Genomic DNA, 72,089 nt, shown 5'->3' with positions numbered 1-72,089 from the left:
GAAGGAGAAGAGGTTGTCAAGGTTTCACTCAACTGGCACAGACACAATCACCCATGGCAGAATCCTATTGCTCACTCTTTCCTTCCCTGGGTATTTTTGTGAACTTTGGGGTGACACTCTCCTTAGAACATCCAAGTATGCTCCCATGATGGAGGCAAGGCCTCTCCTCCTGCTGGCCCCCTACAATTCCTTCCCTAGCCCCTGGCCATCTGGAGGCCACTCTCTCCACTATGGGCCTATGCTCCCTTCACTCAGTTTTGGAATCTGAGATAGCCCCAGGCTGGCTCCTCCACAGGCCAGCAGTTGGCCCAGGAGAAACAGTCTGGCTCTTGCTCCACTGCTGGGGATGCGCAGCTCACTCCCAATGCCCTACCCCTTTCCTCCCCCAGCCCGCACCCTCCCCACCCTGGGAGATTTGCTCAGAGCTATTCTTACCAGTCCTTAATGCTCTTCGAACTCCAGAGGCACATTCAAAATCCTTCAGGTAGTTTCCACTAAATATTCTTATTTGAGTTAAGGAGTGAGGAGCACCACTCCCTTCCCCCAGGACAGAGGGGGAAAAAAAGCCAAGGCACTCCAAAAATTCTCTAAAGAAAACTTATCTCTCAATTTTTCAGCTCCAATACTTGTACACACACCAGGTGGCTGATGGATTAAGGGTCACAAAACCACTTTAACCCTCCCATTGGAAGTCTCTGCTTAGGTGGATAGCTCCTCACTTTGGCACTTATTGTTTTCCTCTCAGGCTAAAATGGAAAGAGCCCTAACTGAACAACCTATTCACATAACACATTGCTCTGTAGTTTAGGAAATGGTTAGCTTGCTTATTAAACACTTCTCACTAGGACCATTACAAAGGCCTTCCCCCATTCTCCCTCTCCTTTACTTTCTCTCTCATCGCTAGCCCTCTCCTGCTTCTAATTCCCTCCCAGGTTAGATTTCATGGTCCATATTTTCAGTATCCCTCTTGCCAATACCATAAATTCCCTTGTCTCTTTATCTTTTTCTCACATCAGTCTGTAAAAACCTCAACGCTGGATGAACTCAACAGCCCACGTTCTCTATGCCTGCACCAAGGCGGATGAGTACCACAGCTACGAAACACAAAAGGGCAGGCTGATGTGACTATAACTTTAAGGTCACCTACTCTGGGCCCTCAATACTGTCAACAATCCTGTTATAGTTCTTTGGCCAACTGGCTCTCTTCTCTCTGCAAGGGCCATTTCAAGTCTTCCACATTCTTCTCAACCTCTAATCTCCTACTGTGCCGCTCACTCTCAGAAAATACCTCACCTTTTATTCCTTGGACAATACAAAAGTCCTTCCGCTATAACTCCTTCTCTCTAGCAAATTTACTACCCAACCTACACCTCTGCCCGTTCTGTTATCTTTCCCTCCTGTTAAAATAGAGATGCTCTTCTTTAGTGCAAGACCAACTCCTCTGTTTCCTCCTTGTATCCCTCCCCACCAACATCTTCTTAAGAATCAAATCATACATCATTAATTATCTCTTCTTTTATCTTCAACCTCTCTCTTCTGAATTCTTTTTTTTTTCCCAGACAGAATCTCACTCCGTTGCCAGTGCTAGAGTGCCATGGCATCAGCCTAGCTGACAGCAACCTCAAACTCCTGGGCTCAAGCGATCCCTCTGCCTCAGCCTCCCGAGTAGCTGGGACTACAGGCATGCGCCACCATGCCCGGCTAATTTTCTCTATATATTTTTAGTTGCCCAGCTAATTTCTTTCTATATTTTTTAGTAGAGACAGGGTATCTCTCTTGCTCAGGTTGGTCTTGAACTCCTGACCTTGAGCGATCCTCCCGCCTCGGCCTCTCAGAGTGCTAGGATTACAGGCGTTGAGCCACCACACCCGGCCTCTTGGTAAATTTTTAACAAAGAAATAAAACAGTTTAATCCTCAATGTTTCTAATGTTTTAAATTATAGTGTACTAAATAAAAATTAGGTTTTCTATTTTTTTCATTATTCTGCATTTATAATTGACTGTAAGCGAGTTCTTAATGTTTTGATAAAAATTTTTAAAGGTCACAGAACAATCGTAATTTTCCCCACTGATTATTAAGATCCCTTTGCACAGTTTCAGCTTGTATGGCCATTTTTATGATCCTGTATCACCGTATAATTTTTATGGTCCTGCAAAGTAAGGACTGCATGCATATGCATATAGATGCATCTATACCTATAAATATATTGATAAGTATAGACATAGAGATTCCTGAACCATTTGAAAGTACACATAAAATGACATTTCATCTCCTAAATATTTCAATATGTAGCTCTATTTTTTTAAGAACAAGGACATTCTCCTACATGATCACAATACCTCTCTTATCACACTCAAGAAATTTAACATTGATATAACATATCTAATATTCAATATATAAGCAGATTTCACCAATTATCTGAATAATAGCTTTTATTGCATTTTTAAATGTCCAGTATCTAAAGATTAGGCCTAGTCTTCTGTTTCCTTTAATCTAGAATACTTCTACTGCATTTTATTCCTCTCATGACACTGATATTTCTTAGAGTTCTGCAGAATATCCCACTATTTTGATTTGTCTGATTGCTCCCTCATGCTTTGGTTTAGATTAAATATTTTTGGCAGCAATACTACATAGATGATGGTTTGTCCACCTCTGTTCATCAGTATCAGAAGGCACATAATATTCATTAGTCCCATCAGTAGTCATTTTAGTTTGATCATTTGGATAAGATGATGTGTGTCAGATTTCTCTATCATCAGATTACCTCTTTCTTTTTGTTATTAATGAGTAATGTACAAGAAGATACTTGGAGATTATGTGTGTATTTTCTAACCTCTCACCTAGTGATATTACAATTGCATCCATTCATAATCCTTTAATTATCAATTATTATTTTGGTGGTTACAAAATTGTGATTTTCTAATTCTATTAATCTGTTCACACTTATTAGTTGGCATTCTTCCATAAAGAAGAGATTTCTCTTCTGTTTTGTATCCTCTCTACCCCCTTTTTGAGTATTTTTATAGACTCATGGATTTCCTTTTAATTTGCAATTTTATAATGAATTACCATTATTATTCTTGTTATCATTCAAATTGCCCTATTTTGGCCCGTAGGAGGATTTTTCAACCTGTTTTCTATATCCTTAGAAGACAATAACCTGTCCCATCAGTTTGTGAATGCTTACCTGGTCATTTTTCATTGACGGCCAGATATTGCATTTGGATCATTGCATAGTTTGATACCAAGAAGAATGTTATCTTTCTCCAATGAGTATTTACATTTGCTTTTGGCAGGAGTTTAAGGCCAATAGCAATCCTACATCACCTTAATCCAATCCAATTGGAGTTTGGCTTATTCCTAGTTTACCTTTACTACCAATGTAATCCTCACTGCCCTTGAGCTTCCTCGAATTTCAGTTTTATACTCCTATCCCCACTAGCCTATCAAAAATTCTGTTAAGCTTCTCAGCCACCTCTTTGGGAAAAGTCATTCTAAATGCTCTTCTCACCTCTCCAAGTTTCCTTCTTCCAGATTTTGTTCATTGTCATGTTAGCTCTCAGAGTGATTTTAAAAATATTTTGTCCAGTTTTTGTGGTTGTTCTTGGTAGGAGTGCTAGCCTGAATCACCTAATCCATTACTGGAAGTGAAAGTTTCCCTTACTACAGAGTGAGCTTTGTGTGTGTGTGTGTGTGTGTGTGTGTGTGTGTGTGTGTGTTTTGTTTTTCAGAATATTACGGGGTACAAACGCTTTGGTTACATATATTGTCTTTGTACCACTTGAGCCAGAGCTACAAGTGTGCCCATCCCCCAGACAGTGCACATCATACCCTTTAGGTGTGAATTTACCCATCCCCTTCTCCCCACTTCCTGCCTGCCCAACACCAGGTGAATGTTACTTCCATATGTGCACATAAGTGTTGATCAATTAGTACCAATTTAGTAATGAGTACATGTGGTGCTTGTTTTTCCATTCTTGTGATACTTCGCTTTGAAGAATGGGCTCCAGCTCCATTCAGGATAATATAAGAGGCATTAGTTCACCATTTTTTATGGCTGAGTAGTACTCCATGGTATACATATACCACATTTTATTAACCCACTCATATATTGATGGGCACTTGGGTTGTTTCCACATGTTTGCAATTGTGAATTGTGCTACTATGAACATTTGAGTGCAAATATCTTTTTTACAGAGTGTCTTTTTTTCCTTTGGGCAAATACCAAGTAGTGAGATTCCTGGATCAAACAGTAGTTCTACTTTAGTTCTTTGAGGTATCGCCATACTATTTCCATAGAGATTATATTAGTTTGCAGTCCCACCAGCAGTGTATGAGTGTTCCTATCTCTCTGCATCCACACCAGTATTTGTTGTTTTGGGACTTTTTGATAAAAGCCATTCTCACTGGAGTTAAGTGATATCTCATTGTGGTTTTGATTTGCATTTCTTTGATGATTAGAGATGTTGAGCATTTTTTACAGATTGACTTTTAACAATCAAAATATAGTCATATTGTTTTCCTAATTAAAACACTTCAATGACTTTCATTTTTCTTTAGACTCCTTAATTATGCCTGAAGGTCTACATTCTCAAATCAACTCCAGCCACTCTCCCTCTCACTTTCTATTTTCCAGACACACTGACTCTCTTTTGCATGCTGCAGCTTCACAATTCTGGCTTTACACTTGCCGTTCTATCCCCTAACCACTATTAACTGCTTCCACCCATCTCCCTTTGATTTAGTTGATGCTTACTTAATCATCAGAGCTCAGCCAAATATTTCTTCACCAGGAAAGCATTCCATGGCTCCCCCAGTCTAGGTCAGTCTCAGTCATGGCACCCCGTACCTCTTCAAAGTGATTGTTAAAGTTTATAATTATATGTTGATTCGAGTGATTATTTGAGTATATGTCTTCTTCTATATGCTACATGAAGACAGGGATCATGTCCATTTTGCTCACCAATGTATTCCCAGCAACTACTTGTAGCAGGCATTCAACAAAATAGAGGAATGAATAAAAAAGATGTCAATCGACAAGTTATTTTCGGAATCACTTATCTGTGTCACTATCCCATTTATTCCCCCCAACAGGTCTGTACCCAGGGTTCTGTCGATGCAGCCAAAATGTCCTGGCTTTTAACTTTGAAGTCTGATAAAACAGTTTCGGTTTCCATTTCTCTCATGTTCACATCGATTTCATTTCAAGAGAGAGTTATTTTTAACCAAAGAAACATTGTTTTTTGGTGACTTTGCAAAACTTTCAAATCAAGAGGTTACCTTAATGTAAACATACTGATAATTGAGAAAAAGCCAGATCCTTGATTTCTAATTTAGGTAACTCTTTAGAAAGTAAAAACAAATAAAAGGCAAGAGACTCAGCCAGGCGATGAAGTCAAAATAATGCATGCAGTACATAACATTGCAAATATTTTCTTTTACTTAATATAGATTTTCTTGGTATAGTAAATTTCCATCTGTTTTGCATTGGAAAATAAAAGACAGCTGCTTTTTTCTTTAAAGTCTGTAGGCAAGAAGCCAATAAATAATGGGAACTCTAATTGATACTATAAGTTTTGGTTTTAAGGCCAAATTTAGGCTTACATTACTAGAAACTTGCATAAGCCTGTACCAATTTATTATTGTCATATTTCAATATGCTTGATCTGGCTGTTTTTCTTTCTTTAGACTTGTACAAATGTCAACTGTTTCACTTCTTTAGCCTCAAAGTCATTTCTTATTCAGTCAGCTTCCCAGAATGGAGTCATCAGGTCACAATTGGGTAATAGGAACTTTAAATTAGCTCTTTTTTATAGGGATTACAATTTGCCTCTGCTGGACACACTGCTTGGCAACACCTCACTTCCAGACTTTGTGAAAATAAATCTCCCTCCTCTGCAAATGCAGAGTACAGCCCACTACTCCTCTTTTAAAAGACACACTTTTAAGATTTCCTAATTAACCTACATGGCAAATGGAGGAACCAATATGTTTGCTATGTAGTTTTAGAAATAGGGACAGCAGCTCCAATGTCCCCCCTAAACTCTAGACTTCATTATGCAATTGTCTACCAACCTTTCCACGTGGATATCTAATAGGTCTCAATCTTAACTTGTCCAAAACTACGTTCTTGTCTCTCTTTGCTCCCAAAAGCCTTTTCCTCCCACAATCTTCACCATCTCAATTAAGGACAACCCCCTTCTCCCAGTTGCTCAAGCTAAAACCTGAGGAGTCATCCCTGGCTCTTCAGCTTCCCTCATGCTCCATATTCAGTTCAACAACAAATCCCCTCAGCTCTACCCTCAGCATGTGTCTGGAATTTAACAACTTCTTACCATTGTCACAATCCAAGCTGCCATAATCTCTTGCCTCCACTATCAACTAACTAATCTTCCTGCTTTCACTCTTTCCATTCTATAAGACTCTTCTAAACACAGCAGCCAGAGCGATCCTTTTAAAACATAAATTACATAAATTTCTGTCTCAAGATAAAGTTTTACTAAAGTCCTTACCATGGGCCTAAAGGATCTTACAAGATCTGACCTCCGGCTACCTCTTCTACCTCATCACTCTTATGTTCATTCCACTCCAATCAAACGGGCTTCTGTGATTTCCCTCTAACGTGCCAAAGTTGCCCCTACCTCAGAGGCCTTGCATGTGCTGTTCTATCTACCTGGCATGCTCTTACCTTAATATCCTCATGACATGCTCCCTCATTTTCCTCAGGCTTCTGCTTAAACGTTACTTTTTAGAGAGGTCTTCCCCGAACAGCACATCATTTTTTTTTTTTAAAGCACCTCATTCCCTTTCCCACAGCACTCTCTAACACCTTATGTGGAGTGACCACACGTCTTGGTCTTGGTTTATCCAGGATAGTCCTGGTTTCATCTGTATTGTCCTGACATAGTTGTGAATGATTATTCTCAAAGTGTCCTGGTTTAATAAAGTATGTGGTTGTCCTATCCTTACCATGTTTATTTTATAGCTTTCATCGCTACCTGATACCACCTGTCTCCTACCATTAGAATGTTGTTAAGAGTTGACCGTTTATTTTATTCTCTACTGTATCCCTAGCACTTAGAAGTATCTAGAACACAAATGCTCAATAAATATGTGTTGAATGAATAAATGGGATCATTGATTACCTGATATATGTCAAGGGCTCTACTAGGAACCAAGGAGAAGACAAATAAGACACAGTTCCTATTCAATACACAGCCCCACCTGAGAAACTCTGATTTGATTGCTTTCGTGTAGAGACTGAAATATATATATATTTACACATTTAAAGTGGCTTAAGCAATTCTCATGTACCGGCCAATTTTAAAAAATGTGGTTTAGGGGCTATCTGTCTAGTGGAGGAATCAGAGATGAAAGGCAGGGAAGCATCAGAACAGTCTCTCCTCAGTGAATGACTAGAACATCGAGTCTGCCAAAATCACCATACTGAATTTGGACATCAACATGAAAATGTATGCTGTGTACATGAGCCTGGGCAGTGTGGCTGGCCAGTATTGGGAAAAAAATATCTTTACCATAGAGTATTGGCTTTGTAGAGCCTGAACAGGAAAAATGGGAACTATTTACGGTCCAGAATGTTTCATGACAGTATGAGAAGCAGGAAAAGGAAAGTTGTCCCGCAGAGAACTGGGTCTGGGCCTGGATGAAAATGTGCACTCAGACACAATTTATTTGCTTTAGGGAAGAGCTTTGTAACCAAACCTGTGCACATAAACTCTAATTATATCCTTCACCTAAATTCACACAAGTAGAAGTGCTATTAACTCCATGATGTCTGCATGTGATTATCAAGATCTTTAATTTTACTTGGGAATTGCCTTTTTTTCAAAGTAGAGTTTTTAAATTTGTTTTGTTTTGTTTTTTTCTGCCAGATCAGAAGTAAAGGTTTCACTGAAGAGGTTTTTAATTTTTGAGGGTTTTTTCCTGTTAAATTTTAGATGTACTCCAAGTAGAAACGACTGAGTTTCTTACCATTCTAAACAATAATACTTCTAGATACTTTAAGAAGTCTGCTACCAGTAATCCTCTCCTCTGATAATATACTTAGGCTTACTTCCCCCTCACTATACACTGACCCATTGGTATTCTCAGGGGATTAGTTCCAGGAGCCCCCAGGATGCCAAAATCCATGAATACTCAAGTCCCTTACATAAAATGGTGTGGTATTTGCGTATAACCTACACACAGGTATATTTTAAGTCATTGCTAGATTCCTTATAGTACTTAACACAATGCAGATGCTATGTAAATAGTTGTTGTACTGTATTTTTTATTTGTGTTATTTATTATTGTTGTATTGTTATTTTTTATTGTTTTCCCCCCAGATATTTTCGATCCATGGTTGTTTGAATCCATGGATGGGCAGAACCCTCGGAAACTGAGAGCTGACCGTATTCTTAGCACTTTGCATGTATATTTCTATTTGGGCACTTACCACAGCATGGTGTTTTTATTGTTTTCCTATTTGGCCACACCCCTAAGCCACCTCCCCTACCCCAAGTGTTTTAAAAGACTAAGAGCTCTTAAAGCAGTAGTACCTAGGGAATTTCTTCAAAGTGCATAATCCCCTGCCCTGTTCTTTGAGATGCTGATTCAAGAGGCCTAGGGTGGGGCTGGGGAATCTGCCACAGACTTTCCTGGGTGATTCTGGGTGGCCAGTTGACAGACTTTACCACAAGAAACTGACAAGAGAATGGAAACTGTCTTAGTCACCATTGCATAACTAGTGCTAGATAAATGTGTGTCGAATCAATTGAATGAATGATCAGGAAAACATCTGGGGACTTCTCTGAGGGAATCATCGCATATAGGTTAGATCAGATAGCACTTTCGCTATGTGTTATGAGAATTACTCAGTAGGTTTAAAGCTGAAGGGGATTAAAGAGCCTACTTGGCTGTCATGGATTCTGTGAAAACAAGAACAGTCCAGCAGACGATTAGGAAATTTACAAATGCAAATCTTAGCTAACGGAATAGTTTGTGATCTTGCTTAAACATTTTAGAAGTTATATCCTATTCCTGCTTTGTCTGTTTCATTTTCTCCTAGGCCTTGTACCCTCACCTTTCCCAAAGGTGCTCTGCTACTTCATGACAGGCAGAGAAAAAAATGAATTTCAAGAGGGAGGCGATTATAACTCAGAAATATTTTTTAAACTTGGAAATAGTCTGCAAAGTGAATATTACATCACTTTATGAAAATATGAATTTTAAGTTTACATTTATCAAAGCGTGTTCATGAGAAGCTCTAAACCAACCTACCTCTGAGCATTGAATTAATTTATCCTTAATTCATGCTGATTAAATTCCCTACCTTTAGTTGCTCTGACACATTTTCCAGTAGCATTTTCCAATCTTCTCCCACCAACACATTTAAAACCCCACTTGAGGTAAATAAATTACAACCAAAATCTTATCTAGCTCTAGAATCCCAAAAGTGCAGAACTCCCTCTCAGGGAAATAAGAGATCTTCCTTCAGGTTAGCTCCAGGAGTTGGCTCATTAGTAAGAACATCAAGACAGTATTTTCAATAATAGATTCTATATGATTAAAAACAGCAGTAATTCAGTTGCCTAATAACAGTTTGACTTTTCTTTCACTTTAGATATGTCAGATACATGCATATGTGAGCTTTTGAGTTAAAGAATAAATTACCCTTACATACACATTATAGCTCAGACTTAGCGCTCATAGATAAGGACTTCTCAATCTGCCATTTATGCAAGCTGGTTGGATTCCCCAAGTAATTTCAGTACAGTATTGCTAAAAGACAAAGCCTCTATTTTCAAATCTCAGGTTTTTCATTGTGCCCTCTCAATTATGTGAGTCACTATTTTCTTCTTGGTGTAGTAACCAAAAATGATTATCTTTTTACCAGAAGGATGTTGGGGAATTAACTAATAATTATGAAAATAGAAAGCAACAGAATATGATATTTACAATTGATATCATTTACTGTTAACGAAAACGAAAACTGGAGGCCTTGGGTCACTTGAAATTAATGTAACAAGTCTTGGCTTTGTTTTTTTTTTTTTTTTTTTTAGAGAAACAAGGTCTTGCTCTGTGACCCAGGCTAAAGTACCTCTATCATAGCTCATTATAACCTCGAACTGGCTTTTATTATATATTAATAAATTATTCATTGGAAATATTTTGCTGATCAGTCATGCTAAGGCAAATCCAGCAGATAAGAATAACAGAAATTAACAGTAAATGGAATTGGAAATTAAAATATTTCTATCTTATAGGCATATTTAAAAAGAATAAAATGGCTTAGGGCCACATCTAAGAAGTAAACACATATATGCTGTATATATTGAATGTATAATGTATGTGGTCTTTTGTAGTTTTGAAGAGTGTTCAGGCAGGAGCCACATCTTTATTTATATATGTGTATTTATAATATTTAATCCAGTGATTTTTTTTTTTAAGAGACACAGCCTCACTCTGTCACCTGAGCTGGAGTGCAGTAGCTCACTGTAGCCTTGAACTTCTCGGCTTAAGCGATCCTCCTGCCTTAGCCTCCAGAGTAGCTGGAATTACAGGCTTGAACCACCACACTCAGCTTAATCCAGAATGTATAATAGCAGATACTCAGTGAATAAATTATGAAAAAAAAGTGAACTGACATGTTCAATGACAATGAACCAGATAAGCAAAATATATTATAGTTACTTGGAATATTAAACAGCTATTTGAGGCCAGGTGTGGTGGTCCACACTGGTAATCCCAGTACTTTGGGAGGCTGGGGCAGAAGGATCACTGAGGCCAGGAGTTCAAGACTAGCCTGGGCATCACGGAAAGACCCAATCTCTACAAAAAAATTTTTAAAAAATTAGCCAGACATGGTGGGCATGTACCTGTACTCCCATTTACCTGGGAGGCTGAGGTAGGAGGATTGCTTAAGCCCAGGAGCTTGAGGCTTCACCGAGCTATGATTGTGCCACTGCACTCCAACCTGGACAACATAGCAAGACCCTGTCTCTCTAAAACACACACACACACACACACACACACACACACACACACACACACACAAAACCCCCAGCTGTTTATTTAAAAGACTATGTTAACATGGAAAGCTGTTTGTGATATAATGTTAGGTAAAATATTATGAAATTACAGTAATGTTATAATGATAGAAAAAAACTTAAGACTGAATATAACTATATCTGTTAACTACATAATGCTAGAATGAAACTTTAGAAGGTTCAACTATGGATGCTATTTCTTCTCTCTACTTCCCATTTTTTCTTTAATAAACATCTTTTTAAATCTTATAATAATTTGGTATATCTACGGAACAAGCAGGAAATGCTGTAAAAATTGATATATTGCTTTGTGACAGCTCTTGTAATTCCAACAAACCAAGTCATGTTATTTGTTAAAGCCTACAAGTAAGAAGACTAGTTAGGAAATAATTTATGATAATTTATGTACTAGCCAAGAACATGTTCAGCTACATATAACAGAAAACAGTTTAACAAAATTGGAGAGTTTTTTCACACATAATAAGTGCAGAGGTAGCCAGTTTAGGATTGCTGCAGCAGCTTCAAGATGTCATGAATGGGCCGGGCGCAGTGGCTCACGCCTGTAATCCTACCACTCTGGGAGGCCGAGGTGGGCGGATTGTTTGAGCTCAGGAGTTCGAGACCAGCCTGAGCAAGAGCAAGACCCCGTCTCTACTAAAAATAGAAAGAAATTAGGTGGACAACTAAAAATATATAGAAAAAAAATTTGCTGGGCATGGTGGCGCATGCCTATTGTCCCAGCTACTCAGGAGGCTGAGACAGGAGGATCGCTTGAGCCCAGGAGTTTGAGGTTGCTGCGAGCGATGCCTAGGCAAAAAGAGTGAGACTCTGTCTCAAAAATAAATACCTAAATAAATAAGATGTCATGAATGACCCAGGTTCCTTCTATCTTTCTGCCCCCACATCCTTAGCTTGTGGCTTCCATCTTCATATTTTTCACATCATGTTCAACTTCATTTTTGTCATGAGATTCTATCTCCAGCCTCATGCTAGTATTCTAGAAGGAAAAAGGACTAAATGAAAGGGGTGGCTCTATATTAGGAAAGGAAATGCTTTTCTAGCAATCTTGAGCATATATCTAGAACTATATCCCACCATAACTGCATGAGATCTAGAGAAATGAATTTTTCAGCTAGGTACATTGTCACCTCTCCTTCAAAAAAAAAAAAAGATGGACCACATCTGATGTGGACAATGTGCAGGATATCTTTTCTGCAGCAATAAAATTTCGGCAGTCTGAGGAGCCTAAATCCAAGAGTGTTGAGTCCAGAATTTGGTGCCATTTTTCCCTTTGAGGCAATTAACACTAGAAAGCAGTAGTGGAGAGGGTTAAGAAACTAGCTAGATTTTTTGACTGCCTCAAGGGGAGTAGGTGGGAGGTAAAAAATTTGAGTTCAGGACCTAAAGAGGAAAGATTTTAAAGTGGAACCCCAAAGAGCTACCCTGTGAAAGTAAACTTTTTATTATTTCCTGGTTGCATTACACTGATATGCCCCTACTCTAAGCAACCTCTCAATGAACCACAACTCCCAGTATTCAGTCTTGTGTAATCCCCTCCCATATTGACTCTGAGGTTGGCCATGTGACTTGCTTTGGCCAGTAACATGCTAGTAGTTATGATGCAAATAAAGGCTTGCACATTGAAGCTTGTCCTCTTGGAATGTGCCCTCTTGCAACTGGGAGATTACCATGTTGTGAGGAAGTCTAAATTAGCCATGTAGAGAAGCCATGCAGCCAACAGCCTTCTATCTTTCTGCTCCAGCATCCTTAGCTTGTGGCTTCCATCTTTGTATTTTCCACATCATCTTCACCTTCATTTTGTCATGAAACTCCATCTACATCCTTAAGTCCCTAGGGCCCTAGCTGAGCCATCCCAGCCAGGTCCCATCCATCTGACCCATTCTAATTGAAGCTCCAAATATCCTGCAGCAGAGATGAGCCATCTCTACTATGCCTTGACTGAATACCTGAGATATAGAATCTGGAATCATGAGCAAATAAAAGAATTATTGTTTTAAGTCATTATATTTTGGGGTGGTATGTACACAGCAATAAATAACTGAAACACTACTAAAAGAATAAAGAATGCATAACAAATAATTGTTGGAAGAGAATGGAATTAAAAAATAATCTAAGGCCAGATGTGGTGGCTCACGCCTGTAATCCTAGCACTTGGGGAGGCCGAGGCAGGATTGCTTGAGGCCAGGAGTTTGAGATCAGCCTGAGCAAGAGCAAGACCCCTTGTCTACTAAAAGTAGAAAAATTAGCAAGGAGTGGTGGTGGGCACCTTTAGTCCCAGCTACTAGGGAAGCTGAGGCAGGAGGATTGCTTGAGCCCAGGAGTTTGAGGTTGCTGTGAGCTATGATCAGCCACTGTACTCTAGCCCAGGTGACAGAACTAGACTCTGTCTCCAAAAAAAAAAAAGGAAAGAAAAGAAAAGAAAAATTCTAAAAGGAGGAAAACGAACATAGAACAGATGAGACAAATAGAAAGCAAACAGTAAGATGGCAGATTTAAACTCAAATATTCACTTCTAGGCAATTCTACGTGTGAGTAGACACAGATCAAGATCTTGTCTCAATATAATTGTTTAAATGTAAAGATTCTTGTCTTTTACTTATTGTCTCCTGAATTCCACCCATATCATTCCCGCCCTAGTTTAATGGCCCTGCCTTGATGAAATTTGAAATGATAAGCCTCCTGGGGAGATACCACCCTTAACCTATTCTTTGCTTGTGTGCTCACCTAGTCTAACTTAAAACGTTCAATAAAGGCTTAAGACCACAATGTCTATTACTGTCACCTCTTCTCTATTTTTACAGGCTTCCATGTCCGGAATTACCAGCACCTCCCCCTACCCCCATATGTAGGGATTACATGAGCCATTGAAAATCTATTCAACATATGGAGTTACAATTCAAGGCATTTTACATCCAGAAAATGCCTATTTCACATGTGGTGTATATTTTATAGGTGAGTACATGGTGCTCTGCGAGCTCCACGAGGACAGGTATGCGGTCTGGGCTGATAGAGGTCGTAGCCTTAAGCCTAGTACATGCCTGGCACGTAACAGGCGCTCTTGATATATTTACTGAATGAATACATCAGTCACTACGGTGTCTGTGGTCTTTAAATCCCATATATTACGCGCTTCTATCATCAAAACCCTTAAGCTATGTTTCCCTTCAGCAAGGCGGCCTAAGCGGCCGGATACAGAGGCGCCGGCGCAGGTGAGATCTGTCCCGCCCGTCCGGCGCGGGGCAGGCGACCTCGTCTGGCGGCAGCGGCGGAGGCAGCCGTATGCCTTCTCTCAGGGACCGGCGGCGTCAGGGGCTGGAGGCGTCTGTAAAGAGGCAAATAAACAAAGCCAACCGCACCGAAACGGGTCGCTCCGTTTCACAACCGCCCTCGAGTGCCTAGGTCTCCTTGGAACAAAGTGACCCTCCATCTGTCCGCAGGCAGATGGAGCCCGCCCCACGCAGCGCGCGCTTCCCTTCCTCACAGCCGCGCGCTCCCAGACGCGCGTAGACACGGACCCTCGGGGACAGCCGGCCGCGAAAGGACACGCCCCCTCGCGGGAGCACAAGGGCACCGCACGCCCGCCCCGCGCACCTCCCCGAGAGCGAGCGCGCATGCGCGCGAGCGGGGCGGGGCTCCTTCTCAGCACCCACTGAGCGCCCGGCCTCCTCACCCCACCCCACCCCCTGGCGCCCAGGCTCCGCCTCCGCGACGGGGCCGTAGGGAGGAGGCGACCGGAAGCCACTTAAAGCAGAGCTCGAGGTGACAGGCGAGTGAGCTGGTCCCGGAGCGCGCTTGAGTGTGTCTGCACTCGCAGCGGCGGAATGGCCCGTGCACGGCTAGCCGCGTCGCCGGCCTGCGACCCCTAGACACCAGCGCCCTCCTTCCGCGCCGAGCCCCGGCGCGGACGCTGCCCGCAACGCGGCTCCTGTGGTCGGGTCCCTCAGGATCTCGTTGAGGTAAACGGCTCCGAGTGGGAGTGGGCGCTGAGGGGCCGAGGGACCCTAGCCGGGATGGCGGGAGCCGGCCTCGCGGCGCTGGCCCCGCGCCGGGAGTATGCCGGGCTCCTGCAGATCAGGGCGATTGATTTTTAGACTGCCGTTTTTTGCCAAATTCACCCGGATCCCATCAATAGAAAGAGGGAATTAGTGTACACTCCTTAGTCACTTAGAGCCTCCGGCAGGTGTATAAGTTAGACCAAGACGCTGAAGGACTTAGTTGGGGTCGCTGGCGTCTGCCCCTTCCCTCTTCGTCAGGGCGGGGGCACGTCTATGCGGCCTCCCCCGGGGCAGACCCCAGGCGCTCCTGAGGCGCGGAGCAGCCCTTCGCAGATCCGGGAGAAGGGCACGGCAGTTGCGGGAGACTTCCGGCCGGCCCCGCGTTCCGGGCTGCAGCCGAGAAGTTTGCAGGCTGTTTTCACATTAACTTTGAGGGCGCACAAGTCTTCGCCTTCCTCCCGGCCGCCGCGAGGAGCGCCCGCCGCCTTTCCCCGGCGCTTCGAGGCTCAGTTCTGCGAGTCTCCGAGACCCGCCGGACGCTCCTGAGGAGGTGAAGAAGAAATGTAGAGCTGCGAGTGGGAAGCCGGGGGTCGTTGGTCAGGAGAATGCCGGACTTGGGTTTGAGGGGCGCCCCGGCGCCTGCAGAGGGGTCAGGGATGCCCGGGAACACCTGGAATTGTCCGACCGGGCGGCGCCTCAGCCGCTCTTGGCCAAGTTGGCGCGGCGCGGGGTTCGGAGCTGCGTAAACCGCCGCGGCCGGCAGGAGGCGTCGCTCGGACCCAGGTCGGCGCCTGGGTGTTGCGCGGCGGCGGGAGCGCAGTGTGGAGCGGGCGGTTTCCTTGGAATGTGCAATTGTCCGGGAGTGTCGGAGATCCCCGGAGTCCCTAGGCGAGCGATCTCGCAGTGGGTCGCCTGCAGCGAGAGACGGGAGGACGTGTCCTTCCGATCTTTATTTTTCTGTTATGCAAACTAATTCGGGAAGTAGGTTCTAGAGGCTTAGCCACTTCTCTAGTTCGCTGCTTCTTCCTCCTAGTTTTGTTTCCGAGTTTGATGAAAGGCAGTAATAGGAAAAGTTGCACGCGCTCGTGTGTGTGTACACACACGTATAAATAAAATTGGTTTGGTGTCTGTTTTGCCTTGATAAGGTGTGATAGGAGTGGTTGGTGTGTATGTGCGTGAGGGAAGGCATAGGCCGGTTTGGTGTGGTGGGGAGGGAATACCACAATCTGTGCCAATTCTGCCTTGAGGCAATAGCACTGAATGATGAATAATAACGCCTGGCTTGGCTGCTTTCCACTTGATTTATGTCTCATGTCAGGTCCCTCCTCCTTCGTGAAGCTTTCCCTGACAATGCCAGCTCAAACTGAACTCTCCTTTTTCTACCTTTTCCTTTTGTGCTTACATATACGCTAACAATTTGCTATATACCGTGCTTTGTATTTTATTTTTCTGAGTGATTATTGTGCACTTGTTACGCATAGATTCATGACTTTCTCCAGTTATATCTTTAATATTAATTTTTGGGGAGGCACTCAGTTTTATCTTTTTTTGTTGGTTTTGACCCATAAACAACAAAGAACTAAACATTTAATGTGTGCTTTCGGTATTTCAGCCAACGAAATATTTGTGGAACACCTACAGTGTACATTGTGCTAGGCACTGTACTGGGCATCTAGGATGCGTGTTCGATTAAGTCATGGCCTCTTGCTTCAAGGATCTTTTGGTTTGTTGGACAAGAGAGAAAAGGGTTAATTGCTTATCACTGTCCCTTTCTCACCTGGCACAATCTGAGTAAATACTTTTAAGTTTCAATTTTTTTCAAGGGGTCTGAGTCTTGAAAGAAAGCACTTTTTTAAGTCTCTTTCAGCATTTCATTAGGAATCTGAAGTTTGGAGTGTGTTTTATATTCTTGTGTTAATTTTCTATATATGCCTTCATTTGCCTCTTTAAAAATGCATATATATGACTTTTGAAGGCGGGGACTTAGAGGCCCTTTCTGTGTTACGAGGTTGTGTTTGGTTTCTAGCACAGTGTGCAGTGGTTGTTGCTGATGTGGCTTTTGTTGCTAAACACACCCAGTCTGGTGTTCTTTTGGTAGTGGTAATGCTTCTGGGGATTTCAAAAGTAGACCCTTAACATTCTTCAGGAATATGTTAGAACTTTCTGAATATAGGAGTGCTTAACAGGCTCCTCCCGGCTTTCTTCCATGTATTTGAATTGAGAGCCCCTGTTTCCTGTGTATATTCTTACACCCCAGATTCACTCACTATTTAACTTTGAAGATTAACTTTCATTTGAACTTTTTTTCCCCACAAAGAAACTTAAGTTTTTGTTAACTCATTAGACAGGTGGTACATAAACAACTGTGAAGAGAACCACAAAGCTGAGTAGAGATGTGGCTTCCCTGCTGTGATCATCTAGACACAGTTATTCCTGCCTCCCGTTTCCCACCCTACTCTAGCCTCAGTAAAAATTCATACCCCAGCAAAATTACAGACTCGTATGTTTAGTCCACAAATAAGTGCCAAAGGCTTATTGAAAGACTCTCTCTCTTTTACCTTTACCTGCTGTAGGTTTTTGAATAGCCTTAGTTACTTTGGAGCCTTGATTTCTTTTTTTTTTTTTTTTTTTGAGACAGAGTCTCACTTTGTTGCCCTGGCTAGAGTGAGTGCCCTGGCGTCAGCCTAGCTCACAGCAACCTCAAACTCCTGGGCTCAAGCGATCCTCCTGCCTCAGCCTCCCGAGTAGCTGGGACTACAGACATGCGCCACCATGCCCGGCTAATTTTTTCTATATATTTTTAGTTGTCCAATTAATTTCCTTCTATTTTTAGTAGAGATGGGATCTCGCTCTTGCCCAGGCTGGTCTCGAACTCCTGAGCTCAAACAATCCGCCTGCCTCGGCCTCCCAGAGAGCTAGGATTACAGGCGTGAGCCACCGCGCCCGGCTTGGAGCCTTGATTTCTCAGTAAAATTTAAAATTGACTGGGAAAGGCTAAATATAGTATAAGAGGAAATGATTCCATGGCCTCTATCACAGAGCAAAACAAAACATTTTTAATGAATGAATGTGATCCAGTTGTTGTCAGTGTGTAAATGATCATCTTCCTTCCTTTCCTGGTAGGATTTTTAAACTGAGGAGCAATTGGAGCTAATCCACATCATGGAAATGGAAACCACAGAATCTGAGCCAGACTGTGTAGTGCAGCCTCCCTCTCCTCCTGATGACTTTTCATGCCAAATGAGACTTTCTGAGAAGATCACTCCATTGAAGACTTGTTTTAAGAAAAAGCAGGATCAGAAAAGATTGGGAACTGGAACCTTGAGGTCTTTGAGGCCAATATTAAATACTTTACTAGAATCTGGCTCACTTGATGGGGTTTTTAGATCTAGGAACCAGAGTGCAGATGAGAACAGCTTACACGAACCTATGGTGAAAAAACCCCTGGAAATCAATGCATCATGCCCACCAGCAGAAAACAATATGTCTGTCCTGATTCCTGATGGAACAAATGTTGGGAGCCAAATACCAGGAGCCCATCCTTCCACTGATGCTCCAGAACAGGTGGTTCCAATCCAGGATCACAGCTTTTCACCAGAAACCATCAATGGGACAGTGGCAGATTCTACACCAGGGCACTTCCAGACTGACCTTTTGCACCCAGTTTCAGGTGATGTTCCTACTAGTCCTGACTGCATAGACAAAGTCATGGATTATGTTCCAGGGGTTTTCCAAGATAACAGTTTTACAATCCAGTACATTTTGGACACCAGTGATAAGTTGAGTACTGAGCTGTTCCAGGACAAAAGTGAGGAGGCTTCCCTTGACCTCGTGTTTGAGCTGGTGAACCAGCTACAGTACCACACTCACCAAGAAAACGGAATTGAAATCTGCATGGACTTTCTGCAAGGCACTTGTATTTATGGCAGGGATTGTTTGAAGCACCACACAGTCTTGCCATATCATTGGCAGATCAAAAGGACAACTACTCAAAAGTGGCAGAGTGTATCCAATGATTCTCAGGAGCACTTGGAAAGATTTTACTGTAACCCAGAAAACGATAGAATGAGAATGAAGTATGGGTATGTATTTATAACAACTTGTAAAATTTTTTAAATGCTGTAGAGAAGGTAAAGAAGCTAAAAGCTTAGTGTGGAGTAGTTTCTTTCAGTAGTAACAGGTTTTATTCTTTTTTCTACTGTTATTCTTTGGGCTTTATGCTATCCTGATTTTTCATGGTGGTTGAATGCAGGCTATTTACCCAACCAAACAATGAAGGTTTTATGATTTGAACAATTCAGATGTCACTGTGTTCAATATGTGTGTGACTAAGAAGTTGTACATACATTGAATATTATGAATCAAATATTATTCACACAGGAGAGCTTTTTAAAAGAAAGTCTGTGGTGAATATTATTATGACATAAATAATGAATACCTAATTTGTCTAAAGTTTTGCATATTGAGTAGCTCCTATTTTTTTAAAAGAAAGTAATATTGTTGGGAGATTTTTGTGGCCCTTTTCATTTTAAATGGTTTAAACACTTTTTTGTGAGTGATTCACAAGTTCCTCCCATACTTCTCAATCTTTTCGTAGTTTCCTTGAAGCTTTTTACCATTAAGTTTATCTTATAGATAAAATAAATAGTTCCACAATTCAGAGTATTTTTTTTAAACCTGGAACAGTTTTAATAACAATGAGTGAAGGGAGGATTTATGTTAATGGATATGTTTATTCACAGAAAAAAACTATCCTTGACTTTTGATATACAAAATATGTATATATATAACTCAGTTCTCTTAGTATGGATGTCTGTAAGCAATATTTACTGACTGGGAAGTGATATTTCCACATCCTAATTCTTCTTTAATTGAACTTTAAAATGAAAATGATTAGTTGCCACAGGTAAAGTTGCTAGTGTAAAAACGGCTATATAGTAAGCATTAATCTCTAGATTTCTCCTATAATGTAGGAGGAGTTAAAATGTGTACATAATACATAATAGCTATTTATGTATGACCAAGAGTGAGGATTAAAATTATATGGAAGAGAAGAGTACTTCTTTCCTTGCTACCTGACTTGGGAGATCATGAAGGCAACCTGACAGCTTCACGGATAATGCATGGCCTGGTACAGTACTGAGAGATACGACCTATATGTGGGGGAAAATACAGACTGTACCAACTCAGAAAAACTTCCTTGAGAGTCATCTTCGTTCGTAGATAGTTTATACTACCCAGATGTCTGGAGAGTCAGCAAATGGTGGCTATAAACCAATTCTAAGTGTTTTATTCTGTTAGTCTTGATGTTGGCCTTCTGTATTCTGATAAGTGCCAGAGCATTGTTGGCATTACAGAAACCTGATATATATATATATATATATATATTTTAAACTTCTCTTGCTCCCTTTTAGTGTTGGGTAAGTGGTTTTCTTTCAGTATTTCAATATTTCAGTTACAGTACATAGGTCCATGTGTCTTTTTAACACCTGAACTATCATGAGACTAGAACTTTGCATCTTGTGTTTCAAAGGGGAAGTGTGGAACATGAAGAGAAACAGTATGAAGCCTAAGATCAGGGTATTACATAGGGAACCCCCTGGGATAAAAGTAAGGTCATATCAAGAATGTAGTTTTCCTGGCTATAAATTTATTATCTTGATAATATAATGCATTCAAGATTCTACTTTGCTTGGGTAGCAAAACTTACAATAAAACTGAGTACTTTCTTAAAACAGCCTTGGAAGAAAGAAAAATGTTTTACATTTTATTTTAAACATCTTCTTAATAAGGTATTGTCCAAAATCTCTCTTGCCCATGAGCTAGCAATTCTAATTGCTATGTCAAGGGTAATTAATTTTATGTACTCTCAAAGCCACCCTAATCCTTCCAACTCCAGATTGCAAAACTCTGCAGAACAGTGGCCTTCCACTTCCCTATGAAGCAAGTTTCCAGCCTGCTGAGTACTTCAGCATCTTGGTACATTAAGTTTCTATCTGTTTGAATTGGTCAGGAAGAAACTAGCAGGATTATTGTCCAACACATTACATTCTGTTAGTATGAGCAAGGAAAAATAGTCATTTTGATCCTAGAAAATCCAAGAACTCTCACATCAGCAGCATATTGGGTATTTTATCCTTTAATAAGATTATTTTGCTGAAGAATAAACAGATAAAGGCTCATAAGCATACATTGTTGGATCAGTTATAAAGTAGCTGCAGTGGATGTTCGATTTCCATGTCAATTTTAATGAAGTAAACTAATGTTTACCTGACACTTGGGAGAGGAAAAGCTCTCCTGTGTGATTAAAATAATATTTGATTTGCAATATTCAATGTATGTGAGTGAATTATTATTGTAATTACTATTGCTGCCACTACATTGTTAGTGGTAATAAGTGGCCCTGCCCTGATAAAGTAGCAAAAAGTATTAACTATTAAATTACTAGTAAAGTGAACTTCTCTCAGGACTACAGGAAAAAATTTTGCAATATTGTAGATAGCTAAGTGTCACAAATTAGGCTCTTGGGAAGTTGACCTGTGGTCATTGCAACCTGGTTTTCCTTGTATTCCAAAGCGATGTTGTGTTTCCTGGCAACAAGATGCAGATAACGGCATGTTGAGCCTTGCTGAGAGATTCACAAACAAGCTGGAGCAGCCCGGGTTCACATGGTTACCACATTATTTGGCTAAAGCTATTAATCTCTGTGGTCAGGCTTGTAAAGCTGGTCTATCTGTTCAGATTGCATATAACCAGGAAGTGTGTGTTCAGCTGTGTATATGTCCAAGTCAGACCTGGCAGTCTTTGGATTCAGGAATAATGAATGATGAATGACAGTTGTTTATCCCAGTGTTTTCATTAGTTTATATGACTTGGTAAATCATTATATTCCATACCCATAACATCTTCATTGTGTGCAACTTGGAGAAAGTTCATAGTTCTGGGTCCGTAGGAGAGACGAAAGCATAGTTTCAAACTGTGCAGATACAATTCTTTATTTTGCTTTGGAAGTGTATTGAATTTACCAACTTAATCTAAATTAGATGTGTAGTGTTCATTTCGTTCTCAGGAATGGAATTGGAAAGGAAGTTGAGCTAGATAAGTTCACGGGTCCTTTCCAACTTTTTAGTCATGATGCTTAGACACTAAAAACATTTAAAAAGGATTTCAGTAATAAATGCTTACTTGGTTCATTGTAATGAAATTATGATATAATCCTACTTTCCTTTCTCATTCTGCTTTTGTACATCTATAAATATTTATTGCCAACGTCGACTGTATGCGAGTTGTGTGTGTGAACTCCCCAGATACAGATACTGAGGCTTCTTTTCTGTACATGGAATGGGCCTTGGAGAATTTCCAAATTCCAAATATGCAGTTGAGAAAACAACATTGAATGTTGTGTTTTCGATTAAAAAAACACAGTCTCTAACATTAGGCACTCATCCTTAGTAGATAATGATATTGGATAGCAGAACTAAGCAGTTTTAAAAGAGCCTCGCTCACTGTGTGAAATACTGTTGTGGATAATTGAAATTGTGGAGGCTCTGCAAATCTCTCTTTAGCATCCAAGATCACCATTGGTTTCACATTACATTCATTTTAAAGTGTGCCAGAATAGTCTTCTAGTTATTGCCACCCATCAAGAAAGGACACTCTGCAGACCTTATTTTGGAGGTTACTACAGATGAAAATATGACTGATGATTATTTCTAATTCTGAATGTATCGAAAGAGGGCAGAGTTGAAAAAGAAAGTTCCAAACCCTGAATCTATGGTTAATTTTTTCCAGTGGACAGTGTTCTTTCCTCTTCTTTTGGAATTAATCCTTATTGATAAAAGAGGGAGTTTTATTTGCTTAAGGTTGAAGCCTAGAGTATTGTCATAGTCTTAGTTGCTGAGTGATTTTGATTACCAATTGCTGTAAGAAGTCTTTTTTTAAATTTGTCCAAGGGACAATACCATTAGATGACTTCACAGAAACTCTTGTGTAAGAAGGCAAGGAGAAATGCATATTCATGATAATAAAAAGCGTATAATGTTATATTCTATATGACTTGCAGCGTGAATTATCTTAACTAGAACAAGCTCCTGACTGAACTCTACTGGAATAGTTAAATTAGCCAAGTTAACTCTGGCCTGCACAGCTGTGATGATGTATGAACTAACTCATTATGTGTTATTGATAACACTGGAGAGAGGAGAACAGCTGAAACTTACTCTGCCTTGTGACTTTTTGGTATTTCTTGAATATACACAGCTGGATGAGTTTGAATTTATTTTAAAAATTCCTGCCTAAGAGAAAGAGAGAGAGCTCCATAAGCAAGAGCTGTGTTTGAAGTGACTTTTAAAATGTGTGCCTTGTGCTTTAGGATAAAGCAATCCAATGAATTATTTTTTTGGTACTTCTTTATGCTGCCATTTACATATGAAATAAAACTAATTGGCTTCTATCTATACTAATCCAGAGAAGTTACTGGGTCTGTGTAGAGCTATCATGGGACTCAATGGCAATCATTCATTTATTCTCTTTCTGGGTTTTTATCAATAAACAGAGTAGACTTTTTGAAGCATCTGTCACCTGGCTTCAGGTTGAGGTCAGTCTTTTCCTGTTGTATTTATGGTAATGAAAGTGAACCTTGCCAAAAAGCACAGATTTATAACTTTTAAGTTAGACAGTTGGAGGAAATAGCTTATAAGGTTATCTGGCAATCCCTAAAAATAATTGCATTATACAGTATGTCTTTTATCATTGAATTGGAAACAAAACTCTTTTTATTATATATAAGAAAAAAAAATACAGGTTGAGTATTATCCAAAGTGTTTTTAGGAATAGAAGTATTTCAGATTTCAAGTTTTTTTTCAGATTTTGTAATATTTGAATTATACCAGTTAAACCTCCAAAATCCAAAATCTGAAATGCTCCAAGGAGCATTCCTTTGAGCATCATCTCAGTGCTCAAAAAGTTTCGGATTTTGGAGCATTTTAGATTTTCAGATTAGGAATGCTCAACCTGTAGTCATAACTCCATTCAGCATTTAAAACTTCTGCACATAATGGGCATGCAAAAAAATGCTGCTTTTGACAGGATAACTCTGCTGTGTCCCTGTAAATCTATTTCCTATTTTTGCACTAGAATTTTTAGATTCTAGTTTTACAGTCTTCCGTAAAGCGAAGGTAAATTTCATAAATTCTTCTGTGTATTTTTAATATGGTCAGTGATTCTCAGTTTTATTCTGGGTTTTGGGGCTATTTTCTAAAAGATAACGCAGTATGTAGACCATTCAAGCATTGACTGACTACTCAAGAAATGCTACTAAAATCCAGCCTTTTGAGATTATGACTGTTTTGCTATGGCCTTTTTAATTTCTTATCCCCCGATTTGATGATGATTCTGGATTGCATTTAAATGAGGACCTCAGGTCCTCTTAACCTAGGTCAGCAACCTTTAATAATTACTATTCTCCTATTTGTGAGTTGTGGTTACCTTTTTGTGGAAGGAAACCTAACTACATGTGTATATCATTTTTGCAAAGGAAAAAACAAATATGTTTTGAATTGCAAGATGATGATTCTGGCACAACTTTCTGTAAGGCTGATTCAAATTGAACACTAAGTGAAAGAAACTTTGTAAAAGTAGTAGAATTTCTCTTTTGTAAGTCTGGGAGTCTTAAGATAATGTGAATGTGAATGATTTTGTTTCTTTGAAAGACACCACAGTGCTGAAGGTTGAGCCATTTTGTTTCATTCTGAGTTTAAAATTGTTATGAACTAGCCTGAGATCTTGGGTTGAGCTCTACTTTGTAGTACCATAACCACAAACTGTACAAAAAAATAAAATACTTTTGAAGTTCACCATTTCTAGGAGCAAACAAGCCATATTTTAGATGTGAAGGAATTTTTTCACCAAAACTGAGTATTGCTTATTTTTATATTTATGGATTATTCATGGCTGTGCTTTCTAGTGACCAGGAATTACACTGCACACAAACTCACCCCTATTTAAAATTTCTCCCTGCAAGTGTTAAACCTAATCTAGCCCAGTCTGACACATGAACTGAAAGCCTCAAATTTTTTTTTTGTTTGTTTTTGAGATAGAGTCTCACTGTGTTGCCCTGGCTAGAGTGAGTGCCATGGTGTTAGCCTAGCTCACAGCAACCTCAAACTCCTGGGCTAAAGCGATCCTCCTGCCTCAGCCTCCCGAGTAGCTGGGACTACAGGCATGCACCACCATGCCTGGCTAATTTTTTCTATATATTTTTAGTTGTCCGATTAATTTCTTTCTATTTTTAGTAGAGACGGGGTCTCGCTCTTGCCCAGGCTGGTTTCGAACTCCTGAGCTCAAACAGTCCGCTCGCCTCGGCCTCCCAGAGTGCTAGGATTACAGGCGTGAGCCACCGCGCCCGGCCTCAAATTTTTAATGTAGATAATTTCTTGTTAATCGAGGAATTTGAAATTACAAGTGGTAGGTTCTGAAATACATTTTGAAATTTTTGAAAATTAAGGACTTTATGTAAATTCCACTTATTCAACTTGGTGTCTTGTAAAGATTTATATTCAATCTGTGCAAAAATAGTATTGTAGACTTGAGGTAAATATAACCAATTCTGATCAGGAACTCAAATTTTACAGGTTGATATTAATAAACTTTTAACTGTCATGTATTAAACTTCCAATTTTCCTCGCTGACCTACCCAGTTACTGTTGCTACGGCAAGCATTAAAAGAGGGTTAACTAAGCGTTCCTATTTGCGGTTTCCACACAACAGTATGTGTCTGTCTCCTTGATCTTTGTCTGTGGTGTTTACTTACTGGTAACAACCACTTGACCAGTAAAGAACCTTTGCTTGGTCATCACAATAAAAGAATAAGCACTTGCAAGAGTGAGAATGCTAGAGTGAGTGTTCGCTTTCACGTTCTACAGAAACCAGTGGTATATGTACCACAAAAAATTGTGTAAGGAATGTATTAGAATCTCCCATGACTAAGTTGTCTGAGAAAGAATTCAGTAAATTTGTATTCTTTATGCAAATGGAAGTCCTATTTTGGTTCTGTTGCTTCTGAGCATAAGGGAGGATTTGTGAATAGTCTTATGTTGAAACATAGCACTTCTTGTAATGATTGGAAAATGTTTAATTTAGGCTACACTTACAGGAATTTCTAGTACATTAGCTTTTTTCTTTTTGGATTAATTAATGGTTTCTTCAACTCTCCCTTCTCACTTGATGTATAGCCATAGAGTTTGGGGGACCTTCTTTGGTCTAAATATTTACCAGCACTGAATAGTCAGTGAAGAATGGCATGAGTTGGGGCCGAAGGGTGAACTTTGCTTTCAGTAGTGCATTTGCTTTCAGAATCTTGGCTACACCCTGTGATCTTCACAGTTCCTGCAGCTGATCAGGGCGTAGAGAGGGCAAACTGCACAAAATACTCTAAATAATTTCCTGCTGTGGTTGGTCTTTGGTTTCTGACTGTCACCTGGCTTAGCTCTTTCATTTCCAGGCATTTAGAGAGTAAAAAATAAGCACAGGAGAAATACTAGGTTTGCCTTCCAGGGTCTAATTACTCATCCTAATGAAAGAAAGACATCCTTGAATCTGGGTAGAGTATGTGAAACAGAAGGAAATTTGCTTGCTTGCTTTCTGACATTTGGATTATCCCAGTGCTGCCAGATATCAGAAACATTGTGTAAAGTGTTCTATAATTAATTTGTTACTAAAAAATAATTTAGACTGTCTTAACTAATTGATAAAATTTAATCTATCAGAGAAACTTGGCTTTGTAGAATCCATCTCCCCCAGAAAAAGTTACTGATTTTAAGACTGTTGATAGATTTTGTGATCATAGTTTACAAAATTTAGACAATAAAAAACTTTTAATATCTTTTTTGTAGAAAATCTTTTTTCCAGAAATTTGTTTAAAGAACTATCAGGTTGATGAATTCTCTGTGTAGTTAGTATGCATTCAAATCTCTAGTCTGCTTGAAAGCTGCTTACTCATTTCTGGATTCTTAGCACCAAATACATCATAAGCCACCAATGAGTATATTTCTAATTCTTTTATTGATTAGTTAGTTCATCTGGACTAATTGAGGGAAAAGCCAAGGCTAAATAAAAGAAAATGCTGAATAAAAACCTTTTTAAGGGAGTCATTTGTAATTTAAAAGTCAAAACAGCAGTGAAGCTAATAGATTATATCTTACTAGGGATTATTAGAGAGTATTTTTATGATAATTATTTATAATTAATATTTCATTTATGTATAAATGAGTCCTGAATTGTTTGAGGTTGTTTGAAAGCAACTTATTTTTAAGTAATTTTAGGATTTACATATATGTATTGACTTTATGTAGAAAAGTTTTATAAACAAATTTATTTTATCCCTCTTTAAAAGCTGCCAAGTTTGTATCCAAAAAATTGAATTAACCAGTATTTGTGCCTTGACTACATGGCAGACATTTTTTATTGTCTACTTTGAGGTAAGATAGAAACCCTAGTTTTAAAAATATCTCACTCAGCAGAGGGGATATTTACTTGTCTTCATAAAAATCAGTAATTGCATAATTTAAGGCAGTATATAAGGTATGCTACACAATTTTTAAAAACTAGTCTGTGCTTTCTATCTCGGCTGTTCTCATAAAAATTGAGTTTCAATTCCATATCAGGCCATGATTGAGAAGTAGGTCTCACTTATAGTTACCTTCTGCGAGTCTCAGGACATGTGACTGAACTTGGATCAAAGTTAAGGCAGTGTGACATTTTTGGTACCTTCAGGGTGCAAAATGTAACCCCATGCCTCCATAAATAGATAACAGTGAGATCTTCTGGTCTCATAAGTATAGTTTTTATTTATGAAAGATTTTAGACTTATCCATATCTTACTAGGAAGTTTTATTGTGTTTTTTTGCTTTGATCTGTAGTGTATAATAAAAAACAAAAAATGTCAGCATAACAGTATTTTAGTAGATTCTTTTCCTTAAGTGAATATTATAATTTGCTTTTAGTGGTTGCATTGGGGCAGAGAACTTCAACGTGTGGTATTATTTTTTAGGGGTTTAGCAAACATGTAGATGTATTCAAATGGCTATGTCTTAGTATCAAAGCTTTTTGAGAATAAGCTGTGGTACGGGTTTGTTTAGTTCCCCACAAACTTTTGGAGAATATACAATTAAAAAAGCTTAAAAATGGTATCTTTTCATTTAGACAACTTACCTGCCACCCTTTCCTCTCCAATCTCTTACTCTCTTTGTCATTTCACCATGTTCAGTTATAGAATGACTTTAAGACCACAGATTAGATGTCTGATAATTTGTAAATCAGACATGGGGTTTGGCACACAGATAAACATGATTCCAGCAGCATCCCTCTGACTAACTTGCTGCCTTCTCAGAAATTCATCTTTTTCCAAGATGTTTTAGGAGAGACCAAAAGAGGAACACATAGAATTTTGCCTGATGATCACTTTTGAAAGAGTTGATCCCAAGAAATGCATTGTGTCTTAAAATGGGGAACATTTTTACCTACCCAAAACTCTTTTGAAGTATTTGGAACCATTAGATAAGTCCATGATCCAAGTTTTATATTGATAGTTTTACAGAGTGATCTAAGCCTCAGTAATCCTGCCTTGATTAGGTCAGTATCTCTTTAGAGGTGGGCAGATTTAATTTAGTGTCAACATTTAGTTCTTAGTGTGTGCATAACTACTGAGCGCCATATGCATAATAATGTAAACTCTCAATTTTGATTTGTGGGTTTATCTGTGTCTATAGCTACTTCTGGATACAAAGTGAAAAATCAGTTGTTACCATGACTGATGTCATAGTCTAGAAATTAAGTATAGCATTTTAACTTCCGGTGAATATTAAAAGATGTTGCTTTGATTGTAAGTATTTATAGATAAGTTTTGTTGCCTGCCCCAACAATTCTGTGCTATTTATTTGAGGCAGTGTTAGCACAAATCTTAATCAGGAACAGAATAAATGACAGTTACTGTGCTGCTAAAGCAGAAAGTTACTAGTATATAGTTCTCTGAAGTTTAATAACTACACTACTTTCACAAAATAATGTTGGTGTTGTGTATGCCATGGCTTTGATTCTCATCACCTTGTAACGTATTTGAAGGGATATAAGCTACCAGATATTCAGCATTGTTAAATGAGTTCCTGGAAACATCAAAGCCAGGTATCAAAAGCCAGCTATATTTTGTGCGCCTGTGAAATTTCTTTAGCAGCAGCAAACATATCCCATCTGTCATGCCTGTATCAAGCCAGTAGCAGAAGAGCCTAATTACTCTCCCAAATGCATTTAATCTTTATCTTTCTGTCATTACGATCATCACTTTGGGAGTTATTTTCACTTTACATCATAATAATAAAATAAGAGAGCCTACTAATTTTGTGTAGTTTGTCTCACCAATTAGGGTTGGTGTTAATTAGTTTTGAGGTCACAGGTTTATCCTTGCAGAAACCAGTTAACTCTTAGAGGCAGGAAGCCAAGGTTCCAAAGTATATCTGATCTGGTTAAAACTGTACAGAGTAGGGTTCAGAAAACTTGAATTGACTTTGCTAAAGTCTGAGTTTCTATTTTATTTACATCCTCTTCCCACTTAAAGATGTTCCACCTCTTATAATTTCTGTCTCTTTAATGGCACCATAATCCAATCACTCAGATCAAAAACATGGGACATATCCTGGACTCTTGCTACTTTCTTCTGATCCACACATAATCATCCTTCATGCAATTAAATTCTAACTCTTAAATACCTCTCAAATCATCCCTACTTTGCTTCCTTAGTCTCTGTCATCATTTGTCTTGTGCAGTTCTATTAGCTGTAGATGGTTAATCATAGAATAATAAATATTGATAAATATGCTAATAAATATTTAGCAAATGAATGCTTGTCTCTACCTCTCCCCCACCTTTCCCCACCTTCCTCTGCCCAAAATAAATAAGTAAATTGTTCTTCTATACTGTACAAATACTATTGAAGTGTCCTTTATAGAGGCAAGTCTGGACCTTGTTGAAAATCCACTGATGATGATTCCTATTGCCCTGCTGCAGAGTCAAGTCCTAACCTCTTAACCCAGCATACAAAGCACTTCATTATCTGGCCCTAGCCAGCCTATCCAGTCCAGTCTTATCCCTTATCATCTCTCATAGACATATACACCCTGACTTCCCACATAAAGCACATGTGCTTCTTGCACACTCTCCTCATGCCTTGCTTGTTTAGCTTCTACACATGCAGTCAGTCTGCATGTGGTGTCTTGCCTCCCGTTGTCTACCTGGTGGCTGACTGGACTTGGCTCACATTTCATCCACTCTGGGACACCTCCCTTGACCACTTTTCCTGACACCTTTCCCAGCAGAGGTAGGCCATCTGCTTCTGAGTTGTTCCCACACCACCTGTGTGCCACATTTCAAACTGCCACAAGGTTTACTGTCCCCAATAGATTGGTTCTCTGTGGCATTTTGTCTTTTTCATGTTCTTATCCCCAAAGCAGAACCCAATACCTAATCAATGTGCCTACTTAAGATTACTTCTTCTTTTTTTTGTCACATTTCCTTCTTGGTTTCTAACCTTTTATAGTAGAGAAATTGCCTAAAATGGTTGTGCTCTTTACTAAGCTCCCAAATACATAAACTGAAAAGCTCTTTATCTGAGAAAGAAATCATGTTCTTACTAATTTCTATTTCATTTAGCATCTGTTTCTATATTAGTTTTTATTTTCATTCCAGATCTGTTTATTGCTCATGCCGTAGTTCTTTTTTACTTTCTTTTTAGTACCTGAAATGTACTAAGATAATAGTAAGTTTATAATATAGAGGAAATTATGTGTAGGGCATATTTTCTGACTTAGTGTGGGTGTTGGTGCTCTATGCATTGCTAATATGTGTCAGAAAATGTTGCCTTAATTAGTATGTATAGATACTTGTTAAGAAGAGAACCATTGTTATAAAGCATCTAAATTATGAGATTGGGTGTCCTTTTCAGAATTTTAAATTAGTTTTATATCTGGATTCTTATATTGGTATGTGTGGTGTTGTGTCTGTTGGCAAAATGTGAAGCAGAATTGTTAATATTTCAGCAGTTATAGTTCATTCTTTCTTTTATAGCAAAAGTCAGCAACTTGTTCAGAAGTTTTTTATTTTTCTGGCTCATGATAAGGTATAAGGTTATATCTTTGATAAGACAATACTGACGGATCTAGCCACTTGATACGTTTAGCAAAATATAAATCCTGAAACACAGTGGCTATCTCTCATACTTCTTTCTGGCCATCCCTCAGTAGAGATGCCCTTAGGCCATACAGGGTTCTGATCCACAAGGATTATAGTACTCTACTTTTACAAAGATACTCCTCCCTCCCCCAAAGTCCCAAGTCTCTAGCACTGTCTCTCTTGCTCAGTTTTCACACATCTAGTATTTACTACTTTGACTCTTTATCCTCATCTGCTTAATACTCTAAATTCCCACCCTATACTACCTTAAGGCTCTGAGACCCTGATTTACATCCTTAGCTCATGGCCTGACATCTCTCACATTGCCTGTTAGCCCCTGGTTCACATTTCCTCATCTCTCATATACCCCTGTTTTGAAGGTCTCCTTTTCCAACTACTTGTACCGCCTTCTGTCTCCACCCTTCTTGTAGAAATGAAGTGTTGGAGACCTCTTTTTCCTTTTTCTTACATACACTCTTTACTCATATTTCCTATTATTTAAAATCCTAAAATTCTTTCTCTTACAGAAAGCTATCTTGGCTTGATAAAATAAAACCTTTTTTCCCGACCTTTATGTAATCCTGGATGCCAGTAACCGCTACCTCTTCCATAATGCTGCATGTCTATTCTTTGTCCTCTTATTTCCTGAATGTACTTGCCACCGATGAATTTAGATAGGCAGATGCCCTGCTTCTTTGGTTCTACATTTTGTTAGTTATTCCTCTCTTGAAGCCCCTGGAAGACAGGGACTACATCTGTTTAATTCTTTGTGTATTGCCTAATACAGCCCACCATCACCATTACCACACACAGATGACTCATAACTGCTTTCTGATAATAGGAAACAATGGTTTGATAAAGAAGAGTGGTGGATGTTGAACATTTGGCATCCGTTTTGCACACATTCATACTGATGCAGATTGTAGAGGAAAAAAAACTCTTGGCTTTGGATTTTTAAAGCATTCCCTGTTTAAGGGAGAGCAGGTGGTAAAATTAATCTTATAAAAAGATAATTTAATGTTTTTGAAATTTGTTATTTTGTCTCTGTCAAGTCTAGAAAAGCATATTGAAAATCAAATAGAGCTAAAACAGTACTTTGATACATCAATCCAAAGAACAGTTGATTGTAGTAAATTAGAATTTGTCATAGAAATTTCATAATGCCCCAAGGACTGAAATGCACAGAGAATGTAGCAAAAGCTGAACTACAGTTTTAGATGTCTTTCTCATGCAAATCATTATCTATAAAGTCTCAGTAATAAGGCTTAAACAGAAATTGCCAGAGTGATGTCCAGAATAAAATCTGACACTTAAACAAAAGCATTAGCTGCTTATATTATAATGCATGTTAACATAATGACTGCTGTTCTAAGAACTCCTTAAAGGAAATACTGAGGATTCGTTAACTCAAAATTGGGAACAGTTGTTGGGAGATAAGCTTAAAGGGGGAAAAATACATTTAGAAACTTGAAATAGTCTAGGTTTATATCTCTCTTCCCAATCATAGCATCAGAATCTCTTAAAGTTAAGTGAAAATTCTTTAAAGCAACTTGATACGAAGTTTAACTTAGGCATAGGAGTTATGATTTTCTGGTGTTTTTTTTCAAGGATTACCCAGAAACATTTTTCCTCTTGAATTCAATATTTCTATTTACCATAAATCATTTTTAAACAAAACAGTAACCAAATGTGATTTTAAACTATGTCTTGTTGTCTTATTCCCATTTCATGCCTAATTAAAATTATGTTATTTTTAAGACCACATCCTACTACTAGTTAGTATTCTTTCTAAGCAAGAAATTTGGATTTGGGGGAAGGATCTTTTGGAAATTTTAAGAGAACACACTGCTTTTTACAAGTTATATGCTTCTTAGCACCAGCAATTGAGTATATAACTTGAGTTTTTTTTTCGAAAAGTAGAACCTGATTCACAAATTGGCAAACATCAGGATGGAGGCTGAGAAGTAGATTTTTTTCTTCCCTGACATTTGCCAGAGGCGTATTGAGAGGTGTTACTTGGCATTCATGGGGGGAAAGGGAGAGCGCTGTCATAGGTTTTGAAGGATATTAAGCCCTCACCAAGGTACTTCAGTATCTACCTTAGTATATTAAAGGGACAGCAGAAAGGCTATAGTAATAAGTTGTTTAACTTCGTATGACCAATTTTTCAAACATTTGACTACAAAATCCTTTGTGCACAGAATACTTATTTATTAACAGTTCTTGAAACAAGTGTTCCAAGAGCAGAGTTTGGAAAATGTTGCACTAACCAACAAAACCCATAGAGCAAAACGAATACTCTTTTCAAAATCCTAATTTACAGTAAGGAAATTAGTTATTGGGAAAATCTGTCCCAGTCTCTGGATTTCACATGTACCAGTCTTTCTGAATGCCACTGGATATGGAGTATCCCATGTGTTGCAAACATCCATTTAGAAATCCACTGTGATAGAAAAGGTGGGAAGTATTGAGGAATATATTCAGGAACCTAGTTACTCTGCAACATATATGATATTATTTTATGATATATTTAATTTTTTATATTTTCTTAGGGAAATTTTCAAACATAAGACAGAAAAGAGAAAAGTACAATGAACATTATACCAGTTACTTAAAATAATAGTTTATATGTTTCAAACACTAGATGAAGTTCTGTTGAAAAGGAAACATAAATGTTTTAATTGGATGACAAATTAGTCTGATTCATATAGTGGGATTCTTCCCCACCCCGCCCCCAACAGTATGGAGATGTTTGTAAAATGCTGTTTCACCAACAAAAGACCAGGTAACAAAATGACAAAAATATTCTCATAGGTAAAACTCATAATAATCCAAACTATTTTTGTCTTCATGTTTTGCCAACATTTTTTCACCCACAGGATAAAAGACTATTGATTTGGGGTGGATTAGTACGGGCATTGTCTTGAGGTCATTTTATTTTTCCTTTCTTTTCTTTTTTCCTGTCTTTTATCAGGCAATACTGTGTATTCCTGTATTGGCCCAGGTAAACTGATGGCTCTGAAAAAGGGGCAAGCTTCAAGAGAACTTTTCTTTGGTTTCTCTGTCTGGTTTCTGTATCAGCTTCATTCTAAAACTGACTCCTTAGTTGGCTGAGACCAGAGTGTGTCTTTATCTCACTGTGGAATGGAGTTTGAGATTATGTTAACTGGGTTTATATATGGGGTTAAATCAATCCTACCATAACACAATGGCCTGGAAATTTTGGTCTTGGTAAGAAAGGGCACATAGGGAATGGATGCTGTGGAAATAACCAGTAATATCCTGTACTCCAAGTAAAGCAAGTTTTCTACAACAAGCTATACTAGACATTTTTAATGTCTGATGAGATGTTTAGATATTTTTATTTTGTAAATATATTAACAGGGTTTTTTGGGGGGTCTTTTCAGAGGACAAGAATTTTGGGCAGATTTGAATGCCATGAACGTGTATGAAACAACTGAATTTGACCAACTACGAAGGCTGTCCACACCACCCTCTAGCAATGTCAACTCTATTTACCACACAGTCTGGAAATTCTTCTGTAGGGACCACTTTGGATGGAGAGAGTATCCTGAGGTATTTACGGGTTTTTTTTTTTTTTCATTTGGCAAGTAAACTTTTCAAATATACTTTTTCTTTTTTGAAAAAGTATATTTAAAATTTTTTTCTCTGTTCTTTTGTTCTACTTTTCCAACAATGACTAGGCAGAACTACTAATATGATCAAAGAGCTTATGAATAGAAAATTGAATCTTGTTTATACAAGTAAAATTTTTCTCTTTATTTTTCTGAAAATTTATTTTTTTTTATTAATTTGAAATCCATAAATAAAATACCAGTGTTATCAGAGAAATAAAATGCTTTCCCCAGAATCTTACCTTATAGAGATGAAATACTTAAACCTGTTGCCACCTTTGGAATAATTTTAATGAGATGAGAACTGGTATAACTTTGGGTTTTTATCTGTCTCCTGGGCTTATGGAGATTGGGCTCATGTGTTACTCTTAGCATTTCAGAAGCCTGGTGAAAACAATCACTCTCAGGGCCTGGGAAGGAGTACCTGAAAATGTTTATTGAGCTGTGATCAGACAAATCAGTTATTTAAAATTTTGTCATATGTGCTCTTGTATCCTTAGCCTGAGATAGCAAGAATAGCTCATCAGTCACAAAGCAAGATTTTTAAAATGATGATGGTTTACTTTGCCTCTGAATGACAATCCTGAGTCAAGTTTAAACACCCCGAAAATGGACTTTAGAGATTAATTTCACATTCCAAAGAGATTAGATTGCTTCAGTTTGATTAAATTCATTTCTAGCCTTTAAAAAAGGGAGAACTAACTTATGTACCTTACTTTGATTTAAGACAGTAGCAAAAGAAGACAACCTAGTATGTTAATTGCTGTAAAATACAATATTAAACTAAAATTTCTTGCTCTCTTTCAAGTAATCACTAGTATCTACCTTTCAAAGAAAATAAGAGGCTGTCCAAAATGTATTCGCAGGATACTTGGACTGTTCTGTGTTTTTCCTCTGAGAAGTTTCTTGGGTTTGGAACCTAACTGGTTTATTTGCACTTTATACACCACCATCTTTAATTCCTCTTCTGAAAATTCCCTTAAGAAATATAACTGCCCCCCCCCAAAATCTCTAGGACAACATTAAGGCTCAAAATAGAATAGAGTAATTCCCTGGGCTTCACATATTTTATAAAGTTGAAATCCATGTTCTTCTGAACAGGGAGCTTCTTACGTCTCCATCTTTAGAAGGGAAAATAATTTAACACATAAAAGGAGTTAATTTGACTCACTGTACTTTATTGAAATTCCTCTGATGTTAACAGATTAACTATTTTTGCCTTTACATTTTCATATTTCATAGTGATTATTATTAACTTGCTTTTTTAAAAAAACTTTCTCTGTTTTCTGCTCCATAGTCTGTCATTCGATTGATTGAAGAAGCCAACTCTCGAGGTCTGAAAGAGGTTCGATTTATGATGTGGAATAACCACTACATCCTCCACAATTCATTATTCAGGAGAGAAATAAAAAGGAGACCCCTTTTCCACTCCTGTTTTATACTGCTTCCCTATTTACAGTAAGTGTCCAATGGAAAGTCTCTTCTTTCCTCTTTTTTATATAAATGCACTACTGAATACCAGAGAGAAGATTTTAAATTAAGAGGCTGTCTTGGTTATTACCTCTAGAATGTGAAATTCTGACTTATTCTTTGGATTTAACTCTTCAACAAATGAGTTCAAATAAGCTACAATTAACACTAAAAGAGTGAGTATCTTCTTGGATTTTTTGAACTGAAAAGCAGAGTTAACATTTTTCCACAGCTAAAAGTAATTGTGTCTGGAATGAGGCACAGAGTTTGTATTTGCCTCCTTTATGGAAAATATAATAGTTTTTCCCTTTCCATGAGATGGACTTCAAAAGGAGACCACTCTGATTATGGGACTACTTCCCAGCCCAGGTAAACTCCCAGGGCAAGTGAAGAAAAGTTATACAAGGTAGTGTTCTTCATTCTTTTTCCTTGAGTGAATGTGAATGGGAAAAATTCACCTTTTCAAATACTTTATATTCTCATTTGCTAAGTAAGGCACATCATCTTGTGATATTCACTAAAAATTACTTGTCATACTTACTAGGAATACAGTTTCTTAATAAAAGATTAAGACTGAACTCACCCTTCTGCATTGTAGGTGAGCTCTTCCATTGTCCCAAGAACCATTTCTTCCTTCCCTCTCCAGATAACCACTGGCACATCTTTATAGATACTAAAAGGTGGGGCACATTACCATTAAAGTTAGTATTTTAGGGGGAAATTACTATATACTCTAGTCAGATATCCCATTTTTAGAGCCTAATATTGAAAATACTAGGTTTACTTGGTTTAATGAACTTGGGAGGTCTAACATAGTGGTATCTTCTGCTTTGAGGTGAAAATACTGTTTTTATAATATTTTCCTACTGTTTTTATCTTTCTTCTGTTTTTATTTTCAGCCTAATCCCATGTTTTCCCAAGTCATTATAACAAATCTTCATGATTCTAATTCTGGAATTGCAAGGGGAACATTAAAAACAAAATACAAATAAAAGTCTCTGAAATGATTGATATCCAAAAGAAATTTGTAGTAAGGCTAATTTTAGAAATATATATTGGCCTGGGTTAAGTGTATATTTTCTTCCAAGTCCAAGTGTTAGTGTAAAAAAATTTTACCTTCTAAGGTTTTTTTTTTAAATTAGAACTAATAAAAATACCATTACTGTGATTTCACTAGCCCAGCTGGAGATAGTGTTAGCATCCAGTAGTTAGGAATATATTTTCCTCCTGGTGAGACAGTGGAACTCATTAGTGAGACCAGCAGCTTGGCATGCTGAGTCAATCAAGCAAGATGTCGCTTCTGTGTGAGGGTAAAAATGCTCATTTGAGTGCTACATTGTCGAAAAAGTTTTAATGAATGGTGAAAATAAGTTGGTTTCAATCCTAAGACAAGTATGGAATATGCTCTCTTCTTTTTTTCCTTTTTAAACTTAGATTTGTTTTCTAAAAGTAGGAACTATAAATATAAACAGTAGTGGAATTAATGCCTTACTACCCAGGCATGCCTCATTTTATTGTGCTTTGCTTTATTGCAGTTGACAGATACTGTGGTTTTTTTTCTTTTTTTCTTTTTTTTTCAAATTTGAAGGTTTGTGGCAACCCTACTTTGAACAAGTCTGTCAGCACCATTTTTCCAACAACATGTGTTTACTGATGTCTCTGTGTCACATTTTGATAATTTTCACAATATTTCAAACTTTTTCATTATGTCTGCTGTGGTGATCTATGATCAGTGATCTTTGTTACTATTGTAATTGTTTTGGGGTGTGATGAACCATGCCTGTATAAGATGGCAAATTTAGTAAGCGTCGTATGTGTTCTGACTGCTTAGCTGGCCATTTCCCTGTCTTGTCCCTCTCTTTGGGCCTCCCTGTTCCCTAAGACACAACACTATTGAAATTAGGCCAATTAATATCCCTGCAATAGCCTCAAAGTGTTTACATGAAAGGAAGAGTCACGCATCTCTCATTTTAAATCAAAAAGCTAGAAATGATAAAGCTTAGTAAGGAAGACATGTTGAAAGTTGAGCTGGACCTAAAGATAGATCTCTTGTGCCAAACACTTAGCCAAGTTGTGAATGCAAAGGAAAAGTTCTTCAAGAAAATTAAAAGTACTCCTCCAGTGAACACAAATAATAAGAAAGTAAAACAGCCTTATTATTGATATAGAGACAGTTTGAGTGGTCTGGATGGAAGGTCAAACCAGCCATAATATTGCCTTAAACCAAAGCCTAATCCAGAACAAGGCCCTAACTCTCTTCAATACTATGAAAGCTGAGAGAGGTGTGGAAGCTGCAGAAGGAAAGTTTGAAGCTAGCAGAGATTGCTTCATGAAATTTAAGGAAAGACGCCATCTCCATAATGGAAAAGTACAAGGTGAAGCAGCGGATGCAAGCTGCAGCAAGTTATCCAGAAGATCTAGCTAAGATAATTCATGAAGGTGGCTATACTAAAAAACAGATTTTCAGTGCACTTGAAACAGCCTTCTATTGGAAGTGGATGCCATCTAGGACTTTCGTAGCTAGAGGGAAGTCAATACCTGGCTTCAAAGGACCGGCTGATACTCTTTGTTAGGGACTAATGTAGCTGATGACTTTTAAGTTGAATGCTCATTCAATGCTCATTTATCATTAGAAAAATTCTAGGATCCTTAAATAATGCTAAATCTGCTCTGCCTATATTCTAAGAAATGGAACGGCAAAGCCTGGATGACAGCAGATCTGTTTACAGCGTGGTTTACTGAATATTTTAAGCCTACTGTTGAGACCTACTGCTCAGAAAAATTCCTGTCAAAATATTACTGCTCATTGACAATGCACCTGGTTACCGAGGAACTCTGATACAAATATACAAGGAGATCAAGGTTGTTTTCATGCCTGCTAACAAAACATTCATTCTGCTGCTCATGGATCAAGGAGTAATTTTGATTTTCAGGTATTATTATTTAAACAATATATTTCGTAAGGCTATATTGCCATAGTTATTCCTCTGATGAATCTGGGCAAAGTGAACTGAAAATCTTCAGGGAAGGATTCATCATTCTGCATGCCATTAAGAACATTTGTGATTCATGGGAGAAGGTCAGAATACCAACATTAACAGGAGTTTAGAAAAAGCTGATTCCAGCTCTCCTGGATGACTTTGAGGGATTTAAGACTTGAGTTGAGAAGTAACTGCAGATATGGTAGAAGTACTGAGACAGCTAGAATTAGATGTGGAGCCTGAAGATGTGACTGAATTGTTGCAATCTCATGATAAAACTTGAACAGATTAGGAGTTGCTTCTTATGGATGAGCCAAGGAAGTAGTTTCTTGAGATGGAATCTATTGCTGGTAAATATGCTATGAACATTGTTGAAATGACAACAAAGGGTTTAGAATATTATATAAACTTAATTGATAAAGCAGCGGCAGGGTTTGAGAGGATTGACTCCAATTTTGAAAGAAGTTCTATTGTGGGTAAAATGCTATCAAACAGCATCGCACGCTACAGAGAAATCTTTTGTGAAACAGTCAATTGAAGTGGCAAACTTCATTGTTATCTTATTTTAAGAAATTGCCACAGCAACCCCAACCTTCAGCAACCACTACCCTGATCAGTCAGCAGCCATCAGCAACACACAGGCAAGACCGTCTTCCAGCAAAAAAATTACGACTTGATGAAGGCTCAGATGATCATTAGCATTTTTTAGCAATAAAGTATTTTTTAATTAAGGTATGAATACAAGCTTTTTAGACATAATGCTATTACAACTTTATTGTGTAGTGTAAACAGCTTTTATGTGCACTGGGAAATCAAAAAATTTGCGTGACTTGCTTTATTGAGATATTTGCTTTATTGCAGTGGTCTGGTATTGAACCCGTAATATCTACAAGGTTTGCCTATGTTTATAATATAGACTTATAAGAGAACAAAAATACTCTAATTTCTCTTTTTCTGTTTTTCCTTTTTTAAAATTTTTATTTATTTATTTTTGCAGAGATGGGGTCTCGCTGTGTTGCCCAGGCTGGTCTCGAAACTCCTGGCTTCAAGCGATCCTCCTACCTTGGCTTCCCACAGTGCTGGGATTACAGGTGTGAGCCACCGTACCCGGCCCCTTTTTGTTTTTAAAATTTTCTATTTTAGTCTTCCTATTTGGAACTAGTAATGAGGTATAAAGTAAAAAGTCAACAAATTAAAGAGATTAGGCAAATACTTAAATGAGAAAACAGCAGAGAAAAAACCAGTTAACCCAGGTGGAATGGGTAAATGCAGCCATCCTATCTACCCTAGAGTCTGGGGCTGAAGGATACTCAAACTGGCCTAGTGAGAAGAAAGAGGAAGGGGATTGGTTTCGAAAAGCACATTTCAGAGGTAGATTCAATAGACCATGACCTTAGCCAGGGAGTAAGTTTTGTTTTGTTTTTAAGTATTATTTAAATGCTAAGGTCAAAGAAAAACATAGGTGTCAAGGAAGCCACAATTCTCAGGAAATCAGAAATATCTTAGAATTGGGAATGCTGAGGGTGGGGGTCGGGGGTGAGCATGACTTAATTCATGAATTTCCTGCAAATTCAGCTGTTTTTAAAAGGTTTTCTCTGCTTTTTAACGGAGCTGATAAAAAGGAGCTTATTCTTTTTTTTTTTTTTTTTTTTGAGACAGAGTCTCTCTCTGTTGCCCAGGCTAGAGTGCCATGGCTCAGCCTAGCTCACAACAACCTCAAACTCCTGGGCTCAAGCGATTCTCCTGCCTCAGCCTCTTGAGCAGCTGGGGCTACAGGCATGAGCCACCATGCCCAGCTAATTTTTTCTATATGTGTTTTTAGTTGTTTAGCTAATTTCTTTCTATTTATAGTAGAGATGGGGTCTCACTCTTGCTCAGGCTGGTCTCGAACTCCTGAGCACAAGCAATCCTCCCTCCTCGGCCTCCCAGAATGCTAGGATTACAGGCGTGAACCACCACGCCGAGCCAAGGAGCTTATTCTTTAGTCTTAGAATACTCAAGCTAAGGCTGCATAAGCAAACAAATCTCAGATTCAGGGGTTTGAGGGTTCATTTCTTTCAGCTAAAAGGACATCTTTCACATGTAATCAATCACCTCATGGCCATGCAAAGGCCTAACAGTTTCTTTGACTCCTCCCCCAAAAGGATAAAATGAATTTCTGTTTCATTACTGAAGTTGGGTTAGGAAATATTTTTCAGAATGGTAAGGGGAGGGAAGGAGGAGAGTGATAAAAAGTGACCTTGGATTCTGAAAATTCATTCTTTAGAGATCTTTGAGTAACAACTAGCTCGATACCTCTCAACTTGCCTCTCTAAAGAAGGCTGGTACAGCACTAAGAAACATGCAGTATGTCATTGGAATACCCATGAACTAAATATAAACTCAGCATTCTCAGAAAATAAAGGCACAACTGTATTTGGAATATATGCATTAATATTAACCCGTGGCAAATAGAATGTTGAAGTCCACCAGACGGATATGTATATGCATTTTTATGTTTTAGTCCAGTTGGAATGTTGGCTTGTTAAAAGTAAGCATCTGTGGGTGGGAATGGATGCTAACCATATATATAATCTAATTTAACATCTTAGAATGGGTAAGATTTACTTAACCTAGGCTTATCTTCAAACACATGTGAATAAATAACAGACCTCCATCCCCTGCTAAAAAGGAAAGAGAATATATTAGAAACTTTCATTTTATAGGACTGGTTCTTAGCCAGTAGTAGTGTCGGAAAGAAAAGGAGCAGAATTTTACCTGTTGTCAGTACCAGGTTTTCAGTATAGGGTGAGGCAGTCTAAAGCCTGTTTTTGGCTGAGTGTTTGGGGAGAATTGGCACTATGTGCCAATGAGTGTAACAGTATTAAAACTGGGTATCAAGATCAGGATTTCCCTATTCTCTGCTTCTTCCCTTTTTCTCCATTTTGAAAATGGCCAAGAAATATAATTTAAATGTAAGCATTTAACCAGGCAGGAATAAGTAACTTATCAAAGCTGCTGCTTATCTAAATTCATCCTTCATAACAGACCTGAATTTAAAGGCTCAAGGATGTGCATTCTGGTGTCTAGAGTTTATAATAATTGGCTCGATTTTAAACACACCCACATTTATAAAAATTGAATAGTATCAGTGGTTTTGTTATTATATGTGATCTTGGGAAATGAAGTAAATGTCAACCCAGAAGCCTTTGTTAGTAACTTCAATCCCTGATAATAATGGAAAACCCTTTTTCTTTGCAGAGGAGGGATGGAGGGAAGGGCTAAAAAATAAAAGACTTATATTCTCCACTTCCCTGCCATTCCTCCAGAATTAGTGATGGCTTTTCAAGGAGTTACAGACCTTTGAGAATCTGATTAAAGAAGTGGGGCCTCTCTTCAGAAAAATGTACCAGTGAAAAATGTACCATTGGACCAGAAAAATGTACCAGTACTGAGGCTCCAAAGGAATCTGTCAGGGCTCTGAGAAAATGCTCCAGAGGACAAGAACTGTTGTGCCTTCTGTTGTGAAGGTTGGAGAAACGAGTACCACTTCAAATCTGCCCCTGAACTTAAAAACAACTCAGAGATTTAGTAAGCCCTGGATCCACCCACCCAGGACTCTGTGTCTCACAAAGGGACTTTGAGGCACATTACATTGAAGGCACAGCCACTTGAAGGAGGTGGGATGAGAGAAAGCAGTTGCCCCTCCATAGCTTTTTAGCTTCTTATCAAACTATCTCTTCAAAGTAAAAAGACTTTGATGTTGGAGGAGGAGGAGGAGGGAAAGTCAGGTAAACCTGGCTTGGAATCCTGATATGCCATCTGTCACTTTCTAGCCTTGTTTTAAAAAAAAAGTATAAATTGTAAAATATACGGAAATGGAAAGAGTGTGAGTTTAGAAACTTACCTAGATGGGCCTGTATTTAAATCCTGTCTCTCTACTCTTTGCTAGCTGTGGTAGGACAGATTATTCAATCTCTCTCAACCTCGGTTTCTTTATTGGAAAAGTGGGGATAGCCAAGCCATCTTAAAGGGTTATTGTGACAATTAGTGATACTGTGTGTAAAACGCCTAGCCCATAGTATGTGCATGGTATTAGGTGGCTATGATTAGGATGAAGGCAATGGTAAAATATGTTCTTTGGAGATTAGATGCATGTTCACACACAGTTACAGCCTATGTGACACAAAGCTCTTTTGAAAATTTCAGTTTCCTAATCCATTTTGGCAGACATCATTATTACTTCCTTGCGACTACTATGTGCCAATGAGTGTAACAGTATTAAAACTGGGTCTCAAGGTCAGGATTTCCCTATTCTCTGCTTCTTCCCTTTTTCTCCATTTTGAAAATGGCCAAGAAATATAATTTAAATGTGAGCATTTAACCAGGCAGGAATAATAAGTAACTTATCAAAGCTGCTGCTTATCTAAATTCATCCTTCATAACAGACCTGAATTTAAAGGCTCAAGGATGTACATTCTGGTGTCTAGAGTTTATAATAATTAGCTCCATTTTAAACACACCCAAATTTATAAAAATTGAATAGTATCAGTGGTTTTGTTATTATATGTGACCTTGGAAAATGAAGTAAATGTCAAATATTTGTCAACTTTCAATGCCTGCTCCATGATTTTTGTTTGTTTTTATACAGAAATGAAAGTAAGCTTTTTAATTTTTCCCCCCATAAGCTCCCTCTTTGCTGGCTGCCCTAACTTTGTCTTCCACGCCACACAGCCATACAGTGATGGCATCTTTTCTCCTTAGTATCAGCAAAAATTGAAGAGAGAAAGCGTATAAATGATCATTGCTCGCTTGAAACAAAGTTTCTTTAACTACCATAGGTAAAAGAGGGGTCTAGGATTTGAAACTACAGATATTTGTGAAGTGGCTCTTGCTTGTTTGCCTTGCAGCAGTGCATTCCAGAGTTTTCTCCACAGCAAGGAGGGCAGGAGGAAGCTAATAATAGGTTATCTGTGTACAGACTGTTTGCTCTAACACTTTTTTTTCTTAAATAGTATTTTTCATTTTTTAAATAAGCATTTAAGCTATACGAATTATAATATTAGACACTGCTCTATAGAGCACTATAATGTGAGATGTACTTATTTCTGAGTGTTTTATGTTGATGTTCCTTCCTCTCCATTTTAGGACACTTGGTGGGGTTCCTGCACAGGCTCCTTCACCTCTTGAAGCAACTTCATCATCACAAATCATCTGCCCAGATGGGATCACCTCGGCAAACTTTTACCCTGAAACTTGGATTTATATGCATCCATCTCAGGACTTCATCCAAGTGCCTGTTTCCGCAGAGGACAAAAGTTATCGGATTATTTACAATCTTTTTCATAAGACTGTGCCTGAGTTTAAATATAGAATTTTGCAGATACTGAGAGTCCAAAACCAGTTTCTTTGGGAGAAATACAAAAGGTGAGTCAGAGGTGTAAAAAACTCGAGAGCTTTTCTTACTGTAGCTAATGTCAAATGCAGAACATAGTAGTAAACACTTGCGTAGAATTTAATATGTTTCTATTTTTCCATATATGAATTTACATATAATACTCAGACCTATGAATAGGATTATTCCAGGATTTTACAGGGAGGAAACTCAGTCACAGAAAACTTTGCTTGCTTGCCACAGGTCATTCAGCTAATAAGATAATGGTGCTAGAATTTGAACTTAGGCAGTCTAGCACCAGAGGCCTTGCTCACAATCACTCTACTATGCTGCCTGTCAGGTCAACAAACTAATGTAATACAAAGGGAATACCTGCAGATTTGAGGAAACTCGGAATTTAAGGGACACTCAGATTGGAGAAATTAGACAAGGAAGGGATCCTGAAGAAGACAAGACGTCAGAACTAGATTTAAGATGAAAGAGAAAGCAAGTAAATGGTTGAAAGAAAAAGAAGGAAAAGGGCTTTTTTGCAGTGGAAAAGATTTTAAACTTTTAATATGATCTTTGATGGCCTTTTGCTCTTGATAGCTACTTTAATATTTCCACTCCATTGAAACTATAAAGATAAGTTTATGACTACATCATGCCTGTTACATTGATCTATGTTTCCTTCTTCTGAATTTCTTACCCACTCTTTGCATTAGGAAAAAGGAATATATGAACAGGAAAATGTTTGGCCGTGACAGAATAATAAACGAGAGACATTTATTTCATGGAACATCCCAGGACGTGGTAGATGGAATCTGCAAGCACAACTTTGACCCTCGAGTCTGTGGAAAGCATGCTACAATGTTTGGACAAGGCAGTTATTTTGCAAAGAAGGCAAGCTACTCTCATAACTTTTCTAAGAAGTCCTCCAAGGGAGTCCATTTCATGTTTCTGGCCAAAGTGCTGACCGGCAGATACACAATGGGCAGTCATGGCATGAGAAGGCCCCCTCCAGTCAATCCTGGCAGTGTCACAAGTGACCTCTATGACTCTTGTGTGGATAATTTCTTTGAGCCTCAGATTTTTGTCATTTTTAATGATGACCAGAGTTACCCTTATTTTGTTATTCAATATGAAGAAGTCAGTAACACTGTTTCCATTTGAAAAATCTTGGTACTGCTAAATTATTTGATATGAACTCAATCCAGCATTTGTAGCAGGTTTTGAATGGGTGGGGCTGGGTGGGGAACAGCATTGGACATTAATAGGGCACTTTTCAGACCCATTTTTTAAAGTGCTAGAAAGCGTAAATTTTTTTTAAGAAAAACACAAGTTTTGAAATGACCATTTATTCTTTATTTACTAATTACTGTTAGTGTACTCAGTGTGGAAAAGACAACGGATTGCAAACTCTTTTCATTCACACTGTACATATGGGCAGCAATGTTATTAGAAGCATTAAAAAAGCCACAAAAAAACTGAACAGCCTAACTAATTAAATATGGCTTGGGCCTGGTAGAAGTTTGGCCAGATAGAATGGAGGGTATGAGCAAAGTAAGAATTATATTTATTTATTTACATTCATAAAACTGACTGGAACTGGTACTACCATGCCTATTCCCTGTCCAAAGCATCACTGCTTTGGTATAGTATAAGTTCATGAAATTCTGATAGGTGGAAAGAAATTATTTCTGTCAGCAGGACTGAAATATATCACCCAACCAGAGAACCTCAATGACTTTAACTGTTTTATGGAGTTTGCCTGAGAATTCAGAGTTCTATTTAGAGGAAGTTTAAAAAAAAAAAAAGAACCATTTGAAAAAATTTTGTCACCAGCAAAATTTTTCACTAACTAGTTATAGTTACATTCTAGTGTTAACTTTCAGCTTTGGAAAACTCCGTCTCTTCCATTATCATACACACCAACTTGAAGGCATTGAGAAGCTAATTTGGTTGAAGCCAGACTTGAGGATTTAGAAATATTACTTTCTGTTGGGGTTCCAGACTTAGCCCATGACTGATGGTTTTAGAGAAAGGAAGAACATCTATAGCCAGAGATAAAGTTTATTACCATGCTTTGCACAAAGTAGATTCTCAAAAATACTTGCTGGAATTAACGGTAGATGGCAATCCCACCCCTATACCTGCTTTGCCATATGCAGCTGGGTTCCCCCTGGCTGAATGTACCTTACTTACACTACTTACTTAATAGAAACACAAACTTGGAAATTGTGCCACTGGCCCAGCTGGAGTACCAGTAGGTGAATACGCTGTGCCTCAGTTCAGAGAGGTAGCAGCTAGGTATCTTCTTAAGCAAAGCAAATAGCTAGATTTACAAAAGTGAAGTCGTTATTCACAAAAGAATTCACTATGGAATTCCTTCAGATATCAAGCTCTCCTGGTATGTTTGTGGTTATTTCATTTACACAAAACTTTTCAGGAACTTCTGTGTTGTTTAAAGCAAGATATATCTATACTGATGTCTCAGTGAATCAGTCTGTCTAAGCACTTATCAGGGCTTCCACACAGTTATTTATTTTGCCCTAGTTGATCCTGTTCTTTGCTGCCATTGTCATGAAATGGCCACCTGTGGCTGTTGCAGCTCTTTCATTCAATTATAACTTGTAAACCAGTGATTCCCAATCTTTTCAAGTGAAGACACCATGCCATTGCTTATTTGATTTTATGAAACTTGTTCCTTTTTTCTCCCTAAAGAAAAAGAAAGCTTTATGACATATTTATTTTTTTAATAAAACTAAGCAAAAATAAAAGTTATGGTAATACTTTAAAAAATACTTGTGTTGTTTTTGTTCCATTTAAGATAACTGAATTAAACACATAGTTAATGATAGATAATCTATAAATGGTGGCTGGTTGGTTGGATGAATGTATGATCGAATGAATGAACAGATCTAACCAGAACATGCTGCTTAAACTTCAGTACCCAGGGAATCCACAGAAAGTACATTATCTAGCATTCAACTTTAAGTCACGAATAGAGTGAATATTTTATTTTGCAGGTAAGTATTTGGAGGGAAGGGACAAGTTTTATAAAGATTGAGTATCCCTAATGTGAAAATCCAAAATGTTCCAAAATCTGAGACTTTTTCAGTGCCAACATGATGCTCAAAGGACATGCTCATTGGAGCATTTCAGATTTCAGGTTTTTGAATTAGGGGTACTCAACTGGTAAGTATAATGCAAATATTCCAAAATCTGAAAAAGTCCAAAATCTGAAACATTTCTGGTCCCAACTGTTATCCAATAAGGGATATTCAACCTGTATTAGCAAACATAGATAGAGAAAAAAACATGAGCAGGTTGTCACAGGTGTGAAGGAAATATAAAAAGGAATTGTAGAATTCTTGTCAGCAATCAAGCACCTTAGATTTCAGCCAACTAAAAGTTATCTGGTATATATAAGCGTCTCTAACAGTTCTTTTCCCCTAGTGTAATGATTTTTAAATCCCTGTAATCATACATTGTTTTAACTAAGCAATAACCATATAGTCAATCTAAAATTTGTAATAATTTCCTCTACTTAAAAGATACTAAAAGACATTCAGTAGCTTTCTTCCTATAGCTGTCATGTACACCATTTCAGAAAGCTGGAACTTACTCTTTTAAACTATGGTTAAGATTTCCAGGAAAAGAGTCTATAGACATCCTGAGACATTTCAGTATCATGTAATCCTATAGACAGGAAGATTTTTTTTTTTTTTTTTTTTTTTTTTGAAAGAGTCTCACTCTTTTGGCTGGGCGGGCTAGAGTGCCATGGGGTCATCCTAGCTCACAGCAACCTCAAACTCCTGGGCTCAAGCAATCCTTCTGCCTCAGCCTCCCAAGTAGCTGGGAGTACAGGCATGCGCCACCATGCCCGGCTAATTTTTTCTGTATATTTTTAGTTGTCCGATTGATTTCTTTCTAATTTTGGTAGAGACGGGGTCTCACTCTTGCTCAGGCTGGTTTCGAACTCCTGAGCTCAAACAATCCGCCCGCCTCGGCCTCCCAGAGTGCTAGGATTACAGGCGTGAGCCACCGCACCTGGCCAGGAGGATTTTTTTATGTGTGCAAAGTTTACAAATACTGGGTCCCTTGGAATTGTGAATCTAATCCTTTGTACCTTTTGTTACAAACCCATTTTAGTGAATAATTACTTAGTTAAAAATAATCACTAGGGCCTGAAATGCTAGACTAATGAAAAATTTTTATTATGTAAGATCTGAATTAAAAAGAATACATTCAACAATACTGTCAAATTAAATCAGATTTTTTTTCTCCTTCATTTAAGGAAAGTAAAATGACTAGAATGTATTTCCAGTTTTCTTTAATCAGAATCCAACAGCCAAAATGCATTTCAGGAAATTCTGCATAGCACTTTTCTAGAATCTAATCCATACCACCTACATTGTTGCTATTACAGTGTATGTTTTAAGAAAATAATGCTTTTCTTTTATAAATGTAATCTTGGACAAATCACGTAACCTTTAATGTGGTTAAGTTTTCTCATCTTTAAAATAGATGTTTTCTAATGACTACAAGTAAGAATATTTCAACTTTGAAACCCAATGCAAAAATTTTTTGTAAAATGCTATACAAACAACTTACAGCATTTACTTAAAAATTAAAAGCCATTTGGCGGGCATGGTGGCTCACACCTGTAATCCTAGCACTCTGGGAGGCCGAGGTGGGAGGATCGCTTGAGGTCAGGAGTTCAAGATCAGCCTCAGCAAGAGCAAGACCCCCGTCTCTACTAAAAAATAGAAATTAACCAGGCAACTAAAAATATAAAAAATTAGCTGGGTGTGGTGGCACGTGCCTATAGTTCCAGCTACTCAGGAGGGTAAGGCAGGGGGATCACTTGAGCCCAGGAGTTTGAGGTTGCTGTGAGCTAAGCTGACACCACTGCACTCTAGCCCGGGCAACAGAGCGAGACTGTGTAAACAAACCGTATACATTTTCCTTAGGAAAAAAACAGTGTTGGGTTTTTAAAACACTCCCATCTAGTTTATTGATTTAAGTACCCTTATTGCAGAAAAGTTAGAGAAATGAACTTAAACAATGCTTTCTACCTTCTTTAACTTGCCTTACTCATAAGCTGTCATTGCAGAAAGAAAAACATGCTATTAAAAGGTTTCATTAGCATTAGTTAGTTGGTCTTATTGCTTAACTCACTGCCACACATCTTTTGGAAGACTTAACTCTTGTATAGAATGGTCAGCTAGGAGCTCTTTTGAAGCTTTAATCGTACACGAATGGAAGTGTTTGTGTGTTAGAAGTGTTTCATGGACACTTGCTAAATTTTTCAAGGTAGAGGGAGTGGTGCCCAATCATTTTAAGTATATCAGAATTTCATGGACTCTTCATGATAGTACTTAATTGTACTTAAGTACCTAATGATTTATAAAATGCAGAATGACCAAAACTAGGAATTCAATGATTCTTTTTAAGCAAACTTACATTACTCATCATTACCATATATATCTGTATTTGATATGTAGGATATATTAATATTTAGTCTACACAGATTTATATTTGGTGCTCAAATGAATTAATGAATTCCTTATGATGATTCCCATATGCTGTTGGGTTTCATAGTAGTCTGGGAACCACTGTGCTAGACTATATTCAAGTTTAAATAATTTCCTTTTATAACTAGGTGTATATCCTTAATTATATGCAATCTTAAAATAGCCTTAATCGAGTCAGCCAACAGGCTCTTGAACACTACGTTCAGGCTAGTGTTCAAGAGCTTCTAACCCTTCTAATGCTTATCAAGTCTTAGGTGCCAAATTGTCATTTGGTGGGCCTCGTGTTAGATACATCAGAGCAGCATTGTATAGTATGTTAAGGACTGCATTTGACAGATTTGAGTGGCAAGTGTACACTAAACAGGTGCTTCTCAACTATATGATAATGTGATAATCTTGAGTATTATAAGAAATTCTTACGTAGCTATCAGTTTATAAATTGTTTTTGCGCAGCAGTGATGGCTTTTGGCTATTAACCCACATTTTCCTGACAAAGGTCAGGAAAAGTTATACATTTTATATTATCTTTGTCAAGGGTTTAAATCCTAGTTTCTAAGCTGTGTGCAATTAATTGTTTCATTTAGGGGTAGCAACCATAAATCTCTAATTAGCATTGGTCTCAGTGATCTAAGGTAATTGGACCCAGTGTTTATAAGCGTTAGTTCCAGTCACTCGTAAACATAGCTGGATTTCTTCTAAATGCAGATTTCTACCCATAGGACTATAGATTTACGACTGTATTTTTCTAAAGTTATAAGTTTACAGTAGGCTTAGCTTGTAAGGCATATGCAAGTCAGTGCTCGACAGGAGTGAGAATGCAACAATATTGTGAATTATTACTTGAATTTGTGATAAATTACTGTTATTTACTTATCAGAAAGCAATGGCTTAGTCACAAGGCTGTCTGCTGTTCTCTACACTATTTTAGTGTGTGGCTTGCAGACTAATTGAGATAAAGAGCGTAAAGCAGTTAGAATGGTGCCTGGCTCATACAAAATCGAATGTTAGCCGGTGGTAGTAATGGTAGTAGTAGCAGCAGCACGGGTAGGAGTAGGAAGTAATGTGGTAGGCTGAATAATGGCCCCTAAAGGTATCCTAATCCCAGAACCTGTCAATATATTACCTTATATGGCAAGAAGGACTTTACATTCTGATTAAATTAAGAATCCTAAGAAAGGATGGTTATCTTGGGTTATCCTAGTGGGCCCAATGTAATCATGAGGGTCCTTATAAGAAAGGGACAGAAAGGTCAGAGAGATTGGAAGATGTTATATTGCTGGCTTTGAAGTTGGAGGTTGAGGCCATGAGCCAAGGAATGCAGGTGGCCTCTAGAAGCTAGGAGAGAGAGGTAAGGAAACAGATTTCCCCCTGGAGCCTCCAGAAGGAACACAGCCCTGCCAACACCTTGATTTTAGGACTTTGACCTCCAGAACTGTAAGAATAAATTTGTGTTGTTTTAAGTCACTACATTTGGGGTAATTTGTACCAATAGCAATAGGAAACTAATACAAGTAGTAAGAATAGTAGTAATGATATTAGTGAATCATCAGAGAACTGCCCCAATATAAATTAGTAATTAAAAAGAGCACTCCAAATGTGAAAAATTCCAAATGCTTGTTGAACATTTAAAAGGTTATGTGAAATTCCAAGAGAGTGAACTACCAGTGGCTTTCCAAGGGTGGTGTATCTACATGCTAAAGACAAACCACTTAAAATAAGATTTCTTCAAAGGGGTATTTAAATACTGAATATGGCAAGCACTACAGTTAGATAGCCCAGTCCAGTGGATCTCGCATGAAAGATGGGGGAGAAGACAAATTGCTTAAGGAAACTTGTTGATGAAAAAGATGTAGGATGGAAAATTTTAACATTGAGGTTGTCTGATAGTAGATTTACTATGCAGATTCAAGCTCCCTTTAGGTGATCTTTTGTTTTTAGCTAGGAAAGGGTACCAAGCTATTTAGAAAACCATTACTGATTAGCTTCCAGAACCCAGGGAATTCCTTCTTGAAAGGGCATTTTGTTCCAGGTTATAAAGTAGATTCCTTAAGCTTAGCAACGTACAGGGTTTTCTTCAGCCCCTTGTTAAAGAACATTGTCTTTTGTAGAGATCTTGTTAATTTCTCAAATCTTATTAAAAGTAACTCCAGCCCTAAGCAGCTTCTTATTGTTCATAATCAGGAACTTCTTACTGGAAGACCTCATCTGGAGCTTTGCTTTGAAGGATGGGGCATCCACTCAGCTTGGTTGTCTATTGTACCTTACTCCAAAGAGTCTTGTGGAGAGGGTCAAGGTGATAAGATAGTTTGGGTAAAGATAGAAAAAAAGTGTCTTAAATCATAATATAATGAAATCTTTCTCATAACAGAAATCCAGAGGAGGTTATTCCAAAATTGAGTAATTCAAAGATGCAGCATTTCCAAGGATTCTGTATGATTCTCTTGGTTCCCCCTCATGATTGCAAGATAACTCCTCTGGCACCAAATTCCTCATATCATCTGCAACATCTAAATGTAGAAAGGGATGATCCTTATGTAGTATATATATATTTTTTCTTATAAAAGTTAGCTAAACCTTATAATAGCACCCTAGTGGACTTCCATTTATGTCTTACTGTTCTGGGTTGCATCATGAGACCATGCCTAAACAATCCCTGGCAGTGGGACAGAATCATTATGAATGCTTTGAACTGAACCACATTCACTTCCTAGGGCATGGGGGTGATCCATTAAGCAAGTGGTCACCCATACCTGACAAAATTGGGGTTCTGTTAGCAAGGGAAAAAGAAAGGACTGTACAATTTGGCCTATGAGCCATTATTTGCCAACTACTCTCACAGCAGTTGACAACTTCCCTGAGCCACCTTGTGACCACCTGGGAGTGTGAAAAACACAGATTTCAGACCCTTTCTCAAACCTGAATTTTGACAAGTATCTCACATGATTCTTAGAGCAGGCAAATTAAGGACCCTGTCCCCCATATAGCCCTATACAAGTCCCTCAGAATGTGTGAAGAAAAGGCTAGAGGCACCCTCCACAACCAAGTAGATGTTTGGGCTCTTTCTTTTTTTTTTTTTTTTTTTTTGAGACAGAGTCTCACTCTTTTGCCCAGGCTAGAGAGTGCCGTGGCGTCATCCTAGCTCACAGCAACCTCAAACTCCTGGGCTCAAGCGATCCTACTGCCTCAGCCTCCCGAGTAGCTGGGACTACAGGCATGCGCCACCATGCCCGGCTAATTTTTTCTATATATTTTTAGTTGTCCGATTAATTTCTTTGTATTTTTAGTAGAGACAGGGTCTCGCTCTTGGTCAGGCTGGTTTCGAACTCCTGAGCTCAAACAATCCGCCCGCCTTGGCCTCCCAGAATGCTAGGATTACAGGCGTGAGCCACCGCGCCCGGCCCTGGGCTCTTTCTTACCCAGACATGGGCTCACAAGAGAATTGCTGTTATGATTGTGTCTAAAAAGACAAGTGGCATAACTGAAACAATTTTGGGGGTAACAGAATTCATAGGTGCCAGACACTATTCTAAGTACTGTTCATTCATTGACTATTTTAAGCCTTATAACTTTGTGTACTGTTATTATCCTCACTTTACGGATGGACAAATTAAGGCTCCAAGAGGTTAAGTAACATAACCAAGGTCACACAGTAAGTAAATAGAGGAACCAAGTTTGAACCCAGGCAGTTTCGTTCTGGAATTTGTACTTATAATCACTATAGCTTGCTGCCACTTATACTATTAATATATACCACTCTCATTCAATCTGTATTATCAAACCAAAAGTTAGTTTATTTGATTTACTTGAGATGTACAGGTACTGTTTCAAATTTTTGCTTCTAGTTCCTACTATAGAGGTGCTCCTAACTCCAGGGAAAGCATTATTACTTTTTAACATATGATTTCCCTTCCCTCTCTGTCCTATATTAGACCCTATACAGTTCAAAAAGAAAATTAAAAGCCTTTAGGAAGGCTATGCCTTCGTGGCCAATGTTACTTGTGAAGATGTGCCACAGTGGTTATATTTTCCACGCTGGGGACCATGGTGGATCATGAAGCTACTGTGAGAAAGCTTCTACCCTTGCACTGACACACCCTCCAGTTGAAGGGCAATCCCATCCCTGCTGTTCTGGTTTAATAGAAACCTACCATCAGGGAGTAGAGTATATGGGAGGCCAATTGGCACCAAGAATGGCAGATGGCCAGTCTCTTACTGGGGTGCCAAGTGAATGGAAAACTTCTGACTTTGGTATTTTCTGTCCCAGGATAGCCAAGGAGCTAAAGGAGCTGATAAAGGCAAGGGGTCACTTATCATAATTTCCATCCCCTTTTTCTAGAGTTAGAATTATCTAGATAGGGCTAGATCCCGGAAATAGAGCAGGGAATTTGTTTTCTCTGGAGACAAAGGGAGACAACAGGATCGATGTGGTAGAAACAATGTTACAGAACCATGACCATATGTTTAACAAGGCTCAGGAACAGGCCGGGTGCGGTGGCTCACGCCTGTAATCCTAGCACTCTGGGAGGCCGAGGCGGGAGGATTGTTTGAGCTCAGGAGTTCGAGACCAGCCTGAGCAAGAGCGAGACCCCCATCTCTACAAAAAAATGGACAGAAATTATCTGGATAACTAAAAATATATAGAAAAAATTAGCCGGGCATGGTGGCGCAAGAGGATCGCTTGAGCCCAGGAGTTTGAGGTTGCTGTGAGCTAAGCTAACGCCACAGCACTCACTCTAGCCAGGGCAACAGAGTGAGACTCTGTCTCAAAAAAAAACAAGGCTCAGGAACAGTCCCAAATCTGAGAGGTCACTGTCAGAACTTGTAGTTAGGCTGTGTGGAAGCAATAGATCAGGACTAGGATGTGGGTTTAGTTCTATCATTCTCCCCAGAAATGTGGGGAAAGGGGATCTGGTGAGAAAAGAAAAGAAAGAAGAGAAGGAAGGAAAAGAAAAGAAAAAAATTGGAAGTAGACAGCTGGCAAACATGCCTATAGAATTCCCAAGATAAAGAACTCTAGAATGCTTTGGCAGCTTTTCATAGACTTGCCACAGGGCCTCAGAAAAGCCAACGAGGAGGTAGTGATAGCTATGGTCTTGTTGATCTCAGTTACTGGGGGTGATGATGGTGGTCCTTTGTGTTGATGGTGATTGTGATGATGATGGTAGTGATGATGATACAGTTGACTCTTGAAGAACATGAGGAATAGGAGCACCAATCACCCGTGCAAAGATCCACATGTAATTTTTGACTACTCAAAAATTTAACTAATAGCCTATTGTTGACCAGAAGCCTTACTGATAACATAAACAGTTGAGTAACACGTATTTTGTATGTTATATACTGTATTCTTAAAGTAAGCTAGAGAAAAGAAAATGTTATTAAGAAAATTATAAGGAAGAAGAAATATCTTTACTATTCATTAAGTGGAAGTGGATCATCCTAAAGTTCTTCATCCTCGTAATCTTTATATTGGGTAGACTGAGGAGGAAGAGGAGGGGTTGGTCTTGCTGTATCAAGGGAAGCAGAGGTAGAAGAAAATCTGCATGTATGTGGACCTGTGCTGTTGCAACCTGTGTTGTTCAAGGGTCAACTGTACAATGGTGATGGAGATGCTGTGGTGATGGTTTTGGTGGTAGTAGGGATGATGATGTTCATGGTCAAGGTGGTCACGTAGGTCATGATGGTGGTGATGGCGATAATAGTATTATTGCTATTGGTAGTGGTTATGGTAGAAAGGGGAAGAAATAACGACTGCTAGGGCTTGATATAAAAAGAGAAAGTGGGGGTAATCTTTTACTATCACCCCAGCTCCATCTTGGAGACTCTTATAAGAGAAAAGGAGTCCAAAAAATTTTGACCTTGGTCTCTACCTAAAAATTCAATCTGATAACTTTGGAGTCAGTACAGAAAAACAGTGAATTTGAAAGGTTCTATAATTGTTGAAAGAGGGAGAGAGTGAGCATACCACCTATGGTGGATGTTTTTTTTTCTTTAGGAAGCTCTGTTAACAGGCTACTTGATTTTGAAAATGAAGTGTTTGCATTCACCTCCCACTCTCAATCAAAAGGATCAGGGCTACCTTAATGTACAAATCCAGGCAGCATTATTCACTTGTCAGTGTGAATGGCACCCCTGGAGAAGTTTAGTGCCTAGACTACAGCTGTACTTAGGGCCCTGGGATAACAGAGTAGCCTGCAGTGGTCTGAGAAACTGGAGTTGGACCTTGAATTCCAGGGAGATCTAAGAAAGCAGAAATTTCTCTGAATGAAAAGAATAGTGCCAACAGCAGGAAGACAGGCCAGGCCCAATGCTGGACAGAATCAGTAAGACATCACTAGCAATGGGCAGTAGTCCATGAACTTAAGAAGGGTATTATCTGATGCCTAAATTTTAAGTTCTTTCCAGTTCTCAACTGTATTTATTCTGTGTTATCCACAGTTATAAGTAGTGTCTTACAACAGCCACTCTTGGGATCACGCAGATAAAGGATTAAACTGAAGCCTGCAGGTAATAGAGAACTGAATCAGGAGAGGGATGTCAGGAACCAGGAAACCACCAGGAAAATGTAACTACCAGAAGAATTTAAGCACTGCTGTGGACTGCATGTTTATGCTCTCCCCAAATTCATGTGAAACCTAATCCCCAGTATATTTGGAGGTAGGGCCTTTGGGAGATGATTAGGTCATGAAGGCCGAGCACTCATTAGTGGGATTCGTACCCTTATAAAAGAGACGCCAGAGAGCTCCTTTGTCTCTTCTGCCACGTGAGGACACAGAAGGACTATGGCTGTCCTATGAACTAGGAAGTAGGCCCTTGCCAAATCTGCTAACACTTTGATCTTTTATTTCCCAACCTCCAGAACTGTGAGAAATAAATTTCTGTTGTTTATCAGCCACCAGTCTACGGTAATTTGGTATAGCAGCTTGAATGGACTATGACAGCACCTTCCTCAAAAATTCAGGAACATATACTGGTCTTCGATAAATAGGTGGGATGGGAGGAGTTGAGTTAGATCATAAAAATATTAAAGAAAAAGGGTAACCTTAGAAGGCTGGAGAACTTGGAGCTATTTAGGTACAGTAATAATATTTACTGATATTTACTCAACATTTGCTATGTGCTAGGCTCTGTACTAAGTGCCTTATGTGCCTAATCTCAATTTATAGTTAAGACAATAAGGCATACAATCAATTATTTTAATCAAGAAAATGTAGCCAGTAAGTGACAGAGCCCTATTTAAACCTATGTCTGCTAAATTCCAAGTTCACACTCCAAATCACTGGTCTCTGAACATTATGATAATACATAAATCCTATCATTGAGAACTTCGGGAGCATCTACCCCAATGTATTTTTATTTATTTATTCATAAATTATATATATATATCTTCCCTACTAATAAATTATATATATTTTAAAACAGACACAAAAATAGAAATGAAATGAGTAAGAAAAATATGAATAAATAATATAAAATAAAAGATAAAAAGATTTTTAAAATGTTAGTTTTTTAAATTATTAAATGTACACAAAATTTTTTTATTCTCACTAAAAAATATTAATAGTAGCTGGAAAAGTAACATCACAAGTATACATATAAATTGAAGCAGTCCATCACTGGCTGAGCCTACTAAATCATCATACTCATTTTTAATTTTTAACCTTTTTAAGCAAAGATTTCTATTGAAATAGAGCTAGCAAATATTCATATTTCCAGATGTCAATCGGTTATGTTTGAAGATTAATAGGAAGGAGTATTTTTATGTTTTTAATATATGGCTTTAAATTCCACTGCAACTCTTCATTTAGATAGTTTTTTTTTCTTTTTTTTTTAATTTCCCAGATACATCAGACAAATGGTAAATCTCTTCATGATTCCATCTGCTGAACTATGCAACCATCATTGTATCATTTAGATAGTTTTTTAAACAGGAAAATTCTTCTTCCAAGTGTTTCTAAGAATGCAGATGTGAACATTTTTATGTGATAACACTTAATGTTTTCTAGAAACAGAATCACACAAATGGAAACATATCAAAATATTATTTTTCAAAATACTCCCTCAATAGCAAGTTTCTTGTGAAATATATAAGCATTTCTCACTCATTGTTTAAAAATATCCTTTTACCTTGAAAAGATAGTTAAAATTGTGTATCTCTATTTTTTCCCAAAAATACCTTATAGGTCACCAAAGTCAGCTACTTGTCATCAGAAAAAACAAGTCAGCAACTTTGAGATGTGTGTTTTCATAAAATAAAAAGCTCATCTTTAAACTCTACCATTCTTTTAAGAACTTTGTCATGAATGAACCAGTAAACCTAGGTGTGATATAAAGATTTTTTCATGGTTATAATCCTCCCTCTCCCTAATCTTATAAAATTTTTCAAAAATTGAACTGTTTAGGACAGGGTTTGGCAAATGTTTTCTGCAGTGAGTTTAACCATAAATATTTTAGGTTTTTCAGAACATACAGTCTCTGTCACAACTACTCAGCTCTGCCATTGTCTGAAAGCAGCCATAGACAATATGCAAATAAATGAGCATGGCTGTGTTCCAACAAAACTTTATTTGCAAAAACATGCAGCAGGCCAGATTTGGCTCATGGGCCATAGTTTGCCAACCTCTGATTTAGGATGGTATAATCCTAAATACACCCACCAAGTACCAATAAACTGCAATATGTTACAATATCCTGAAAGGGAAAAGAGTATAGATATCTCCCTCTGCTCTGGGAACCTCTCATTCCTTTCTGAGTGTACCATGCCTACTTTTCTTGATATAGACAGACCTAATGAGGGTGCCAGTGTTAAAAGTTGGGAAACAATATTTTTTCTTAATTTTTTTAGATAAAAATGAATGAAAGTAGATGTTCCAATATTTCTGTCCTTCATCTCAATTGATCATTATATGCATCCCATTTTCGAGATACTGGCTTAAAGCTACTGCAATACCTGCCTGCAAAAGCAGGTGATTGGAGTAAAAATGGAGGAGTGGGTACATGGGACCTTTATTGTCTTTAACACTAACCGACTTTAAGATGTGGGGCACCCATGTGATAGCTGTCTTCAAGGGGGAAGTTCAAGGGGTACAGACATGAATTAATGAAAGAAGAAACAGAACAGGACTTGTGGCTCTTGGACAGACTTTCTAATCTATCCAGACAAAGTCCATTATGTTCTTACCACACACCACATTGTCATTATTTATTTAAAGGTATGTCTTTACAACTATACTGTGAGCTCCTTGAGGGTATCTTTGTGTCTTCTGTGTCTTTTTCAGAAATCAGATGTTTCTAAAAAATAATAAATAATGTTTCCTAGGTGAATCACTGCAGAGGCCACAGCAAGGTATAGAAGATTTGGGACTCATTCTTAAGGAGTAAGGTTAACTTAAGATCAACTAAGACACACAAAAACCAGGGAGTATATATCCCCCAAAGTATCACTGTGCATCACAGACCCACTCCACGGAGGGAGGAAATTACTCTGACTCAGCAGAACAGTTTATTTCACCATCACCAGGAGATGTGTTACACAAGGAGATGTGAGTTAAAGCCCCAGATTTTTTTAATTGTGTTTTTTCACAGATAGTTGGTTTGATCAAGATACACTGCCAAACTGGAAAATTCTGGTAAAACATGATCTACTTCATGCCAAATTGTATGGTTTGTTTAGACTTATTGAACTGGAAAATGCCAAATTTCTTTTCCCTCGGCATTGCATGAGTATTACCTACAATGATTAAGGGCAGAACCCCAGAGCAAATCAAAACATTAGCCAACAAATGAACCATAGTCCTTAAGCAGCCATGGCTCTCCCTGAAGACAGAGGTTAACTCTAACCTCTATTTCATATGTTTGAGCTGGAGTCAAGTGTCTCAAGTGTTTGTGAATCTGAACATTATTTGTCAATTAAGATTTCTTTGATCTTAATTGACAAATAATGTAAGCCCTTATATACAGTCTCTCTCTCTCTGTCTCCCATTGTCCACCTCTCCTCCTCTTTCTCTTCTCTGGAAATTCCTGCTGAATCAACATATTCAGTTCTCTTTGGGACAGGGAAATAGACCACACAGTTTGAAACAAAATGAATAGAAGTGTGAGCAGCATATAAAAGTGGGAAATTAATATTACTTTTCAAGTAGCAATGGACTCTGCTTGGAAAAAGAAAGCTTAAATTCTAGTCCCAGCTTTTCTGAGACCATGAACAAGTCACTTAACCCCTCTAGGTCTCAGTTTCCTCACCTGTAAAATAAATGGATCAGATCTTTACTGTTCCTTCCAACTCTATGATTCTAAGACAAATTAAGAAATAGTAAATCTATAGCTCGAATCATTTAATAGTATGACCTTAGAGACATAACAAGCTTCACGAAGAACGTCATGTGATTCCAACTGAGTGACTCCAAAGAGGGATCTCAAAAATAGAAGGTGGAAAATACAAGTCGAAATCCAAGATTATTCACACTTGTCACATTGATCTTCACAAGACTCTCAGACGTATTAGCTGCCTGTAATAGGGTGCTTCCCCCTTGGAATGGAGCCACTTTCAGAGTCTTGAGTTTCAGAGTTCAGTCTGAATTATTCTCTCCTTCTTTCTAGCTCTCTCTCTCAGGTTTTTCTCTCCCCTCCTCTACTACCCAGTGCTCACACCTGCACCACTTTTCCTCCCTCCCCTAAGAGTACCAGAGGGTGTGTGTTGTCAAGGGCCACAAAAACAAAAGCCTTTCTTGAAATCTGATCGTGAAGACAAGGGACCCTGATGTGGAGTTAGCCCAGCCCTCTCCAATGACCCACTTTTTAATAACTTCCTTCCCTAAGATCAGGTTCTGTCGGCACAGATAACAGGCCTGAGCCTGGAAAGGCCTCCTGCAATATTGACTCTGGCTTTCTCCCCTGGGGCGCATGCTGCGGTGGAAGACCAATGGCCCGTGAGTTGGGTTCGGAAATACCTTTCGTCTGTACCCGGATTCACAGAGTTGGTAGACTCTACCAACAATCGACGGCATTCAGTTCTTGAATGGAGCATTCAAAGTTGCTGTCCACGCGCTGGTGATGAGCAGTTTCTGTCCTCTTTGCCCCTCCTTGGTCAGGTTGTGCTCTCTGACTCAGCTCCACATGCAGCTGTTCTCTGGGGTGTTACCACTGCATCGTCTAATGAGCCATCTCTCCTTCCCGTGGCCCCACTGGGACTCAACCCTGAGGCCACTCTGCCGATTCCTCAAGCTCTGCCCCTGCATGAATTCTCACATCCACCTTATAGCTTATGGAAATTTTGACTACAAGCAAGTTAATTCCCCACAATTCCACTAGATATATATTTAATGCATTTTAAAAATAGATACTGAATATCATTTCCATGGCTATTTTAGATTGTCGATGGCAAATTTTCTTTTAAATAAAATTTTTATATGCATAAATACTTTATTTAACATGGGACAGATTTTATTCTCATGAGGAGTAGAAGTTATAAGCATTATTTCCTGTCCTTTCCTGGCACAGCATTGTAGGAAACCACAGAAATTGTGCTTAAAATACAAACATCTGAAACACTTTGATTTCCATCATATTTCTTAAAATTTTACTGGTAGCTAAAGGCTCTTATCAGTCCATAATCATAAATGGTCCAACATACGAAATAGCTGTGAGAGCTGAGAAAAACATTTCTGCTGGAACAAATTCATTCTTAGAAACCAAGGCCTATTCCAACTGAGAAGGGGGAAAATTATATTAATATTGTATATGCATTGGAAAATATTTTTCAAGAAAAGTCATCAATTCTCTATGTGAACATTGGTCGTGGTGTTGTTCAGATCTTTCAGTGGATTAGAAATGAGTTCACTGTCTTCCAAAAAGGATGTTCATCCTAAGAGAAAATGCTTTTCCTGAAATGTTTCCTAAACTCCATCTTATAAAGACCGTACTCAAACCCTGGCTGAAAAATGCCCACTGGTCCAGCCAAGATGGTGACTACACAACTGATTTTAGGAGTTTTTCTACTTTTAACATTTAAAATCCATTCCAACAGGAACTGTGATATATAAGTATGCATGAAAATAACTTTGTATGAAAGTTACACATATAATTATTTATACTACCATGCTTTCTTTTTCAAAACATTTGTTTGGAATATTTAAGTAGCTAATACATACACGTAAAAATACAAAAGTTACAAAAGAATATATAGAGTTTTTCTAATTCTCCCTCATCCCCGCTGATTCAAAAACTGTTATCAGTTTTTATATATCCTTCCAAAGATAATACATGTGTATGTATATTTTCAAAGATGATAGCATATTAAACATATAGTTCTTTCATCTTGCTTTTTTTCGCTTAATTTATCTTGGAGCTCAACCTTATTCTTTTTAACAGCTTCAAAGTGTTCTCTCACATGCATGTTCCATAATTTACTTAACCAATCCCCTACTGATGAATTTTTGTGTTGTTCCTAGGATATGGCTATGGTGAATATATGTATCTTAATGCATATGTACCATTATTGCTATAGATTAATTCCTAGAGGTAGAGTCGTTGGATCAAAGGATTGTGCATTTTAAATTGATAGATATTGCAATGTCACCCACCTCAGGGCCTGAACAAATCTACCAGCATTCCCTGAATACCTCTGCCCCACACCAAAAAAATAAAGAGGACAATGGTCTCCTAGTCAATCTCTTTGCATCTCTTTGCTTTATTTGAGTTTATGTCTTTGTGAGAGTGCTTTAAAAATAGAAAAGTATATCTAGCAGAATGTGACACAATTAGTATAATATTATCATTCAGGTCTCAATGCAAATGCAAAGCGCCCCTGACCACCTCAACACACACATCCCCGTCACTCTCTAGGCCATTATCCTCTGTGTTGTCTTAATATCACTTGTCATTATCAGCAATTGCTTTGCTTCTTTGTTTATTGCTTATTTTCTCCCCCTACCCAGCCACCCCTGACTAGAAGATAAGCCTTGGGAAAGCAGCAAGCATCTATATTGTTCACCCAGCATTTGGAACAGTACTTGGCATTAATCTGCACTCAATAAATGTGTGTTGAATGAAACCCTGGGTCCAAAGGTCACTTTGGTACCCAAAGATGTGAGTTTGCTCTGTAATAAATTTCCAGGGCCCGCCAAGGAAGGCACAAAGCTGTGGGCTCAGAGGAGTTTCTTATACATTCTGGAAGGATTCTACAGGCTTTGGGGAGAAAATGAGGCTCACATAAATTTCAAGGAAAACAAATGGGACTGGTAGAAACTCTCCAGTCTTTTGATTTGGGCCCGAAGAAAAATAAACTGCATTATTCTTGATCTGAACAAACTATGGGTCAAAATGAAATATAAATTAGTATTTGTAAAGTGGTTTCAGGAGCAACATTTTTAAATGAAAAACAAAGCAGAGATCTTTGACTTTTAGTCTAGGAAGCACAGTGTTTTGAGGAAGTTCTGTCAGGTGGTATCTGTAGCAGGGTGATTCACTGAATACAGGTAGTAATAAATGAGTGTTTGTCAAAGGGGTGTTTCTAAATCCTGCGAGGATTATTCAGCTGGGTCCTGGGTGTGGCTGGCAGGTTTGACTGGGTCTAATTAATTGGATTCAGCCCTGTGAGAAACTTTAGTAATGACTGTTGGTATAAACATTTCATGCTGCCCATTCACTGGCTTGGCACCCAGGAAGACACAAAAATGTCATTTGAGCTTTCTAGACATTCTATATTCTAGGAGATACAGGTGACACCATGTGACTTTTCCCGTTGGAAAATATTTCTCAATCTTGATTAATTGAATAGCTGAAGCAGATTCCTCTTAATTGCCAAAGAATGTGCATTTTTCAGAATTGTTGGCAGAGTCTGCTGCTCAAGTTCTTTTGTAGGAATTGCATCTAGGCTTTTATGCATCAGTGCCATGCCAAGGGGTGGTTTTGGGGACTTTAGATCTGCTTTATCCTCATTGGGGTGACCTTCTTCAATTCTTCATATAAACAGTTGATGTGTTCTCAGCTTCCTGCTTCCAGCTGTATTGCTGTTCCTAAACACCCCTATAGAGAAATTCTCAAGTCTCTGGGCATGGTCATCTAGATTTGAAGACACAGGAGAAAGCAGCCCACACAGGGCTGTCTTTCTAAAGACAGCATCATTGTCAGTGCTCTGCTTCCTCCTATCAGACATACCACCTGTAGGGAATTCATTCTGAGTAGCCTTTCTTAGAGTTTTCTGCTCTAACCTCAGCAAGCCTGGGACCTAAGTGAACTTCTGACTCTGCGGAAGAATGTGGCGGGACGGGGTTGTCCTGTATGGTGCAGACCAGCAGCACCTGGCTCAAGAGAACTTCTCAGAGTCTGCTCAGTTGTTTCTTCTCAGGCCCAGGCTCTGCAAGTAGAAACGTCCAAATATTAACACTTAACCGAAGGGCGTGATAGTCACTCTAAGGGCTGTGCAAAGCTCTGACCACTCTAGACCTGGGCCCTTTAGCAGATGCCTTTTCCGAAGCTGGGAAGAAAATACAGTGCAGAATTGGGGGTGACCAGAGGCATCCAGGGCTCCTTTGAATCACAGGATTTCTAAGCTGTAAGGACTAAAGTTGATCTGAAGGGTTCCAGATATTACTCCTTAACACAGCATATATTTTCCAGTCCTTTTGTAAAATAACCTTCAAAGAAAAATGGACTACATATTGCATTTAAGAAATGTGCAAGACTTTGAAAAGAGGTGATGCTAGAATTCTGTCCCATGGGAGTTTCCACAATATATTTCCTTACAGGTAATCAAATATCCATCTGCCTGCCTTAGATTTTCTACCCAGGAAATAAGAATCTTCCCACAACTTAAGTTGACTGAAGGAAAAGATAGAAACACATACTTCCCAGCATGTGGAATGGGAAGTGCTATTATGATCACCATTCCTACAATCCACCAAGATTGTTTCTGAAACAAAATGCCCTCTAATTAAGAGAGCTGCCCCTTAGAAAGGCTCATTTTGCCAAGCCTGGCTTAGAGTCTTCACAATGCCTGCCCTTCACATGAATACCTAACAGGAAGATGTGTAGCAACTCAGTTGTCCGGGGCTGAGAGCACAATGGTGAGGACAGGGCTTTCTCTGCAGTTTCTAAACCCTCTACATAACTGTCCAGTCCAGGACCTGTGGACAGCCAGCGTGGCTACAGCTGTAGCCTAACCCCAAGGCAAAGCTATATTAGAAAAGCCGGTGTGGCGTATCAAGTCAGGAGATCTGAGATCTTGTCCCAGCTAAGAGAGCGTGAACAAATCCCCTGACCTCTATATATTTGTATTTCCTTGTCTGTGGCACAGAGGCCATTCTAGTTCTGATCTTCTGTGATTTCTTCAGAGAAGCTCAATTTAGAAGCCTATTTCCTCACTGAGGTGTGTGAGAGGAGTGCAGGGAGCACTGAGGCACCAGCTGGCAGGCCCAGCAGTCAGCCCCAAAGCCTAACAGAATGCAGTGGAGATCCATTCGTCATTTACCTAGTACTTAGGAGTCCCTACTGGCCTGAGCCAGCCACAGGTCTAGGCATTGGGATGCAGCAGCCAAGAAAACATAAACACTTGCCACCCACATGAAGCTCTATTTGCATATTGCCGTGAAAGGCCAGCCCTCAATGATTCTGATGCAGAGCTGGAGCCTTTGGAAAGCTAAGGTGCTAGCACTCAACCAGTGCTGCAGTTTTCAAATGTGTGTTGCTGTTTTTCCCCCGTCAAGCTTGCAAGGTATCCCAAGAGTACGTGCTGTCCATAGGAAGCGGAGCCACCCAGGGTGGGAGCAGAGGAACATGAGCCTGGCCCCAAGAGTACTGGTTGGCCCTGTGACTGACACAAGTGGTTGTGTGGCCCTGGACCAGGAGCTTCCGCCTTGTGTCCATTTCTTTGTTGACAAAGTAGGGATGTGTGTGAATCACCCCCCAGTAGGTGTTTACAAAGTCCATTTCAGATGGAAGGGCAAGTAGATGAAATGAGCTTTGCAACCTGCCTCCACGCCGATAACTTGCTGCTCACCTTTCAGGAGACCCGTATGTAAACACAGGACCGTGTAATTAACCTGATGTCAACGCTAGCTGTACAAAGGCACAAGGCTAAGGGGAGCCAGGTGGCCCAGGAGCGAGACAATTGGCAGGCTTTAGGAGAAAAGGAGCCCTTTTCTCTGGCTCTTTATTCAGATCCCTTCAAGAGAGGAAGACCTAGCAAATCTGGGCAGTTTCCAGGGCTGGTGAGTTTCATTCACACAGAAGGGAACAAAAAGTTACCCCTGGGAGGCATTTCTTTTCCGAGAAGCCATGGGCAGCCAGCGGCTGTGGGCACTTTTCCAGGTACTTGGGGTGGAAGCCTTAATTGCCCCCAGCAAATTATTTGATACGTGATGTCAGCTGGGCTGAGTAGGGCATGTAGACGCACTGCGTTGGGGCCTGGTGGCTGCTGACAAGAGTTGGGGGAGAGGGGGAATTTAAGGGATCCTCCATTTTGCCCAACATTTTTCTTCACTTGGAAAAAACAGATATTTCGATGGGATGATTTATAATAAATAGAGCAACTTTAAAATTGAAGGAGTGACAGAAAGCCACGTTGTCATTATAGTAACAAAACATATAAAGGTGAAGTCAACATAAGGTTAAGACACAGAGAGCTTCGAAGACTGTCAGGGCAGGGTGTGGCATTGCTGAGGGATTCTCTTTTCCATAGTCTAAAGGAAAACTCTTTTTTCAGTCAATTTGTTACTCCTCAGAAGGAATGAAAAGCTTATCCTAAGAAAGGTAAAACATCCTAGCAAAGGAGGAAATGTTTTCCGTTCCAGCTAGCAGAGATTAGGAGCTGGGCCTCCTGCTTATTGGTGACTATGGCCTGATGCCCACCCTTCCCTCCTTCCCTCCTCCTCTCCTTTCTTTCCTCCCTTTCCCCTGCTCCCCGCCTCTAATCACCATTAACAGGTTTTAGTTGGTTAAGTAAAATTTGACACCTTTTTGACCTGTCCTCCCAGCATGCCTGAAAAGTGCCAAGGCAGAGTTCCAGGTCCAGCCCTGGGAGATAAGTCTCACCACTTAGCAGTCACAGGGCTTTGCTGCAGGGATTACCAATGTCCAGGGAGGGAGCTGGGAGGCAGGAACAGAGTGTGTGGCTGTGGTGCTCTGGGTGGTTCCACAGCAGGTGCCTGGGCTGTGGGAAAGCCACCCCTCCCGCAGGCCTGGGGCCTGGGGTCAGCGGGGATCAGTGCTGCCCTAGCCGCTTGGGACCCGGTGTCTGACTGCCAGGGTGAAATTTCCTTAGAAGTTTCCTGGCGAATTCCTGAGGGCAAGAACAAAACAAGGAAACCAAACACTGCTGCCATGAATTTGAGCTCTTGTGCTACCTTTCGTCTTTTTGCCAGTTCCAGACCTCCCTCGACTTCAGGGGTGTCTCAGGGCCCTGCAACATGCCATTCCCAGCAGCACAGCCCCCACGACGGTCTTTGGCCCTGGATTCATAGGCTAAGAACTAGATGATGATGAATCCTGATTTCTACTCCAAACAGCCAGCAGAGCTGAACTCTGAACTTCACCAGACAGTTGTGTGGAGTTTTTTTCTTCCTATTTTGTTTGTTCGGTCTGCAGTCATTCTTTATGAGGCTGATCTGTTTTCCATTCAATGGTTAACTTATGAATAAACACTGGGAGCTGTGAGTTCTCACTGGGGTTATTAGTACATCACAGTGATGATTTAAAAACAATGAGCCTTAGAAACAGCTAAAGACAAGGACCACATGTCACCTTGTCAATGCGCTAACACTCACGAGGTCTGTTGGGAAGGGAGAAAGGAAGGGATAAGTCACAAATGAATGTCCTTCACACTCTGCACAGCAGACCTTTGACTGAGCACATCAGGCCGGGGATTTCAGCTTCATCAGCACTTTCCTTGCTCTGAGGGGAGCTTCTTTTTTTTTTTTTTTTTGAGGGGAGCTTCTTGACACACAGGTTTCTGCACACAATGTGCAGTCGGCTGGAGGGATGGCTGGGCGTGAATCCACCATATGGTTTTTCCAGTTATCACGCGGTTCCTGTGCTCAGACCAGCAAGGTCCCTCTGCTGTTTTTGAAAACACATCTGTTGGAGTCAACCCTGCAGCGCCACTGATAGCCTGTTGTCACAGCTATTAAGAGCTCTGGTCCAGGAAGTGGACTTGTTTGTGGACACCCTATGCCGAACTAAGGGACTGAGTTGGGATGAATTTTGTACAGTCAGAATTTTCTCAGGGAGACAGTCATTACTGCTTGTTAGGGTGCTGACCTACACTGAGTTTTTTTAGTGTATTTTTGCACTTCCCAAAAAAGGTAGCACCATCTTTCAGAAGGCTTAAAAATTACCAAGCATAGATTACCACAGGAATTGTTACATTTCTTACCATTTAAAAAAATTGAACAGAATTGCAAGAAGGCAGGGCAATATGTTGATCCTTGTAGAAGCCAAGTAATAGCTACGCAGAGGGCTACTACACTGTCTTCTATACCAGCAGTCCCCAACCTTTTTGGCACCAGGGACTGGTTTCATGGAAGACAATTTTTCCATAGACTGAGGGGGGGATGGGTATGACTTCAGGATGATTCAAGCACATTACACTCATTGTGCACTTTATTTCTATTATTATTACATTGTAATGTATAATGAAATAATTATACCACTCACCATAATGCAGAATCAAAAGCCGCCACTGATCTGACGGGAGGCAGAGCTCAGGCGGTGATGCCGGCGCTGGGGAACAGCGGTAAATACTGATGAAGCTTTGCTCACTCACTTGCCATTCACCTCCTGCTGTGCGGCCCAGTTCCTTACAGGCCACGGTCCTGTACCAGTCTGCCACCCAGGATTTAGGAACTGCAGTTCTATATTTTTATGTAGGTTTGAAACCATTTAAATAAGTTTTTTCTAAACAAAATACTCTAAACACCCACTTGAAATGACATAAAAACAATTTCTTTATTCAACTCAACTATTAAGAATTATCAGGCCTGGTGTGGTTGTGTGCACCTGTAGTCCCAGCTACCCAGGATGCTGAGGTGGGAGGATCGCTTGAGGTCAGGAGTTTGAGGCTGTACTGCGCTATGATGATGCCTGTGAATAGTTACTGCACTCCAGCCTGGGCAACATAGTGAGACCCTCATCTCTTAAAAAAAAATTATCATTAACTGAGCACTTGGTGCCAGGCCTTTATACGCATGATTTCTAAGCCTCAAAACAACCCTACAAAAACAGGATAATTAATCCCATTTATAGGCAACATTCATGGAAGCTAAATGATTAGCTCAAGCTCCTTTTCTAGTAGCAGAGTCAAGACTGAAACCCAAATCTGTCTTTCTAGAAGAAGCACAACTTTCCACAGCTCTATGCTACCTTCAGTCTTGTGTGGATGCAGAGAAAGTGATTGTCTAGACCAGTGATTCCTAGGCTCAGCTGGTACAAGGATGATGCAGAACACAGACTTCTAGGTCCCTCTCCTAGAGAGCAAAGGTGGGGAGCAGGACTAGGGAGCAGAGAACTTAGGAAATACATGTACTCCAATTCTCCTTGATTTGCTGGCTCTTGTATGTCCCCTCCCCCCACCAAAAAAGAAATTTGCTCCTGCAAAGTGTCCCCCTCCTCTCTAGAGGTTGTCTTTTAAAATATATTGCTTCTGGGCAACATAAAACATTACAACACAGTCCTACTTCTTTTCCTTTGAATTAATTTATTACATAGCTTTTTTTCCCCGTTGGGAGAGGATGTCCTAAGAGCATGGAACATCTGGTTCAGGGGAATCATTAAAAGGTAGTAAAAGGTTGCAAAAAAGGAGGGTGGGGAAATCCAAGGTCCTTCCCTTTGCAATTTCAGCTAGGACTAGCCAGCACCACATGCTTATTGGTGTATATTTGATCTTTATACATTACATTGTAGTCTGAAAATAAATCTCTTTGAAATAGAACATTATGCTCTCAGTTCCTATGGAGGTTTTGAATCTGGTTAATCAATTCTATTTTTTTTTTTTTTCTTTGAGACAGAGTCTCACTCTGTCGCCCTGGGTAGAGTGTAGTGGTGTCATCATAGCTCACCACAGCCGAAAACTCCTGGGCTCAAAGCTTCCTCCTGCCTCAGCCTCCCGAATGGCTGGGACTATAGGCACGTGCCAGGATGCCTAGCTAATTTTTCTAATTTTTGTAGAGATGGGGTTTTGCTCTTGCCTCAGGCTGGTCTCAAACTCCTGAACTCAAGTAGTCCTCCCACCTCGGCCTCCCACAGTGCTAGGATTACAGGTGTGAGCCACCTCGCCGGCCCCAGTCAATTCTATTTTTTTTTTTTTTTTGAGACAGAGTCTCGCTTTGTTGCCCAGGCTAGAGTGAGTGCCGTGGCATCAGCCTAGCTCACAGCAACCTCAAACTCCTGGGCTCAAGCGATCCTACTGCCTCAGCCTCCCGAGTAGCTGGGACTACAGGCATGCGCCACCATGCCCAGCTAATTTTTTCTATATATATATATATATATATATATTTTTAGTTGTCCAGATCATTTCTTTCAATTTTTTTAGTAGAGACGGGGTCTTGCTCTTGCTCAGGCTGGTCTCAAACTCCTGACCTTGAGCGATCCACCCGCCTCGGCCTCCCGGAGTGCTAGGATTACAGGCGTGAACCACCGCGCCTGGCCCAGTTCTATTTTTCAAAGGCCAATTTTGATATCTGGATTTTCTTCCTCATGGCCTCTTCCTTGCCTAGCACAGTGTTTGCTGAATGGATCAGTCTCAACCTGGGAAGAACAATGAATGTATTAGAATTGCCAAGGGTCAGAAACTGAAGCATTTCATATCATAGGTCTGAGTTCCAGAAAACCATGAAATTCCTGAGCTCTTTGGAGACATTGGCATTCAAAGAAGGTTGGATTATCTCAGCTTCCTTTTAGGTCTGGGGAGACTGCAATGTGTTGTAAAAATCTGCAAGAATGAACACACTCACACACCCCACCTATGAAAACCACGCACTCTCAGTGACTTCTGCCAGTATCCTTCACAATACCATACCCACCCCACTGAGAAGGATCCAGAAGGGCCCCTTAATACACCACTGTGAGAGAAGAAAACACACACTAGTTCCCCCCCCCGCCCCCCCGCCGTTTGTTTGCTTGTCAAGGCTAAGAAAGCATTCAAGCTGGTGGCTTCTCTCAACCAGTTGAACCAAGGGCAGAATGACAGCAAATAAGATTTGCATTGACCTCAAGTCCAAAGATGAGGCCCTTCTCGAAAGAAATACTTATTTGAATGTGTCTGTATAATCTTGAGATAGGGGATGAGGGCATCTGAGGCCTGTGGGCACCCAGAGTTGGAGCAGGTCTTGTGTCCTTCCAGCCAGGATGCCAGATTGGCAGCAGAAATGCACCTGTAGGAATCAGACATACCATGGAGATGCTGGGGCCATATCAGCAATCACCCTGAGACTGCACGGTCCACTGCTGCCACACACTTCCCCTCCTGGGCCCTGATGGGACTCTGGAGGCATCCAACAGGAACAGTGGCTGTTCCACTAGACAACCCCCTCAGAGCCATTTATAAAGTTATATGACCTTGGAGGACCAGTCCTCCAAGCATATAGACTCAGGCCTGGAAGTCACCCCAAAGCCACCCCATTGTTGTGTCTGGTCATAATAAAAGATAGATTTCATAAGCGAAACTTCCACTTATCCCTTTAAGTTCTAAAATGCCTCTAGTGAGCTATTTTTGAAGGAAGTATTTCTAAACTGTATTATCTACTAACCCGTTTTATTAAACAGATGTTAACATAATTCGACTGTTTCTTACTCAACTTAATATCATCCTCAAGCTTCAGTTTTCCCTCCAT

At 39.2% G+C, this 72,089-nt stretch overlaps 1 protein-coding gene across 2 annotated transcripts; it reads left to right on the top strand.

The window, feature by feature from the left end:
* The first annotated feature begins 14,657 nt into the window (after positions 1 to 14,657).
* Positions 14,658 to 47,527, top strand: TIPARP (TCDD-inducible poly(ADP-ribose) polymerase). 2 transcript variants are annotated; one of them, XM_012642937.1, is made up of 6 exons: positions 14,658 to 15,029; positions 18,192 to 19,150; positions 34,694 to 34,862; positions 36,219 to 36,379; positions 44,500 to 44,778; positions 45,451 to 47,527. In XM_012642937.1, the coding sequence occupies exons 2-6, from the start codon at positions 18,231 to 18,233 to the stop codon at positions 45,896 to 45,898; spliced, it is 1,977 nt and encodes a 658-aa protein (XP_012498391.1). In that variant the 5' UTR covers positions 14,658 to 15,029; positions 18,192 to 18,230; the 3' UTR covers positions 45,899 to 47,527. The 2 variants fall into 2 exon arrangements, with proteins under 2 accessions (XP_012498391.1, XP_012498392.1); XM_012642938.1 differs by lacking the exons at positions 34,694 to 34,862; positions 36,219 to 36,379 and having other exon boundaries at positions 14,722 to 15,029.
* Positions 47,528 to 72,089: the final 24,562 nt, after the last annotated feature.

Source organism: Propithecus coquereli, unplaced genomic scaffold, assembly GCF_000956105.1.
Source record: "Propithecus coquereli isolate 6110/MARCELLA unplaced genomic scaffold, Pcoq_1.0 Scaffold19, whole genome shotgun sequence".
NCBI lineage: Eukaryota > Metazoa > Chordata > Mammalia > Primates > Indriidae > Propithecus > Propithecus coquereli.
Note: the sequence above shows the minus strand (reverse complement) of the source record. Positions and strands in the feature narration are given on the sequence as shown.

Bases quoted from the DNA above. Each gene is read 5' to 3' on its own strand.
- TIPARP (XM_012642937.1), top strand. From the start codon at position 18,231: ATGGAAATGGAAACCACAGAATCTGAGCCAGACTGTGTAGTGCAGCCT. The intron at 36,380-44,499 runs GTAAGTGTCCAA...TCTCCATTTTAG, and splicing joins ATACTGCTTCCCTATTTACA to GACACTTGGTGGGGTTCCTG. The intron at 44,779-45,450 runs GTGAGTCAGAGG...TCTTTGCATTAG, and splicing joins CTTTGGGAGAAATACAAAAG to GAAAAAGGAATATATGAACA.